The sequence below is a fragment of the Vulpes lagopus genome, chromosome 10 (genome assembly GCF_018345385.1).
Source record: "Vulpes lagopus strain Blue_001 chromosome 10, ASM1834538v1, whole genome shotgun sequence".
NCBI lineage: Eukaryota > Metazoa > Chordata > Mammalia > Carnivora > Canidae > Vulpes > Vulpes lagopus.
The window spans coordinates 94,402,084-94,467,796 of NC_054833.1; the positions used below are offsets into that span (position 1 = coordinate 94,402,084).

Below are 65,713 nucleotides of genomic sequence, written 5' to 3' on the forward strand. Positions count from 1 at the left end.
GGTGTTGGAGATGATGGGGAGAGGAAAAAAGGAAGAGTGAAGGGTAAGAGAGGAAGGGAGGGAGGTAAGGGAAGAGGAGGCAGAGGGGTTAGGGAAGTGGGAGGAGCAAGGAGGGGGAGGGAAGGGGAGGTGGAGGGAGGGATAAAGAGGGGGAGACGCAAGGAAGGGGAGGAGGGAGAGGGAGTAGAGAAGGGTGAGGGAAAGGAGAAAGAGGGCTTGGGGAGGAGGAAATGGGGGGAGGGGAGCCCGAGCAGGGGGCCGGGAGGGAGGAGGGGAGGGAGGAGCCGAAAGCCCCGCCTCCAGCCCCCGCCGCGAAGTTGCGCAACCTCCTCGGGCTGGGATTGGTCGTCGGCGCGCCGGGACGCCCCGCCCCCGCGGCCCGGCGGCCAATGGGCAGAGGGGGGCGTGGCGGAGCCGCCTGGGTCCGGGCGCGCGGTCGGTGCGCCCTCGGAGCAGCCGCCGCGCCCGCCGCCGCCGCCGCCCGCTCCCCGCTCCCCGCTCCCCGCTCCCGGCTCCCCGCTCCCGGCTCCCCGCTCCCCGCGCCGCCCTCCGCGTCCCCGCCGCGCTCCGATCCCTGCGGCCGGCCCGGGGCACGCTCGGTCGCTCGGGGCAGGGTGTCCCCGCTGCGGGCCTGCGGCGATGGCCACCAAGATCGACAAGGAGGCTTGCCGGGAGGCGTACAACCTGGTGCGCGACGACGGCTCGGCCGTCATCTGGTGAGAGCTGCCCCCGGTGCCGCCCGCCCCGCCGCCGTCCTCGGGACCGCCCGGCCCTACCCCGGGACCGCGCGGCGAGCCCGAGCATCCTCTGGGCTGTCCTGCGGGGGCTCGGCCCCGTGCCGCCACCTTCCCTGATCTGTGTGTGTTCTCCTCCCAATCCAAAGGGTGACTTTTAAGTATGACGGCTCCACCATCGTCCCCGGGGACCAGGGAGCGGACTATCAGGACTTCATCCAACAGTGCACAGGTAGGGAAACGCGCCTTGTGCGGGGGATTCCTGATCTTTTGGGAAATCGTCTACGCAAGGGGCGGGCGGGGGTGGTGAGGAGCTGCAGAGGCCAGACTGGGAGGAGCCTGGACACCCCCGGTGCCTCTGGCGCTGGAGGGGCCAGACTTGAGGTTTTGAAAGGCTCACAAAGTGTGGCCCTCTCTGGACATCCAGAGCCACCAGAGGTGACCACTTGACTCCGGTGCTCCACGCTGCGCTCTCCAGAGGAGACAGCTCCTCTGCCCCCCACCCCGCCCCGCGGGTCACTGGGGTTTTTTTCCCCAAGGGTCAACTCAGTGTAGTTCCAACTTAGTGTTCAGCATCCCCCCCCACCCCCTTTCATCTGCCAGTGAGCCGAAATAAAAACAATGCTGGTGCTTATTGCAGGAGAAAGAAACTGTCAGCTGTATCCTCCCTTCTCCCAAGATCATTGTCAGTGTGCTGGTTATATGTGTGTTGTTGGTTTTTTTTTTGTTTTTTTGTTTTTTTGATTTGTAGAACATAGAGCCAGGTGTGATAGACAACACTCCCTCTGATGCCACTTACGTGAAACTGTAGAAAAGGCAAAGCTGATCTGTGGTGTGAAAAGTCAGAATGGTGATCCCATTTCGGAGTAGATAGCCGCTGGCTGGGAGGGGCCCGCAGAAGGCCGAGGGGTGCGGGAAACGTCTCGTGTTTCCATCTGGGAGGTGGGTACATACATGTGTCCATATGTAAGAAATCATCAAGCAAGATATTTAGGATTTGTAAACTAACTGCACTTCCCCGGGGTGTGTGGAGCCATCAAAAGAAAAGAACACATGGCGTATGTAACCACAGACCCCTTAGTACAGGCAAAAGGCTCAGCCTCCGTGGTAATAGGACCCTTCAGAGCCAAGACTGGAGAATGAACTCTCTCCAGGTCCCTAGTTTTAAAACAGATGTGCAGACAAAGGCAGCAGAGCCTTGAGGATAGGGCAAGGGACCCTGCCTGAGTCAGCAAGGTGGGTTTGAATCACCCAGTGGCCACTTCCTAGCTGTGTAGTTTGGGGCAAGTTACCTAACCTCTCAGGGCCTTGGTTTCCTTACCTGTAATCTTGGACGGCTTTTGGAGGACGACGGGTGACTCAGTGCGTGGAGAACGCTCAGGACAGTACCAATGCGAAACTACATGGTCGGTCATTTGTGAAATAACTAAAAAGGTACGAAATTGTGCCACGGCTTATGTGACTGCTCCTTTCCCTGTTTCCTTAACCAAGTGATTTTTATGCATTTAGACTAATTGAAAGAATATTTATGAAGTGTCTACTATGGGCTGGGTGGTACGAAGGTTTGGTTTTGTTTTTTAATGTTCTCCCAATTAAAATGTGTCCCTGACAGCTGCCTCTCAATAGGCAGTCACTCATTGCTTTTGTAAAGGGTTGGCTTAAAATATCAGATGTGTAAAGTACGATAAGATCTCACACGTAAGTGTGGAGAGTCGATGGCTTGGATTTGAACTCAGGCCCCTGACTCAGGAGCCCTGCATCTCGGCCATCCCTACCCTTCCTCCGCTTGTGGCGAATGCTTCTGCAAGTAGAGTAAATGCAGACTCTTGGCTTTTCCCCTAGATGGTGCACATCTAGGAGTTTCAGCAGTATTTTTTGCCTTGTCGGATCTGAGGCTTTGTCTCACAGGCCAGCTTCCCTCCTCGCTGAACTCAAGGACAGAAAACTAGCAGTTTCTTTCCTCCTCCTGACCATCCATCACACACCCCCTCCCCCTACCAGACTGGGTTTTGCTTCTAAAGCTATTGTTCTCACCACCAAGTAGAAGAAGGTGACCCAGGGATGAAAGAGCATCCTGTCAATAGAATAGATTCTGAACAGATGCTCTTGGCCATTGGGCGAAGCTGGAAGGGCTTGGTGCGGTCAGAGAAGACTTCCTTCCTCCCTTGGGCTTTGCAGGGGGTGGGGAGGGGGGTGTTCCTCTGACCCTCCCCCCAACAGGCAGGGATGGGAGTGCCTGGCAGGGGAACTAAAAATGCTTTCCCTGCTGTGTGTTGATCTTATGAATGGGCTGTGGGATCTGAAGGCTCCGTCTGTTTTGGCTGGAAATCTGCCTGCCTTCCCCGGCCATCTGTTGGACAAATGTATAGACGAGTTATGGCTGCTGGGTCTGTTCTTGTTCCTCTTGGAAAAACTCCTTGTTCCTTCCCCCAGCTATGTCCTCATAACCCAGTGACAAAGGACTCAGCATGCGACTAGCAGCTTGATACACATAAGTCTCTGAGCTTGATGTGCCTTGTCTCCATCACTGAGATCGTTCCCCTTCCACAGATGAGTGCACCGAGGCCCAGAGAAGTTAAGTGAGGTGCCTGCAACCACACAGCTAGGACGCAGCAGAGCTGGGGCTTGGATCCAGGCAGGGCGGCTCAAAGGCCTGTATCCTCAGCCTCCTCTCTCTCGGAAAGTGGGCTTAGATTATTAATTTTTTAAGTTTTATTTACTTAAGTAATCTCGATACCCCATGTGGGGCTCAAACTCACGATCCCGAGATCAAGAGTTGCTCGCTCTTCCGACCCAGCCAGCCAGGCGCCCCGGAAGTGGTTTACGTTCTCATGCCCACGCCATGAGGCTTCTGCAGTGGTGCAGCAGGTTCTGGTCAGGCCACAGGAAGTTGCCTGCAGGTTACAGAAGACATGCTCGCCCACTTAGGGAGGGCTCATTCCCAGGCAGGTGTCCTGACCAGCCTGTGGGGCCCATGCCATGAGGACAGGCTCCCACTGTGGCCCAGACCTCCTGTTTCCAAACATCTAATAAGGTGTGCGGGGGACTGGAAGCCAGAACCAGCACCTGGTCTCTCCTCTCTCCCTCCCTTGGCACTGGGGGCGGGAAGTTGCTTCTGGGCTTTCTCTCTTCCCTGACAGCCCCTCTTCTGGCCTTCTCTCTGACACACCCTGGTTTCCCACGCCTGTGCGCTGCCTAAGCTTCTCCCGCTCGTCTCTCCTCGCCCCCGGGCCTGGCCTCTCCTTATCCACTGCAGCTGCTTTCTGGAAGGTCACTCATCTTCCTGTTTCTCCTGGCAGGATTTGGAGCTCTCTGTGCTCTGCTCTGGCTCTTCTGGCGCTGGATGCACCTGGCCCCCTCCTTCTGCACTCCCTGCTCCATCACCACCTCCACACTTGGCTTCTTGCCCCACACCTCAGTCTGTGGGAGATGGTCAGAGAGCTTGCAGGTGCAGAGGGAGAAACAACCTCATGCAGATTAGCTTGAGCAAAATGGCAGTCTGTAGCTTCCATGGTTAGAAAGCCCGGGGGAAGTACTAGCTGCAGGTGAGGCTGCCCAAAGCTCTACCTTCGTCCTTTATTGCTCTTCTTGGGGACATGGGCATGTTCTCCCCAAGTGATGATGCGGATGGCCACCAGCCAGCCCAGCTTCCCCCTCCCTGGTGGGGAGAGGGAGACCCTTTGCCAATGACTTCAGCAGAAGTTTCCAGACTGACACTTTTTGCTTGCCCTGGCTGGGTTCATGTGCCCGTCCTGGACCAGGCAGTGGGACTCTGGCTGGCTAGGCCTGAATCAGTGCCCACCCCTGGGAGTGCGGGAGGGACAGCCCCACCCAAACCAGGAGACAAAGTTGGGGACAGTGGCTTCTTAAGGGAAGAGCAGCAGTGCGCATGTCGGGAGGCAGGCATGCTACTTCCAGAAGAGGCGCAAACCTGTAACACAGGTCCGTTGCCCTTTACTTCCTGCCCCTTCCTGCAGCAATCTCTTAGCCCTTGGTCTTTCTTGTCTTATATCCACTCTAGTTCCATCCTGGAGTAACTCTGCCTAAGGCCATCTCTAACTGAGTCACTCCACTGTTCCTTAACCTTCTCTGGCTCCCCTCTGCCCATGGAATTTGTCACAGGCTGTCCGCTTGGCATTCCAGGCAGTTTGTCCCCACCTGCACACTTCCTGGCCACACCTTTCTCCATGCACCTGCAGGCAGATACCTTTGGGCCTTTGGTTTTGGAAGTTCCCTTCAGGTAGTGTTCCTCCTCCCTATCTCTGCCCCCAACCAGTCCGGTGAAATAACAGCCCGGCTGTTATTTCAACAGCCCAGAGTTAGAAAAGCTCTTGAGTCACATCCCAACTATGTCTCTTGGGTGCTTTGTGACCTTGGGCAAGAACATCCCTTTCTCTATGCCTCAGTTTTCTAATCTGTAAAATGGGGATCCTGGCAGTGCCTACCTCTGACAGTGACTGGGAGTGTTAGCTGAAATAGCACATTTAAAATGAGAGCATAGGTCCCTGATGCACAGGGCTGTGGTTACTGTTACTTTTCATTATTTTTGCTCCTTTTTTTTTTTTTTAAAGATTTTTATTTATTTATTCATGAGAGACACAGAGAGAGGCAGAGACACAGGCAGAGGGAGAAGCAGGCTCCATGCAGGGAGCCGGACATGGGACTGGATCTCGGGTCTCCAGGATCACGCCCTGAGCTGAAGGCGGTGCTAAACTGCTGAGCCAACCAGGCATCCCTATTTTTTCTCTTGTAGCTCTTAGGATGATATTGTGCTTTCTGTTCTAAGCTCTCCCTGCACACCCTGGCCCAGTGCTCAGTAGGCAGACAGCTCCTGATTAGCCCCAGGAGGTGCCCAACCCCAGGTTGGCAAGCAGTAGGTGTTCAGCTCCATGTGGGTGTGCGTTAGACCTTTGGCCTGGACCTGCATGCAGTAGGTGCTCAGTACATAAACACATACTCAACAAGAGGTGGTCAACACAGTGGTTAAAGGTTTAGGCTGTGTTGGATGGCCTGGGTTCCAAGTCTAGTCAGTTGTGTGACCTGGAGCAGGTGAATGAGCACCTGCTCATCCTTTGCTATAACATGGTCATTTGGAGGGTTAAGGAAGCAATTCCACGGTGCCGAGGACATAGTAAGTGCTCCTTAAGTGTTAGTTACAGTGGTTGTCATCTCACTGGTGGAATTTAATTGATGTGGAAGTAGAGTGTGTGGGCTGAGAGCACCAGAAAGGTGGTAGGGTAAAAAAAAATGATGGGGAGGAAACGGGTATGGAGCTGTGCCAGGGGGCCACTGGTGCCCCCAGCAGAGCCTTCAGGAGTCAGGAGGAGCCGTTTGCCAGGCCGACTGGACCCCTGATCGCTCGGATTGCAGCAGAAAGAGCTTACAAGTCATGTATATGTGACTGGCAGTGGCTCGCACTGTCTCTGAAATCGCGTTTGTTTTTGCACTTTACAAATAATACGTGTTCCTAGTAGAATATTAAGACGAAATGAAAAGAGAATAGAAACTGGATATAGTTCAGATAAAGTTTTTCCTCTAAGAAATTGGTTCACTAATTCATTTGCTCAGTTTTTCATTCATCCACCCTTCCTCCCTTGCTTCCTCCTTCTTTCCTTCCCTCCTCTCCTTCCTCTTGTCATATATATGTACGTGCTCCTCTGCAAGGTACCATTCTAGGCACTGAGGATAAATAGAGAAGCAGAGAAAGCCCCTGTCCTCAGGGAGCTGATGTTTTATTGTCATTGCCCTGCCTCTCAAATGGCTACATAGTGTTCTCTCATACAAATGTAACATTGTTTAGCCAATTTTTTGTTGATGGACCCCAAAGCTCTCTGTTGCAAGCAGTTCTGTTTTGGAAAGAATCCAAGCACCTGGGAATGAATCCAGTTTTCTGTTGGTGTATATTTTAGAGCCGATCGGAGCATCCGTGGTAGAGCCAGGGTGTCTTGCCTTGACTCAGAGCCTTGATGCACTGTGTGACCTTGGGCAAGTCTCCCAGATTTTGTTTCCTCCTCTGTAAGATGGGGGTAATGATTGCACGTAATGCACAGCATTGTTGTGAGGATAAGTTGACATGATACGTATAAAGCTTGTAGGGCAGCTCCTGGTATAAAGTCATTGATCAAAACTATGGTTATTGTTAACATATCACCTTCTTTTTTTTTTTTTAAGATTTTATTTATTCATGAGAATACACACACACACACAGAGAGAGAGAGAGAGGAAGAGAGAGAGAGAGAGAGAGAGAGAGGCAGAGACACAGGCAGAAGCAGGCTCCATGAAGGGAGCCCAACGTGGTACTCGATCCTGGGTCTCGAGGATCACGCCCTGGGCTGAAGGTGGCGCTAAACCGCTGAGCCACCCGGGCTGCCCAACATATCACCTTCTTGAGAGGGTGTTGATGTTGCACTTCAGTGGCTATGTTGAAATAGACTTGGTGTGTGAAGTGGTTACCAAAAATGTGCGTTCATGGAGGGCAGTGTCAGCACGAAGCTTGGTTGGCATGGATGCCCTGTGATGTTGACTAGATGGTGCTCTGGGTGCAGATGATATTCTCATGATGCTTTCTTGAGCCTGGGGTCTTCAGCTCAAAACATCGCTCACAGAGAAAAGTGGGCTTTGATATTTTTGTCTGTCTAGCATCCTATCTTTGGCGTGGGGGTGGGGGGCCTTTCTTATTTTGTTATAATTCTGCTCAGCCAGTGTAGTTCCAGTGAAGCTGACTTGACTCCACACTGCCCTAGAAGGCATACAACCGAGACCTGGCCAGTCAGAGTGAGCCATGCCCTCTGTTGACTGATTGGTTCTGGGTTGGGCCCTTGTGACGCAAGTCAAGCCAATCAGCTCTAGCCTGGATACTTTGGACAGAGTTGCTGGGAGAACCCTTCTCTAGGATTAAGACCTGTAAGTGTAAGGAAGGGCTGCAGCTTACAGGATGCATGTACCACGTGGAGAGAGAATCTGTGTGAGAACTCAGGAACAGAGCTAGAGATGGGGAGTGGGGCCCAGAGGGTGTGGCTTAAACTTGGGTCTACCCATTCCTGGAGCTCTGTCCTGAGGCCATTTGCTTTCAGAACCAGTTAAAATTTCCTTAAAAAAAAAAAAAAGAAATTAAAAAAAATTTATTTAAATTCAATTTGCCAGCATAGAGTAAAATTTCTTTTTCTCAAGCCAGTTTGAGTAGGTTCTTTGTCATTTTCATCTAAAGGAGCTGCAGCCTGTAGCTCCCCAGGGGAGATGAGATGCTGGAAGAATTTAAGGGAGGAGAATCCAGGTTGAGCAAGGAATTCAAAAGCTCTCATAGGAGAATTGGATGGGGAATCTGGAGATGTGTCTTAGGGGACCTGAGTGTTGTCTTTGGTGTTTGAGGGGCTGCTTTGTAAAAAGCGTGCATGCCTTCCATGTTCCTACACCCACCCCGACCCCATGTGGTAGAATAAGAGCAAATGGTAGAAATTTCAGGAATTGGTTTTGGGTTCACTTGAGAAAGAACTGTCCTCAAGTTAAAATTAGGAGGTATGTCAGGAGAAGTCAAGTTAGAATGGGAGGTATGTCAGGAGAAGCTGCCCGGCCACTTGACATAGATGTTAAAGAAAGGGGCCATCTTTGACCTTCCACTCTCCTCCTCTTTCACAGCTCCCTTCTCTGGTCTACTCTCAGGGGAGAGAAAAAGAATGCAGTGTTTACTATTAAAGAAAATATGATTTGGGGCGCCTGGGTGGCCCAGTCAGTTAAGCATCTGACTCTCTATTTCGGCTCAGGTCATGATCTCAGGACCCTGAGATTAAGTCTTGCATTGGGCTCCACTCTCAGCAGGGAGTCTGCTTGAGGATTCTCTCTCCCTCACCTGCTGTCCCTCCCTATCCCCCGTTCATGCACTCTCTCTCAAATAAATAAATCTTAAAAAAAAAAAAAAAAAGGAAAGGAAAGATGATTTACTCTGACCCTTGCTCAAGAATAGTAAGGCAGACTTTATTTAGGGAGACTGTGTGAGGGTCCACTACAGTGGAGGTGTGCCATAGGGGAGAGGGATCTGAATACCTAGGAGAAGAAGTATGAATTTATAGACCAGGAGCCAGGGAGCAAGATGGTGGTCAGTGGATGAGGAGTCACCGAGAGGAAATGTCCAGACTGAGGGGAGATTTCTAGCTGAACTGACCTAACAGAATTCTTGTTGCAGGTGGGCCTGGTGATCACACATCACCTGGGGGGCGATGGAAGATAAGGAACCTGATTCGATATAAAGGTTGATCAGATAGGGAGGATGGGGTATCTGGTTGAACCAATTTAGTGGGATTCTTGTTGAAACTGGATAATGCCCAGATAAATGCAGAAGTCCAAAAGTTTAGACCTTGTTGGAAAAACTCAGAAGACCACATGAAAATTTGGTCAAGGACAGACTCTTGGCTTGCCAAAAGAAGAGGGATGAGGATGCAAATAGAGAAATCCATGTGTCCATGGCCTCTGCTCGTGTAGCTGTACAACACACATACAATTGGCGGTTGATTTATCATGTTGTTCTGTCCTTGGATTTTTTTTCACCCTAGTGGTGAAAAACACATATAGATTTTGGGAATTTGAGAGAGAAGGTCAGGAGAGATACTGTCTAAGGAGTCTAAGGAAATATGAGGTCAAAGGAAGCTTGAAATCTGTGACAGTGTTTTGAACGTTGTCAAGTGCTAAGCAGTTTGTCAGTCCATGCTTTCAACATACCTTGATTGAGCACCTTCTCCATCCCAGGGACAATGCTGAGTTACAATTTTTAAGTAGCACCCTAAGGCTCTGGAGCCATTACCTTCATAGTTTTCTGCAACATTCAGTGTCCCATTGCCTTCTTTTCCCACACATCTGTTGCTGGGAGGTCTCAAGCTGCATTGCATTGCTTTGCTTCTTTGTGTCATAAGATGCATGCGCTTTGTGAGAGCTCATTTGGATTGCCTCCTGGGTGATATTGGTACTTGCTTCTGAGTTTGTGGTCTTTCCCTTCCATGGGGAAGGCTGCTACTTGTCCATCTTCCTGGTAAGAGTGTGTCCCTGGTTCAGAAAGAGTGTTCAGTTACGTGAATTAAATTGAGTTTTTGCTTCTTGAATATCCTTGGGAGTTAATGCAAACTCTTTGAAAGTATTGCATGTGGATTGAATCCAGTGTTCCCTCCCCTAGCCCCAACTCCTATCATTCCTTCACCTTGTTACATTCTGGTGCCCCACCCCACCCCCCCCCACACACACCTAAAGCATGGAACTCTACGTGTGGGTCTTTGGTAATTTTGTTTACCAAAATTAGTGGTCATTTCTTTGCCTTTTTTCCACTTTACATCCCTCCAGCATTTGTTGATAAGCACAAGTCATTGAAAACACACTTTTCCTTCCCTCTGCTTCCCCTGCAAACTCACATACTTCTCCTTTTACGCCCCTCGACTCTCTCATTCTCACTTCCTGCTGCCACTTCTCCTTTCTGTTCCTGCTGCATAAGTGTGGGTGTTTCCCATGGCTCTGCCCTTGATAGTGGATTTTCGTTCTCCAGGAAGTTTGTTGAGCACCTGCTATGTGCCGAGTATTGAATGAGCTTGTGGCCCAGGCCAGAGGCAGTTTTCTAAATCTCACATCAGTTGGTATCAGCTCTTCTCCCTTTAGAACATTTGGTGGGTTTTGCCCATAAGGTCCAAATGCCTAGAGATGACACAGAGTGCCCCATGAGCCCTCTGCCTTATGTCCCCGATACACAGGGTTCTGACCTCATGGATGCTCAGATGCCCATGTAGGTACTTTGCATGTATTAGCACATCTAGTGTTTTTTTTTTTTTTTTTTTATCCATGAGGATAAAATGTGTAAGGAGTTTAAGTAGTAGTTATTCTATTTTACTGATGAGGAATCTGACTATTTCCTTGGAGAGTCAAAGTGGCTTGCTTGAGATGGTATAGTAAGTGGATAAACTGGACTTTGAACCCAGATCTGTGTCCAAGGTGCCCAGCTTCCCCTCTGTACTCTGCTGCCCTGCCCTCCTCTTTCCTTATGGCTTGGGGACCATCTTCCCTGTCTCTGCACTGTCCTCCTCCACTTTGCCCTCCTGGAGGACTTCTATACATCCATCAAGGCCCAGTGTAAAGGTCCCCTCCATTCAGATGCCCTCCTTGCCTTTGTGATACTCACCACATCATACTGTGGTCCTGTGTATCTGTTTCTTCAGCTCCAGGGCAAGGCCCTGGAGAGAGGAACTCTGGCTCTGGTGGTAGCATCCTTGGTGGTGAACCCCCCACCCATCATGGTTAACCAGCCCCAATCTCTTTTCCCCCAGGGTGTGTCACTCCCTTATGTGGGCCCAAGTTATGGGCTCCAGTGCTTAACAACTCCTCAAGTCATGCCTGTTGTCTGACTCTCCTGCTGGAGTCTGAGCTCCTCTGATAGAACCCTTGTCTGTTCGATTCTGTGTGGTACCCTCAGCACCTGGCACAGCACCTGGCATCCTCCCCCAGATGCTTGTCCAGTAGATGAATGAATGACAGTCCCTGAGACATTTGAGAGCTGAGCTTTCCCCTGGAAGGCATGCTGTCCCCCTGCCGACAGAGCAGCCTGGTGGCCTGAATGGACGTCTGCGGGTACCAAGGCCCCCTGGCCCCTGCCTCTGCCCCCACTAGCCTCTGGTCAGGATTTCCTGCCCCAGGGCCGCTGTAGGACTGCATTCCTCACCCACCTAATTTTGTGTCTAATTTTTGTGTGAAGACGCAGCTCGGAGGTAATTTTTCTGCCTTCCTGGAAGTGGTAAATCTGGGGTGGCCTCTGATGAGCAAGCCCATAATTCAAATGTCTCTATCCTTCCCAGGGTGCAATTCTGACTTTACTACTTTTGTCTGAAAGGATGTGTCTGGGAGGTCATCTGATCTGACCTGGAAATAGTTTTCATTCCTTTTTTGGCTATAGTTCTACTCTGACTATAGACTGGAATGTATTGTTCACAGTTTGCAAGTAAAGGAAGGTGCCACCTCAGGCAGGCCAGCAGGGTCCCCTCTGGGTCATGCTGGGCTTCTGGGGAGGGATGAGAAGAGCCAGGCTCTGAGCAACCCCTGTGTGAGCCCCCTTGTCCAACAGAGGAGGGTTGGTGTTCACTCCCGTGAGTCACGCAGCCCTGAATGGGAAGCCACTTGCTCTGTTGTCGATTTTGCAGAACCTACTGCCATGTGTCTGAGTCTGAGAAAGTAGCTTACTCTTCTTTGGTGACTTGCCAGTATCTATCCAACAAATGTAAATCGAAGACCTACTAAGTGACAGCCTCTCCGGGTGCTGGTGATCTAAGCCACCGAGCTTGCATTGTTTTGGGGGTGCAGGGACAGACAATAGACAAGCTGGAAAATTAGATAACTCAGGGACAAGTGCCATAAAGAAAATAAAATGAAACAATGGCCTGGACATAGACTGCAGGGGGGCCACCATCACCCAGGGTGGCCATAGGAGGCCTAAAGAAGAAGTGACACTGAGATAAGACCTGTCCAAGAAGGAGGTGGACACTCGGGTACCTGGGTGAAGAGTGGGCTCAGCAAAAGGTAAGGCCCTCCAATCATACATCTGGTAACAGCCTCATGTCCAGAATATATAAAGAGCTCTTATAACACAATAATAACAAGACAACTCAATTAAAAAATGGGAAAGTGAATTTGAACAGACTTTCTCCCAAGAAGATGTACAGATGGCTAATGAACAAATGAAAAGATGTTCAGTGGGGTGCCTGGGTGGCTCAGTTGGTTAAGCATCTGCCTTTGGCTTGGGTCATGATCCTGGGGTTGTGGGATCGAGTTTTGCCTCAGGCTCCCTGCCCAGTGGGGATTCTGCTTCTCTCTCTCCCTCTTTTCCTCCCCCTGCTTGTACTCTCTTTCACACACACACACTGTCTCTCTCAAATACATAAATAAAACCTTAAAAAAAAAAAAAGATACTCAACATCATTATCAGGGAGATGCAAATCAAACAGTTAAGAGATATCACTTCACACACGGGAGGAGGCTGTGTTGAGGATGTAGAGAATTGGAATCCTCATGCATTGCTGGTGGGGAAGGAAAATGTTGGCACCACTGTGGAGGACAGTTTGGCAGTTCCTAAAAAGTTTAAGCCTAGCAAGTTCACTCTGTAATGTTTACCCAAGAGAAATGAAAACATGTGTCTGCACGAAAACCTGTATATGAACGTTCACAGCAGCATTATTCACAATAGACAAAAAAGTGGAAACCACCCAAATGACCATCATCCAAATGATGGAGGACAGGCTTCACGGGTCTGGACCATCACTGGATAGAGGACAGACTAAATGTGTCTCTCCATATGCTGGGATATTATTCAGCCACAAAAGGAATGCAGTACTGATCCATGCTATGGCCTGGATGATCCATGAAGACATAGGCCAGGTGAAAGAAGCTGGACACCAAAGGTACATATTGTATGACTCCATGTATTCATAGTTCCAGAACAAGTCTGTGGAGATAGAAAGCAGAGTGGTTGCCAGGGTGGGGACAGGGGAGGAAGAGTGACCACTAGTAGGTATCAGGTCTCCTTTTGGGGATGATGAAACGTTTTGGAATTAGACCTTGTGATGATATTAAAAACCAATTTATTGTACACCTAACAAGGTGCGTACCTTTTTATGGTCTGTAGACGATGTCTCAGTTTTTATAATGCATGGAGGAAAGCGGGTGGGTGGGGCAACAGAAATCCGTCAGAAATGGGTACTTGGGAAACGTGGGGGTTCTGTGTTGAATATTCATTCGGGTTAATAAGTAAGTGAATGAATAAAAGCAAAACGAGTCAGTTGCAACTGCACTGGAAGACTTGAAGACTGCAGCATACAGCCGGGGGCTGAAAACCATGTGTGGGGGATCCCTGGGTGGCTCAGCGGTTTGGCGCCTGCCTTCGGCCCAGGTCGTGATCCTGGAGTCCTGGGATCGAGTCCCACGTCGGGCTCCCTGCATGGAGCCTGCTTCTCCCTTTGCCTGTGTCTCTGCCCCTCTCTCTCTTTCTGTTGATTATCATAAAAAAAAAATTAAACACTTACTTTACACACAGTAATAGTAAGCTGGTTATATGCTCCTCTAGCCTGTGGCAAGTCAGAAATAGAGAGAAGGGCTGGTAAAGGAAGGCATTCGGACTTGCCCCCCAGGAACTATTGGAGTTCTGGCAGAATCTGTCCCCTAAGTTGTTAACATGAGCCCCTTTGTCCTTATCCTATTAGCTGGGTGAACTCTAAGTCATCCTTCAAGACCCAGATCAAACATCACCTCCTCTGTGAAGCCTCCTTGATCACCACTTCCAGGAGGAATGAATTTCCTTCTCTCTTTGATGTTCCCATTTGCCCTGCGATAACTTGTTGCTCTGGTGCTAACTACAGTGTAATAGCTCAAGCGTAATTGCACTTGGTTTTTAAAACATTTTTTTTAAAGATTTATTTATTTATTCATGAGACACACAGACTGAGAGAGAGGCAGAGACACAGGCAGAGAGAGAAGCAGGCTCCATGCAGGGAGCCCAATGTGGGACTCGATCCCAGATCCCAGGATCACGACCTGAGCCGAAGGCAGGTGCTCAACCGCTGAGCCACTGAGGTGTCCCTACTCTTCATTTTTGTTTGCCAGGCTAGATTGTGTACCTTTTGAGGGTAGAGACTGTGTCTTATCCAGCAGAGCCCCCACGGCACAGACTGTTACTAAATGTTTGTCAAATGACAGTCTGATGGCAGTGGAAGACGCCATAACACGAACGCAGGGCCGCACATGACAGGGGAGTTTTGTGCTTGGAAAGTCAGACGCTTCAGCATCCCCAGGGTGTCCTACTATGGGTGCCTGAGTCCTGGACTCTACCTGGGGGACTGGCTGTGGCCTCTGTTCTCTAAGCAGAAGGTAGAGGCGGGTGTAACACGCTGACTTCCATTTAAGGAAGTAAAAGTCACCATCAAAAAAAAAAAAAAGAGTTCTGGTGCTTTGTCACTGGGGGAGAGCCTTCAGCTACCCGGATAATTTGGGTATCCAGATCAGTCCAGTCCCTGAGGGTCCTCCTGAACTAATCATCTTGCTTTTCCTCTGGCTATCCTGTACTCCATTTTCTCGTGTTCTCTGTCAAAGTAGGAAGCTGGGTCATTCGCATTTAATGAAAGTGCAGCGAGTAAGGAATCGCTGGAGAAGTCCACCGCGTGGAGGGACCGGGCCACACACATCCACCTGCACGCGTACTGTGGCCTCAGAAGCGGGAGGAACTGGCTCCTGGCAGCTGCAGGTCTCTGTCCCTTCCCCGGGGCGCCCAACGAGCCCCCTCTGTCCTCGGAGTCCCAGGGAGAACCCTTTCCACTTCCCAGGCCCTGGTCTGCAGCTGCCTGGCTCCCCCCACCATGAGCAGCCCACTGGAAGGGAGGGCTGCTGTGGCTCTGGTCCACTGTCCAGTTGTCCCCTCGCTCTGGGGCAGCAGGATGTCAGAATTCTTTCTCATTTCCTGTCATATCCGCTCCAGGGAGCTCGCTTGGTAGAAGCTGACAGCTCAGCTTTTTGGTGTGTGTGGGTTGTTTTCTTCCTTACTGAACCTTGTTTGCATAACTTCTTAGGGAGTCTATATAAGGTAAGGTCAGCTTTAGAGCAAGCTGCAATCATGTCGTGCTCTGGGGCAATTTCCTCCCTGATTCTCCTTCTCCTTTCTTTTTTCTTGCTCTGAAGTTCACTACTGGGGGGAAGTTATGAAATGATATGCCCTCTCTGGCTCTGTGTTGGCCAGCAGATATGTAGTGGTGCCTACTATGGGCCTGGTGCTGTGGGATATAACAATGACCAGATGGATGTGAAAGTAGCTAAATAGACCAATAGGACATGCAGCAGAATGGGTACTTGGGTGGTTAACTAGGTGCTGGGACCCTCATTTTTGCTTCTTTATACTTCTGATTATTCTTCACATGTGTTTGGTGTGAAATGATAAAAAAAAATTGTTCGAAGCATTTATAAAGAATTGAGTCTTCTCTGGATTTTGTCCTTTTCCGGCCAGGGCTGGCTTCAAGGAGAGTTGGATGGGAAGACTAGGGTCCCTTTTGGGAGAAGATGGGGCCCTTGGTCAGTGTGGACCTTGTGTTGAGGTCACTCTGGTGAGAATGTTGGGTAGGGTGGTCAGAATCTGCCCCTCGGTGTTTACCTGAGCCGAGGGGGATTTCAAGTTGGCGGGGAGGGCCGGGAGAGTCCTTGGGAACTTGGTGGAGATTCTGTGCCATTCGCAGTTTTTGGGAAAATATGGAGTGACTCATTCTGGTGGCCGTGGGGATCCCAGTGAAGTCTGACTTCTTTCCTTCCTCTGTGTCCATGCTCTGTGTGGTCCTCTCCTCTCTTCATGTTTCCCCCACACCCGCCTTGTCCTAAGTGCTTAGCATCAACTCCTGATCCTCCTGTCATTCCCTGTCTTGCTTCTGAATCCCTCCTGCCAGGCCAGCCCTTCACAGAGCTCAGGAGGAGGTGGTGAGGGGTACAGGTGGTCAATGGGAGAGAAAGAAGGGAAATGCAGGGTGGAGTACAGGGTGAGAGGAGAGCCCAAGGCAGGGAGGGGTTATGAAGGGAACAGTGCAAAGTGACCACAGTGACTTTCTGGGTGCTTCCTTTGCACTGGGCCACGCCCACAGACTTGGCAATGGCAGCTCATGTTGTGTATTAACTTGCTTAGTAAATGAAGGCAAAGACCTTGAAGAGAGAAATAGGACATGGAACTGGGTAGACCTTGCCTGGTGCTCAGTCCTGAGCTGGCCGGGCTGTAGGGCTGTGGGGGCTATTGCACACCACAAGGCCTCACAGACTGCCTAGAGGGTCAAGGTCTTTTGAGAGTGGGGTGTATTCATGCCGTGTGAGGGCCATCTTTTAATGACTAAGACTCTTGCTGGGTGGGAAGGGGCAGGTGTTTACAGGCCCAACTTGGGGACGAGGCCTGATATGTGTGGTTGGCCTGGACTCTGAGCTCATGCAATGGGGAATGGCACTGACAGTCCTCACGGATGGGGCTCTGGCCTTGCTTTGTTTCAGGTTGACGTCTCCTCTGAGATGGATCCTATGTGATCTCATCCTGCATTTGGGAATCCTTTTCAGTAATGCATCATGTCTGATGGCTGATCTGGAGGTGACAGAAAGGACCCCTGCTACCCAGGGCCATGGCTCAGTGGCTCTGTCCTCTTCCTTGGGCCTTGGGATTTGAGTGGAGGGAGAGTCTTGGGGGGACAGTCCTGATGGTCTTTGGTGCTGAGATTCTCAGGGGTCATGTCTGGATGCCTCTGACTCTGTAAGTTCTGATGTTTGAGAAGCCAGGCCATACAGGAAACTCCTTTTCATGATCACTTCCTCAAAATAAAAGAAGCATGGGTGGGAAGGAAGGGGGTGGGCTGAACTTGTGGCACTTCAGCTTTTCTGCCTTGGAGACCTTCATCTTACCCCTCTCCTGCTGAGGCGAGTGCGAGTTCTCCTCCTTCACCCTCCGCCTCCCTGGTGGTTCTCAAGCTTTAGAGGCACCCGAATCCCCCAGGGGTGAGGCTTCCCAGAGCTTGTGAATCAGCAGGTCTGGGGTGGATCCCAAGCAGCCACATTCCCGTGGTTTCCTGGGGGACGCTGACGCTGCTGGTCCCAGGCTCTGCTCTGGGAACGGCTCTCAACTCACCCAGTGCTCCAGTGGGCAGGGAAAGTTTTGTCTGGCTGCCTTACCCCTTTAGCTCTCTGAGCGTCGGTTCCTTTGGCTGTGAAATGGGCCTAGGAGCAGCACCAACCTCATAGAGAGCTTGGGATGAAGAAATGTGCCAATATGTGTATGCACATAGAGCGGTGCCCAGCATATCATAGATGCTCAGTAAACGGCTTCAGTTATCCTTAGCACCCTTGCTTGTCTAATCTGCATGCCCCGGTGCTTAGCACTGCACTTGGCACACAGTAGGTCCTCGAGCAATGCTCTGGAAGCAGTGGCGGGAAGACTGTGTGTCTGGGAATGGCCCTGCTTTGAAATGCCGAGGAGTGAATGTTAAGTGTGGTCAGTGCAGAAAGCCAGCCAAGAGGGAGATGCAGGGAGGCCAGGGAGGCTGTGGTTGGGTATGCCAGGTGGGTGGCACTGGGGTCCCCAGGGCAGTTTTATCGGAGAGGTGGGGACAGAAAGAGCAGTCTCCCCGGGAGCCAAGCCCCACGACATGCCTGTTTTCTGTCATCCTCACAGCCGCCTCAGGGCTGTGTAGATGGGGACACTGGGGTGTAGAGCCATGAGTGCACCTGGTCCAGGCCACAGAGCTGGCATGAAGCTGGAAGGCTTCTAGCGGATTCCAGACCTTAGACTGTTAACTTGGATGCTGTGGAGCAGAAGGTTGAAGATGTACGGCTGAGGGAGCAGCCGGTGTGGCCACCTGTGCAGAGGCCTCTATAGGAGACAGAGCGCTCAGGGGTCTGTCTGCTGTGGGGAGTCTGGGCCCGGCTTCCCCCACCGGGTTTCCCCAGAGCCTCACCCTCAGTTCCCAAGCCTCAGGCTGCAAACATGTGCCATTGGCCCTTGGGACCAAGTGGCACCATGGGGATGATGGCAATGTCAAGTACCCACGTCCTCCTGGCCAGTTTCCATTGTAGTGCACGCATACACACACACACACACCCCACGTGTGCAAGTGCACACACAGGCACACGTGCACACACAAGCACGCACATATGTGCAAGCACACACATGCGTGCACACACACGTTATACACGTACAGTGAGGCTCCGCTCTGCCTTTCTGTGGGCACACCCACATTTTCCTGTGTGTGAAGCGAGTTCCCACAGAAGAGGGAGGGATGTGGTGCTGCGGCCACACGGGTGTGTTTTGTCAGCCCCCGTTTGTCCAGAAGAGGGAAGGTGGCCCAACTCATCACTTCGAGCTCCAGCTCCGCCCTGCACCAACCGGTGTGAGGCCACCATGGGCTAAGAGCCCCCTCCGCGGCGAGTGGCGGGGAGAAGCTCCAGGTCCGCGTGGGCAGCTACGAAATGTCGCTCCCGCAGCCCGGCTTTCCCCGGCAGACTCAGCTGACTTCTTGGTGGCCTGCCAAATCGGGAGCCACAAACATTTGTAAGCATAACGTGACTCTTAGATTTTCAAAAACGTCAGCAATCTAGTTGGCCAAACCGTTGCCCAGATAAGCGCCCAGCTGCCACCCAGGAAAACAGTCCCTCCTGCCATGATAATGTAAATGACATTGGCCTGCGGCTCTGGAAGGTCCCTAAGGGCCAGGTTCCCCATGTCCTGGGTGTGTGTGTGTGTGTGTGACTCACTTATTGTGTGTCAAGGTCCTTGGGCTGGGTCTTGGGCTGGTACTTGGGACACACGGTGTACACCCTTCCCGCGTGGAGGCTCAGGCCAGTGATGGGGTGCTCAGGAGCCAGCTGCCATCCCATCCCGGGGACCCAAGCATCCAGCCACCGCGGTGAGGAGGGGGGAATGGAGTGGTTCCCATGGAAACAGGCTGCTGTGCTTTTGCTTGTGTCGCCTTGGTACGAACAAGTCGGGAGGTACCCGATGTGCGGCCCTGCCTCCCCCTCACATCAAGGCAGCAATTTAATTAAACACCCTGCCGTGGCTCTCAGTTTCCGCCGTGCTGGCTTCCCGCGTGCAGCCGCGAGGCCGGGCTCCCCCCACGCTGTCTGCAGCGGCCAGGCGTGGCTGTGTACATTCGGTTCCTCCGACCTGCCGCCTCGTTTCCTGTGCTCACTGCCCACCTGGCAGCTCCATCCTGTGGTCATGACTTTGGGGAGAAGTTCCCACGGTGGCAGGCCAGGCGGGTCGCACAGCGATCACATTTCATCCTTGTGGTCGACCAATGAGGGAGGTGGAAAGTCACCCCCAGCTTGGAAGCATCCCAAATGTGTATCAGCAGGTGAATGGATGAGCAGAGCGTGGCCCATCCAGACCCTAGAATATTATTTGGCCAGAAGAGGAATGAGGGGCCAATCATGCCACGGTGTAGATGAACCTTGACAGCGTGTCGAGCAAAAGAAGCCAGTCACAAAAGGCCACAGATTGTGTTCTCCCATCTGTGTGAAATGTCTAGAATAGGGAGATCCAGAGACACAAAACAGATTAGTGTTGCTAGGGCCGGGCAGAGGGACCTGCAGCATCAGCCTCACAGGGGAGCCACTTAGAAATGCAGGCCCTCAGGGCCCCATCTGGGATCTGCGCACCCTGAATCTGCATTCTAGCCAGATCCCCCCGTGATTCAGATACACGCAAACATTTGAGCAGCACAGCTCTCAGGGGACCTGAGAAATCCTGAAGCCAGTGGCCAAAAGCCCTTTGAGAATGGAAGAGCTGCGCCAAGCAGCTAGCATAAGGTGAGCACCCCACAGCCTTACTGGGCGGCCGTCTTCACTTAGGGATGGTAAGGAGCTCTCCCCAATAATTGCAATTAAAATATGATCTATTTAGGAATTAAGCTGAGTAAGGACATATGATTTCCTCGAAGGAAAGCATAGCATTCTGGTGGAATACAGGAGAGGAGGGAGTTGGGCTCCTGCCCTGCTGCTCTGGGTATATTCCGGCTCATGGCTCCTCATTGGGAACAAAGTTTTGGGATGTTTTAACTGAGCACCATGCCCTCTTTTTGCTGTTGACGACAGATGACATCCGGTTGTTTGCCTTCGTACGCTTCACCACCGGGGATGCCATGAGCAAGAGGTCCAAGTTTGCCCTCATCACGTGGATTGGCGAGAATGTCAGCGGGCTGCAGCGAGCCAAAACTGGCACGGACAAGACCCTGGTGAAGGAGGTTGTGCAGGTAATCGGCCTCGTGTTCTTTCTGGGTTGGGGGGGGGGTCACGTCCCACAAAGGGTCGCCGTCCCCAGGGACAGAGTAGGCTGGGGTTGGCTACTATAATTTAAGCTGTGTCACATCTCTGGACCACATCTCAGAGCCACTGGTGCAATGTTAACCAGAGTTGTTTGCAGGATGCGGGCTGGGGGCAGGTAGCCAAGTTTGTCATCCCGACCACCACATAATGGAAACATGGCAGCTGGGGGTTTACCTTTGAGATGGGACAAGTGGTTCACAAAGAAGAGGGCTGGAAGGGTGACCAAAATGGTGGCCACTACCTACTTGGATCATGGATGATCATGGTTGACTTCCAATGTTGGCCATGAGGATGCAGTGGGAGACTTCATGCATGGCCTCTCTGTACAGTGCCTGGCACATGGTAGATGCTCAATAGCACTCATTCTCTCTTGCTAAATTAGTAGGAAGAGGGGTTTTGTCTCTGAGCTCCTAAAGTTTTACTTAGAGGGCTCTCAATTTCCAAGTGTTTTTCTGGCCTGGGTGTAATAAAAATTGGTACTGTTGGAAACTTCCAATGTGGTTCATTTGGGACTAATGCTTGGGGGTCACGCTGAGAAAAGAAAATCTGAATTCCAGAGAGATAAATCAGGGGAAAATGGAGATGAGGGAGAGTTCTCTCCTTACCACAGGGTTCTCTGTTTTGCAAAAGGGTTCCTCCGAGCCCACAATCAAGAGATGTTTGCCAACAGGTATGGGCTTTCTTTCTGAGAGGATGAACATATTCTTGAATTGACTATGGTGGTGGTTGCTCATATCTGTGACTATGTGAAAAGCCATTGAATTGTAAAAAGCAAAAAGAGAACAAACACAAAAATAGACTGTATGGAACGTGGTATCGTGGATTGGATCCTGGAACAGAAAAACTGGTGAAATCGGAATGAGGTCTGGAGTCTAGTTGACGGTAATGTTTCAATGTTGACTTCTCCATCATGACAAATGTTTTGCAGTAACGTAAGATGTTACCCCTCAGGAGCACAGTGTGTGGGGTATGTGGGAACTCTCATCCTGTCTCTCCTGCAGCTTTTCTGTAAATCTAAAATTATCCCTCAAATAAAAATCTGACTTACACAATAATGTTAGGAAAGAAAAAAAAGAATTCCCATCCTCACATTATTGTGGCCTGTCTTTTCCATCCTCCCTGCCAGCTCCGGGGGCGAGCTCCCCCAGTCCGGCGCATCACAGTCTGCAAATCACACTCTATATGGGCTTCTTGTCCTACCCCACCCACCTAATTTCATAAATGATGTGGCTGCAGTCTTTGTAGTGAGCGCTTCTCTGGTGGTGGAGTGTGCTGTTTTACAAGTGCACTGTAATGTACTAAGTGTTCCCGTTGGCCTCCTGAGTTGTTTCCAGTTTATATTTATATAAATAACATTCCATCCAACATTTTATTTATTTATTATTTTTATTTTTTAAGATTTTATTTATTTGAGAGAGAGCAGGAGCAGGGCAAGGGGCAAAGAGAGAGGGAGAAGCAGACTCCCCACTGAGCAGGGAGCCGGACAGGGATCCAATCCCCAGACCCTGGGATCATGACCTCAGACACCCAGGCAGATGCTTCACCAACTGAGACACCCAGGGGCCCCCAGTCAACATTTTAATACACGCAACTCCTTTGCTCCCTGACTGAATGAACTATTTCTTTAGGATATGTTTTCTGGAGGTGGGGTTCCAGAGTTAACAGACGTGAAAATCATTTTTAAAAGGTCTGAGTTGTCAGATTACCTTGCATAAGCAGGTTAGCACCCTATCTAGGACATAGTAAGTGTTTACTTAGTAAATGTCATTGGTTTCACATCTGACATTACTGGCTAATGCTGCTGTTTGCACCCTGCCCAGCATGGATGCCCTTGCTCTGGAAAGCCACCTACTTAACCCCACGAGCTATTTTTCGCCAGGTCCATTTGGGTTTTAATGGTTAACCAACTTTCAGGGGTCCCCTTTGTGGCAGCAGAGTGAAAAAATGCCAGAGTGCCCGTTCCGTGGTCAAAGGTCTCCTGCTGAATTCCACCTTCCAGGCTCTTCCTTTGGCCAGCCTGGACGTGCGTGGCCAGCAGGAGAGGGCGTGTGGGGAGAGGATGCTTGCCAGTGGGGGGGAATCTTGTAGGGTTCCTTCTTTTTCTTTCCATTTTAAAAATTGTGATAAAATGCAGTAACATAAAATTGCTCATTTTATCCATTTTAAAGCTTGTGACTCAGTGGTGTTAAAACACATTCACAGTGTTGGGGGAACCATCATTCCTGTCTAGTTGTAGAACTTTGCCATCACCCTCAAAGGAAACCCCGTCCCCATGAGCGGCTGCAGAGTTCCTTTTTGATCTAGAACTCACTCGGAGCGAGCCAGTGGCCCAGGGTGATTTGAGGAAATAGAATTCTTGGGTGGGAAGTTTCACTTAGGACTGTCGGTTATAATCCATTTGTTTGCAAGCTCAAAGACGTTGAAGCAGAAAGGGGAATTGCCTGGCTTTCTAAACTGGGAAGTGTGGGGTTGCCGCCTTTAGGTGTGGCTGGATCCAGGGCTCAAGCAGTAGCTTCCTCTCCTTTCTCCTTTCTCGGTCTGGCCTTAGGTGGCCTCTGTACAGCAGAAACAGTCCAGGCTATGGTGGTTCTTCTGGGGAGGCAGAGCTTCATGATTGGCAGCTTGGGCATGTTCCCAGGTGTTGTTAAAGGGAGGCTGGTAGATGGAAAAGCCCAGATGTCCACTCCGGCGTGGAAGCTGGGATACCGTCTTGCACTGCAGGCATGGTGTGACATTTTGACCATTACCTTTTGCATTTTTCACTTCTGCATTTAAAAGGGTTTATTATCTGAAGCTGTTATAATACCTCACATTTATACTACAGTTGTAAATACAGCCATTGAAGTTACAAAGGGTCCATTATGATGGCATAATGGTGTCTTTCCACAGTCACTAAAATTGTGCTAATCCTGGCACACATGCCAGTTTCCTCTCTGTTTAATAGGGAGTCAGAACAGATGTTCTCTAAGGGACCTTCCAGATGGGCTATTCTGGATTCTGTGTCTTGTGGACTGTGGCACTTCCTCAACTGCCTCTTGCCATGATTTCCATGTGAATAAGTGGATTGACTATTAGTTTAAGATTATTGATAAGCCCTTGGTTTTTATTGTCATAAAAATGATGATATACCCACATCCTTGTACTTTGCATGAAATGTAGACAATGTAAACTGACATAGAGACACTAGAATCAAGAAAAATGGGTCTTCATTGCCCCCTGCCTGGCCGTGGGCAAGTCTCACTCCCTTCCTGGGCTATAGTTTCCTTATTTATAAAAGGAAGAGTTAGGTGTGTTGACTTGCTATGTCGTATTCCGTTTTGACGTAGTCTGAAAAATTTTCATTAAAAAAGTGTGGTACTTTGTTCATGGATCAGACCTTTAAAGGAATCTCATTTTATTTTGTTGGACAAAGGGGCATTGTGGTGCTGTGGTCTGGAGTGGAGCTTTTTGGGGTTCAGATTTCAGCTCCAGTGCTTGCTGTGCAGCCTTGGGCACATTGCTTACCTTCTCTGGACCTCAGTAAAGACATGGAAGTAGTTGCTGCTATTATTCCCAACTTTCTCTTTTAGACAACACCGTGACACTCAGCTTTCGACATTGTGCATTATTTCCTTAGGAGATGCTAGGTCCGTGGTTGAGCCACATTGCCCCAATGTCCTACAAATGGCTTGGGCCAGAGTCCCCACCATCAACAACACCAGGGGTCCTGGCCTTGTCCAGCCTTGCCAGTGCTGACTTCAGACAATTCATCCCTCACCTGCCTGCTGCAGAGGTGCTTTAACAGATGGGGAAACTGAGTCCCAGAGCAGGGCTTGGACTTGCCCCAGAGCCATGGCTAACAAGCAGCAGATCTAGGCCGGAGCCCAGAGGAGTTAAAAGTCAGGAGGTTTGATTGTGGGTCTCTAGTCTGTGCTGCCAGGCTGAGAACCTGAGATATGTCTGTGACTGGGGATGGGAGAAAACAAGACAAAACCAGACAGGCTGCTGGGCAGGTTGGGCTGGACAGTGGTGATACCCAGACTTGAGTCCGGGGACTGTGCTGGGTGGACAGCATGCGTGGCTGCCTCGCCACAGCTGTCGTCTGCTGCACAGAAGTGCCTGGCTCATGCGGGGGACAAAACACCCGGCCCATTGTCCTGGCGTCTGTGCGGGATTAGAGGGACAATGCAGTCCCCACTGTCAGGTCCTGCTGTCCATGCTGGGACAGGCTGTCTTGATTTAGAGCAGACTCTGTCACTGATGCTTGCCTTGCAGAATGGCTTTATTCATGTGATCCTTTTATTTATTTTTTCAACATCCTATGAATGTCCACAGAGTGGAGTGACCAGAGGGTACAGCATGGGGAAAAGAGAGCAAGCGTTTCCCCCAGGGAGTCGGAGGGATGGTGTTTCAGTGACCGTGTGGAACTATCAGCTTAATGTACATGTTGATGGCTTTTACACCCCGGGAGCACGGTTGGCTTAGATTCTGGACCTCCTCTCACCACACAGGGCCAAGACCTACTAACACGCCAGCAGGAGGGCCACATGTGGGTACCACTGTGCTCTGAACGCTCGTAACAATGGTTTTACTGTGCCCACCCACCATGTGCTTGGCACTTTGAAGGACTTGCCCCATATTGAAATCATTTATTCTTCACCACAAGGCCAGTTCTATCCCTAGCCCCATTTCATAGATCGAGGGGTCTAGGGTGCTGGGAAGCCAAGTAACTTCTCGGGGTTCCGGTGCTTAGATGTGGCGGGGCATTGCATGGCACCCAGACCGCCTGGCCACAGAGCCCAGACGCAGTCACCTTGGTCCTGCTGCACATTTGCAAAGTCCTCAGCGCCAAGAAGATGTTCTGAGGCCACATGCAGTTTGGAAACTCTACCTCTGTAGATTCACTTGGCACATTAAAGAGTCTGAGAAGTTGTGCGGGAAATAAACCTCTTAGATTTATTTTTAAACTTACCCAATCTTCTTGGTCGGTAGAGCCTTTAAAATAAAAACTGGGAACGGAATATCATTGCTCAGCACTTGTTTAAAAAAAAAAAAAAAAAAAGAATGCTGCTGTGTCAAATGGAAAAGATCATGAGCTTTAGTGGGTAGGAGACCCAAGTTGACATTCTAGCTCTGTCAACTTTTTGCTTTGGGACCTCAGGCAAGTAACTTTATCTTCCGAATCTGTGAAAAGGATGTTATGGAAAAGAGAATGTAGATTTCCATGGAGCTGTTGGAAGGATTAAAGAAATGCAAAGGATGGACAAAGGGATTCTCTATTTTGGTGAATGGTGAACTTTTATTCATCCTTCAAAACTTTCATTTTTTACACCATTCTCCTACCCGCCTCAATCAGAATTAATGGCTCCTTTATCTGTGTTTCTACTACGAACCTATGAATTAGAGATTCCATGAATTGTAAATAGATGACCCTAGGAGGCAATCTTGAGGGCAGAGACCATGGCTGCTGTACTACAGAGCACTCCCTGAGTCTAGAAGCGTGCAAAAGACAGGTGCTAAAAAGTGAAGAAACGAATCTGTTCCCATAGGCATCAGATTGTGTCTTTTTGCGTAGTCCTAGGACAGAAGAAGAACATCCCTAAATGTCCACTAATTAGTCTCAGGATGGCATGAAACTGTGGAAGCCAGTTACACTCAGGGACGGATTTGAGGGTGGACTGGAACTTCCACGTGCTTTGCTTTTATTTCAGTTGCACGCAGAGGGCAGAGCTGGCCTGGTCGGCCGGGAGAACCCGCACTCCTGAGATTGTGGTGTCATGAGATTTATGGGGCTGCTGTTCTGCCTTCAGAGCATTCGCTGCCGCTCAGCACTCTGGGGACCCAGCACTCTGGAAACTGGCTGTGGCTGCTTCGTGGGTCTCCAGAGGGTGTCAGCTGTTTATTTTCACCAGGAATGTTTACGAGGCGGTTTATGGAAAGGCTCTTTATTCTCAGAGCCAGAAAGGGCCTTTTGTGCTCATGCATTTCACCTGGGCCTGGGCAGGGGGGCTTTTTGTTGCTTGTTTAAGACACAAACAACCTGATAGGAAATACGATGCTCCCAGCAGCCTGTGAAGGGCCGTGCGGGTATCAGGATGGGAGCCAGGATCTGTCATTGTGGGCCAGCTGCTGTTATTACACCCAATATTCAGATGTGGAGGCTGAGTCCTTGAGCCAAGGCAGAAGCAGAGGGTGGGGGATCAGAGGCCACCTGTATGGTGGAGAGCCGTGTGGCTCACTCTGGGCTCCTGCTAACCAGAAGTTACAAGCTCTTAGGAGAGAGAGGTAGACACCCCACACTCTGAGCCTGACACATAAATGGAAGCCACTTTCACAAGCAAAGAGTTCTGCCCACAGGCTGGGGCCTGCGTACCTCTCACGAAGGCCCAGATGGGTCCCAGGGCCCTGGCAGCCGGTGGTGGCCTGGCCCATGCCTGCTCCCGGCCAGCAGCTGGCCCCCCATGCCCCATGCAGCGATTCCTGACACGGTCACCAGCATACAGTTTCCCCACTGTGGGGACCCAGCTAGGAAACTGGCAGGTCCTCACCAAAGGAGCCAGGGCAGCGCATCCAGATAGCTCCTCTTCGATGGGGGACATGTGTACCCCATGTTCCTGTTGGGCTGGCGCTGCCTGTACTCCGTGCAGCTGTGTCCTTTGGTTTTTTCCCCCGTATCTCGGCTCTTCCATGCACCATGCCTCATTTTTGTACTTCTCTTGTCATTATTTTTTCCTGGATATGCTGCCTTTGAGAGTCCCTCCTGGAACAAGCCCCAGGCACCCTGTTTTCTCCCCCAGGGCATTGTGGTTTTTAAAACTGGTTCAGACAAAGAGAAGGAGGGAAATAATGATCAACCACCCCCGCCTCACACAGCGATTTCTGATTCCTGCTGACTCCCATAGAGCCCTTGCCACATGGATCGTGTTTTCCAAATGTGATTAATCACAGCAGAGGCACAGCCTGTGTCTTCTCACTTAACACTCCATAAGTGTGTTTTTGGATTGATAATTTTAATGTCTGAATACTTTTCTGGTCAGTGACTATAGCACATGTGTGCGTACTCTTCTGGTAAAGACCTTGGCACAGGCTTAATTGTAGGTTCCAAGCCTAGCCCATCACTCGGCAGGTGTGACCTTTTGCTGGCTACTTCACTTCCCTGCATTTGGGAGGATAACATTAACTCGTGGGATCATAAAAATTAAATAAAATCTCGTATAAAAGTCTCTAATGTCTATGAAGTATTCGATGTAGATACTATTTACTTATTCGGGTTTTGTTGAAAAGTGAAAACAGTCTGGTGTTTACTTACAACGAACATCTGTGAGTATATGTTATAATTACCAAAAAAAAAAAAAAAAAAACTGTTGAATTATTTCCTGGGGAAAACTCCCCCAAAGTGGGTGTGGCTGAGGAACAAGAAATGCTGGGCACAATTTTGACCAGGCGGAAATTGAAAACGTAAACCTTGATTTAACTGTGCTTGTCAATCGATCAATCGGTAGCAGGGCTCTGGGTTAAGAAGGCTTCTGATGCTAAGTCTGGACTCGTGAGAAAGTGTCCTGATTATGATGTCTGCCGTGGATGCAGGAGTGAAGTATGTCTCCCACATTCCTGCCATTCCCGATCTAGACGTAGCCACAGTCAGACATCAGGCAGAGGGGAGTCGGGACTTATGTAAACGTCCGTGGTCAGGAGAGCAGGGCTCAGAATCCAGGTGGTCCCCCAAATGCTAAAGAGGTGGGTGACCCCCCTGGGGTCAGGATTTGAGGAGTATGGGCAACTGCCCCTGTTTGGTTTTGGCCCAGCCCTCCGCCCAGCATGCACTAGAATGTCACGCCCCCTTGCCATCCGTCTTGGAGATGGGACCGTTCCCCGGCGACCACCTGAAATGTGACCGAATGAATGCCTCTCTCTTATCCTCTGTTTTCTCCCTACCAAGTAGGGTAATGTCATTTGCGACTTGGCCACGTGACGCAGGTGCCTCTGTTCCCAAATCTGCCAAACGCTAGACTGTACCATTTTGCTGTTTGTTTTTTCCCTTTTCTATGATGACTCATGCCTGTTACAAGAACCTGTTCTTTTTGAGTAAATTACACCTTGCTGGAAGGATTTTGAAAACCTTGGCTTTTGAAGCTCATTAGAATGGTTGTAGGAGGGCAAGTGTGGGGGACCCAGAGGGGTTGGCAGCTGAACACTCAGCGGGTTTGATGCTGTGCATTTTCATGCAGCACATGTTCCTAGGAGGTGTCCTTTCTCCTAGCAAGATGCAGGCTGCGGGGCACCGACTTCTTTCCCTCAGCACACTGAGGTCTTTGGTTTATAATTAATCTTTATCCACTTGGGGAAACGATACATTATTGCAGCCAGCATGTGTCTTGTCCACCCCCATACCATCTCACACCCTGGGAGGAGAGCTTATATCCTCCCCGCCCCCCCAACTTCTCTGCAGGGGTTTGGGATGGGCCTGAAACTAGCACACATCTTCCTGTTGAAAGCCAGCCTCTGATCTATCTCATAGTTGACTTTTCTGTGCCAGTTTTCCCCACTGCTCCTCAGATTCTGGCCTCTGAGGTGGGATTTTGTCCCATGTGCCAAGGGCCTTAGGTGGAAAGCCTTGGATGGCTGGTGGGAAAGTGTCAGGAGAACCTGTTGTCTAGCCCTCTTCTTTCACAGATATAGAGATCAGGGCCCAGAGCCATTGACTGCTTCCCTCAGGGTGTTTTAGGACCCCCTGGGTCTCTTCACATGCTCTCAGGCTCTCAGAGAGAGCCCTAAGCACCAGACTTGTGCCTTCCCAGGACCTAGGAGAATGTCTGGTATAGAACAGGTGCTTAGCACATATTTGTTAGAAGAATGAATGTCATTAGCTCTCGTTATCTTTAGGTGCAATGAAGGTCCCCTCTCTTCCCTTGCCCCACTTTGTAGAAATGCGGATTGCTGACATCACAAGCTTAGCTGTCAAAGACTCCACACTCATTTTCTCTTCCCACACCTTTCTCTGCACCCACATTCTCTGCAGAGGTTAGCAACTCACCCCAGTCCTGGTGTTCTGGGTAGGAGGCGACATTTCTACCCCAACAGGCTTCCTGCCAGCCCTCCCAGGGCTAACCCTATGCCCAGCTTTTAGGTGTGCAGCTGGATTTGCTGTCTTCTCTCTGCAAGGGCGAGGAGATGCCTGTGTCACTGCCTTGGTTATTCTGAGGAATTGCCTGGACTTTCCTTCGTTAAAATAAATGGTGGGGTTGAAGAAACCATTGTGAGTGAAGGAAGAGGAACCTGCCACTCCCTGTGCTTTCACTTGCAAGTGTTTCAGGAAATTTTCCATCTCAGATTCCCCTGACAATCTTGAGAACAAAGATGAACCCAGGATCACTTAAACTGTCATCTAATCATTTTTGGGGAGCTCTCCTCGAGTGTCCAAGCCTTCTGCACACTCATCAGACCCTTTGCAGGGCACCAGAATGCAGGTCTTATTGTCTGCCTTTGCACATGAGGAGACTGAGTGAGGGGCATGAAGTGGAGGGGTTGTGGTAAGTTCCAGGGTACAGGGGTAAGTCCCTGGGGAGTGCTGGCTGCTAGAGATGCAAATGGACAACTGTTCCTGTTTGTGCGTGGTCCAAATCCGCACCCAGCACACTTTAGCACTGAAGTTGGTGTTTAAACCCAGGCAATTGTTTAAAAGTGAGATGGTTGAGGGGGACCTGGGCTCAGTTGGTTAAGTGTGTAAGTCTTGATCTCAGCTCGAGGCTTGATCTCAGGGTTGGGAATTCAAGCCCCACATTGGGCTCCACACTGGGTGTGGAGACTACTTAAAAAAAAAAAAAAGTTAGGAAAAAAGTGAGATGGTTTAAAACCAAAGATAGGAAAATATTTAAACACTTCTTAAAACCAGCTTTACAAACAGATTCTTGACTATGTACAGAGCCTCACTCTGATCTGTCCTAGAGTTGCCTTCTGTGGAAGAGACCACTGGAAGCTTTCACTGGAAGCAATGTCTGTCTTACATCTTTGAAATATGAACATATGTGCACTTGAGAAAAGTCACAGGGACAAATGTGTCCTAAGTTTGGTTACTGCATGTTTGCAGGCCATCCTGGAGTCAGATTTAGCTGGATGAGCCTCTTCCTTAGAAAAGTCTTCCATGGCCCCCCCAAAAAAAAAAAAAAAAAAATGGAAAGGGGATAGTGACCCTTTCTGGAAGCTATCAGCCAGGGACAGAGTGTTCCCACATATGACAAACATCTTTCTAGAACCACAGGTGACCATGCCTCCTCCAGACCGGCACCTTTTGCTTTGAAATCTTTGACATGTGGCCTTCAGGGTATAACAGAGGCTGTGGTGGGAAGGATGGACAGTCTAGAGTAGTGGAAAGGAGGGCAGGACAGACCAGGGCCAGAACCTGCCCCCAAGGCCCCTGCCATGAGGCTGCTGTGTGTTCTGGGATGAATTGCTTCCCCTTTCTGCATTTCTTGGTACTTTTCAACCAAATGATGGGGTGAATGTCAGAGTTTTAAGAGCTCTCGCTCTTTTTTTTTTTTCCTTCAATTCCAGATCAGGACATAGAACATTTCCAGGCTTCTAAAAGCTCCCCCTCCTCCACTCATATCAGCTCAGCTCTTTTATGATTAATGATTCTCCTTGACTGAGCACATTATTCTTTTGGACTCTTTCCTGTTCTATCTGGACCCGCCCTATCAGCAGTTGTATGTGTAAAATGCACACTGGGTTTCTAAAACTTCCTACAGAGAAAAGAATGTAGAAGCTCCCATTAATGATTGTGTGTGTTGGTTACATGTTAGAATGGCAGTATTTTGGATATATAAGGTTAGATTTAAAAAATCCTATGAAAATTATTAGTCACCTGGTTCTTTTTACTTTTTTCACCATGGCTACTAGAAAATGAAAAGCTCCCTATGTGTGAGCATTGCTCTGGGCTCTGTCTCCTTCGAAGTCAGGAATTGCCTCTGACTCCTGCAGCCTTCGCTCTCACGTACCTCTGCCCTGTAGGTGTTTGGTGTCATGCAGAGGGTGCTAGGGACAGTGGCTGACAGTGGAGGTGTGAGCAAAGCGGGGAGGTGGTGGCCGTGCTTTGCTCAGACTTGCCTTTTGTGGTTCTCAGCTGGGGACGGGTCCTTACAGAGACTCCTTCCCATCTGGTGTGTTGCTCCCAGGTCAGGGTCTGGCCACCTACAGAACTAGTTTTGCTGTTTCTGCCTCTTTTTGAAATGTCACAATGAAGCCCACTCCCTGGGAGTGCTGCTGTCCACCCGACCAAGTGGAAGGCCCGTTCCAAGGACTGCTTGCTGGAAGAAACAGAGGGGGTCAATGTGGGTTGGGTTTTAGGCTGACTCAGGCCTTTTGGGGACTTTTTGTAGCATCCACACCCTGAGGGGAAGTGTCAGTTCACCTTTGAAGCTTCTGGGGGTGCCAAGCATCCTGTGTGGGGGAGGCCTGCCACGTGGCTCCACCCCTCCCACTCTTTTGGCCCCCTGGAAGGCAGGTGCTATGCCCAGGTGGGAGTGGGTGAGGTTGCTTCTCTATGTACTTCTTTTGATATAATCATTTTTTGCCTATCCTTTTTATTTTTATATTTTATTTTATTTTTTTAAAAGATTTTATTTATTCATTCATGAGAGACGCACACACAGAGAGAGAGGCAGAGACACAGGCAGAGGGAGAAGCAGGCTCCATGCAAGGAGCCTGATGTGGGACTCGATTCCAGGTCCCCAGGATCACACCCTGGGCTGCAGGCGGCGCTAAACTGCTGCGCCACCAGGGCTACCCTCCTTTTGATTTTTAAATCATGTCTCAGTATGTAGCATAAAATTTAGGGGGGTATTTTTGGGTAGCCTGAGACATAGCTGTTTTGGGGGGGATAATTTTGTTCATTTACGTTTATTGTTATGTTTATTTTTACTAGATTCTGTTCTTCTGGGTTGCTCCTTATTTTGGTTGTGATTTGATTTCTCATATACTCATGGTTTTAAGTTGGATTCTGCATAGTTCCATGTACAGTTTTACTGTAGATTTCTTAGTGCCTTATCAAACTTCTTCTTAATCTAAATCTTCTAATGGCTAACAGACATGAACTGGAGTGTTCTTATTTCTTTAGATTGCCATATATAGCTATCAGAAAGCAGGGGAACTTTGGACTTCCTGCTAGAGGCATCTCGAGCTGTTGGCTTCCTCCTCCTCTACTCTCTGCCTCTCCCCGCCCCATACCCCTGGGGCTCAGGTTGAGAAACACGTTAATTCTCAGTTCCTCTTCCCAGCCCATACATCCAACTTGTGTTTGGTCACTGTCTGAAGGCAGACACCAATGCTGAGCAGCACAGTATGATGGAATGGGAATAGAAAGAGTCAGAAGGATGTTTAGTCATTCTAGGCTAGTTACACAATCTCTTCAAGCCCAACCCATGGATCTTATCTTAAAAAAAAAAAAAAAAGCTAATATGCTGAAGGGGAGGATTAAGTGAGAAGATGTGTGAGGCTGCACCTGGCACATATTAGTTGCTTGATAAATATTAATTAACCTTCCCCTCTCTGTTGGTATCTTAGTGGTTTGGCATGGTAAATGGTTTGTCTTTATATGCAAAACATGACCTTGAGTGTTCTCTTGGTTTACTCATTCTTCTAGAAGGCATGGTGACTTATTTTTTTTTTAAGATTTTATTCATGTATTCAGAGAGAGGCAGAGACACAGGCAGAGGGAGAAGCAGCCTCCCTGCGGGGAGCCCAATTTGGGACCTGATCCCAGGACCCTGGGATCACCCCTTGAGCCAAAGGCAGATGCCCAACCACTACAGGTGTCCCTGTAGTCTTTTTTTTTTTTTAATTAAGGTAAAATTCACATAACATAAAACTAGCTGTTTTAAACTATACAATTCATTGGCATTTAGTACACTCACAGTGTTGTGCAACCACTATCCCTATCTAGTTCCCAAACATTTTCCTCTCCTCAGAAGAAACCATGTCCCTGTTAGTACTCGCTCCCCATACCCTCTCCAGTCCCTGAAAGCCACAAATCTACTTCTGTCTCTGTGGATTGCCTTTTTTTTTTTTTTTTAAGATTTTATTTATTTATCATAGAGACAGAGAGAGAGAGGCAGAGACACAGGCAGAGGGAGAAGCAGGCATCATACAGAGAGCCTGACGTGAGACTCGATCCAGGGTCTCCAGGATCACGCCCTGGGCTGCAGGCGGTGCTAAACCACTGCGCCACCGGGGCTGCCCTGTGGATTGCCTTTTCTGGATATTTTATATAAATGGAATCCTACAAGACGTGGTCCTTTGTGTCTGGCTTCTTTCACTCAGCATGATAGTTTTGCAACTCATCCATGATGTTGTATAGCAGCACCTCATTCCTTTTTGTGACTGAATAATGTTCCATCATATGGACAGACTATAATTTGTCTACCCACTCTTCTGTTGACAGACATCTGGGTGGTTTCTACTTTTGGGGCTGTTATCAATAACGCTGCTGTGAATATTTGTGTCCAAGTGTTTGTGGGGATATGTGCTTTCATTTCCCTTGTCTCGAGACAAGGGTAGAACAAGTGGTAGAATTGCTGGGTCATATTAAAGGGTGTTAAGAATTATGTTTGCCAGCGTGTGACCATGTCTGGTATCCATAGGTTCTTAATAAACGGTGTTGATTGCTTACACTATTTCCTTAGTGGCTTGGCATGGCAAATGGCAAGACATTTTTGGGGGAAGGGGGGATGATTTTCTGACCTTTAGACTTGTTGTTTGTATTTTGGTAAATTTCTTTGTATTCTTACCTTTCACCATCCTGAAATTTTCCTAGTTTTTTGAAGTCTCATGATCTGCATACCAAAATAACTGTTGATTCTTCATGGCTTGGAGTTCTTGAATAAAGCCAGATCACCTGCTTCACATATTCAGGTTTTATGGTTGAAGCCCGTGCACTCCCAGGGGAGACAGTGGCTCTTTCCATTCAGCTTATCACGGTGGCTGAAACCAATTATGGTAGGAGATAGGCCTGAGCTATAGTTCAGGGCTTTTCTCTCTCTCTTCCTTTCGTTTTGGATAGCCAGCCTGACGTTAAACACTTACCAGCACACCAGCCTGCCTTCCGACCTCCTCTCCTATTCTTCTCTGACAGATTGGTCTTTCACAGACAAGGAAACTGAAGCAAGAGAGTTGAAGAGACTTGCCCAAGGTCACACACACAGCCAGAAAAATAGACAGTGCCAGCATTCGAGCCTGGTCTGACCTTGGCCCATCTCCTTGGTCTTGGGACTAGACTACATCCCAACCTCACCCATTTCCTGATCTCCAGTCACGGTTTCTCCTCTTCTTGCCAAACCACGCTGCCACCACATTTTCATTTTGATCATTTCTTAGTATTTTAGGTGCCAGGACTTCCTGGCTTGTTGGCTCAGCCACACTTTGATCCTGTCCCTTCTTAACGGGAACTCTGTGTTTCATTTTGTTCTTGCAGAATTTTGCTAAAGAGTTTGTGATCAGTGATCGGAAGGAGTTGGAAGAAGATTTCATCAAGAGCGAGCTCAAGAAGGCGGGGGGAGCCAATTACGACGCCCAGACGGAGTAACCCCAGCCCTTCCCCTGCCCCTTGCAAAGTCATCTGTCTGCTCCCCGGGGGAGGGGACCGCGACCCCAGCCACCAGCCCACCAGCCCACCAGGGACCGGAGACACCGTGAGAGGCAGTGCGCGCCCCCCGTCTGCAGCCCACCTCCTCTTCCCCGTTCCCCGACCCTGAGCCCTGCTGCGCCCTATCTCCTGAAGCTCATGGAACATCTTTCTTTTATCTCCTTTTTTTTGCACCCTCTTGCTTGTTCTAAGGAAAATCATTTTGATGCCACACCACGCACATCATCAGATCCGAGGCGCCTCCTGTGGTGACCCCTTTTCCTGGCACTCTCTTACCCTGTAGCCTGCCTGGCCTCCCTCGCCACCAGCTCGCATCGCTTGGGGCCCGGGCCGCCGTCTAGTGTCCCGTGGCGCCCACCTGCTTGGCCGACGTGCCTGTCGGGGGCTGTCTTCGCCAGCACACACGTCGATCCCACGCGTCCGGCTCAGACCCCCACCCTGAGCGTGCTCCAGGGTCCCTCACCCCCCATTCAGAGTTGCCTAAGCCACGCATCTGTCCCAATAGGGACGGTGCTCGGCAGTGAGACATTCAGGCCGACAGCCATCGCACAGAAGAGAGAAATTTTGCCTTAACAGTTGCCCGGCAGCGGCTTTGGCACGCAGTCTGGAGCAGCTCATTCCTCCCCTTTGGCTTGAAGTCTTGTCGTGGCACAGGGTGGGGGTCGCAGGTCCACGGCCAGCTGTGACCAAGAGTCTTTCAGGGTTCCCTCGGGGGCTCCCAAAGTGACAAGGATGCTTGGGAGGGAGGCCAGGCCACACAGTTGGAATTCAGGTACAGCGGGGGGCTGGTCCCCCATTTTCGGGGAGGCCCTCTGTGCCGACAGGGACAGCAGGGGCAGGGGCAAGGGCTGGCTCTGCCACTGAGCCATTGGGGGAGCGGGTCCTTGCCCTTGTGGCACCAAAGCTGTGGTGTTCACCTTGGCTCTGCACCACGCCTTCAAAAGGATTTTTTTTTTTTTTTTCAAAGAAAGATGAGATTGGCTTGGTTCTTCATGAGCACAGTTTGTGTTGTTCTTTCTTCTTTTCCTTGCTCATTTCATTTGGGGGTAGGAAATCTGCTGTATTGGGGTTGTGAAGAACATCTGCCCTCAAGCAGTTTACAGAAATAAACATGTTTTTTTTTTGTTTTTCAAAAAACAAGTTTGTCTGATTTGTCTTATAAAGCTGCTTTCTCTACTGTACCAACAAAGACAGTCATTGTGTTCAGATCTAACAGGAATTCCTGGAGCTCTTGGGGACAAGGCACATTCATATTCAGTAGCTCATTTAATTTTTTTTTAAGATTTTATTTATTTATTCATTCATGAGAGACAGAGAGAGAGAGAGGCAGAGACACAGGCAGAGGGAGAAGCAGGCTCCATATGGGGAGCCCAGTGTGGGACTCCATCCCAGGTCTCCAGGATCATGCCCTGGGCCAAAGGCAGATGCTCAACCACTGAGCCACCCAGGAGTCCCTAGCTTATTTAATTTTTAATGACAACCTGAAGAAACAGGTACTGTTTATATTCCTGTTTTATGGAAACTGAGGCTCAGGGAGTCAGAGTGAGTCACCTGAGGCCACCCAGCTAGCAGGTGGCAGAGCTGGGATTGGAACCCAGGTCTCCCAGTGCCCCTGGCGCCGTGCCCGGGAGGGCAGTGGAGAGGCCCTGCCGGAGGGACAGGGACAGGCACATGGCAGCAGAACAGAGGCACCCCCTGAGTGGCCAGAACCCTCCACTCTGTCTTTTCAGGAAAAGCTGAGAGAAAGCGCCCTCCTTGGCTGGGCTACCACGGCCTTTCTGCGGCTGTCCTAGAGCTCAAAAACTCGATTTCCAGCACGCCAGCCCCGGTGGGGACCCAGAATGAGGCCGGAGGAGCCTCAGACACACAGACAACCCGATGTGGAGGAGCTAATTGCGGGGCGGGGACAGGGCTGAACCCAAATCAGAGTGGGAAGGGCCCTGGCAGGTGTGGGCAAGGCTGCCCCCAGCCCACCCTGGCCATGATGGGTGCTAATACCTGCCCTCTGCCTGCAGCTCTGTGGCTTAAGGCAAGTTAGTTAACCTCTCTGGGCCTCTGGTTCCCCGTCTGCAACATCAGCAGCAGTGTTACCTGCTGGGATGGGTTGGAAGGCAAAGGGGCTGAAAGGATTATGAAGGCGTCCCGTAGGGGCTCAGCTCTCATTACATCATGCCCACCACTAGGTCTGGTTAGCTCTGCATGCCCCAGATTTTTCCTACACCCGGAACAGAGGGAGCCAAACTAGGTCTCTGGCTTTGCGGCGTGTGGGTTTTAGCTCTGGTCGGAGAACTTGGGACAATTACAGGGAAGGATGAGCCCCTTCTGGAAGAAAAGCCAGGCTTTCTGAGGGAAAATTATAAAGGCACTGGGCTTGGTCCAAGGCATCAAGGAGGGCTTCCTTGGGGAGGTGACACCGAGAACTGAAGGGGAGGAGCAGTGGGGTAAGCAAAGAGGCAGGAGGTGGACAAGGGGATTGTGGACAAAGGTCCTTGGGGATGTTTGCTCTGGGGAAAAGCAAACAGGGTGCAGCTGGGTTTATATGTCAAGGAGCTTGGTTTTAATCTAAAGTGGCAGCTTGGGCTGTTGCTGGGATTTCAGAGGGTGCCTGATGGGATTGTAAGGTCCTTGAGGGCAGAGAGAGGCCTTGTCTCTACTCGTCTTTATCCCCTGGAACCAGCACCTAGCAGGTGTCAGCTAATGTTGCCTGGAACTACCTCCAGCAGCTCCTGTCTCTGCCGAGGCCTGGGCCGGCCCTGATCCCCCGATGGAGGGGTCAGGGATGGAGCTCTGGGGGTTCCAGTGTCTGCTCTCAATCACTTAACTTGGTCCTACAACAATTGCTCCAGATTACCCAAAATCAAATGGTGTAAAATAACCACCACATTATCTTGCCCTTGATTTTGTGGGGCAGGGGGTTTAGGAAGGGCTCAGCAAGGTGGTTCTCGCTGGCAGGGATGTCATCTGGCTGAGATCACATCACTGGCCGACTGTCTCATGTGGCCGGCAGCTGATGCAGGCGGTTGTCCTGAAGCTCAGCTGGGTGTGGATCTGGGCACCCAGCATGGCCTTCCACTCTGGCCTGGCCCCAGGGAATGTCCCTGAGGACCAGGGGCAGGTTGCATGGCCTTTAAGCCTTGGAAGTCATGTGGCAGCATGTCCACTGGACCCTATTAGGGAAGTCATGAGCCCCTCAAATTCAAGGGGAGGGGACACCGACCTCACCTTTCAGTAAGAGGATTGCCAGGGCATGTGTGTCCTTGGTTATGTCCGGGCACACTGCCAGGGTGGGGGCACCCTCCTGCTCAGGGGCTGGCATGGGTGTGGGTGGAGCCAAGGTGATCCACAGTAAAACCAGCCAACTATGACCTTGGTGTCTCCGTGCCCTCCGGGGCACTCACTGCTCCTGGCCAATTGATCCTTGGGGGAGGCTTCTGTTTCTCTGCTTTACACTGGAGCTCCTGATGGATGTCAACTCTCCGGGAGTCTGTGAGGTTGGAAGGAGCTCCACCCCGGGATGCCACCCTGTTGGGGGCAGGCCCCCTGCTGTCCCATCCCAGGACATGTTGTCCTTACATAGTCCCTCCACTGCTTTCTGGTCCCCTTTGTCAGGGAACTGCAAAAGAGAGGCAAAAACAACCCAAAGGTCCACTGTGAAGGTGACCACCTGGGGCAGGAGGCAGCTCTATGCTCAGGCCGAGTCAGGCTGGAGGTGGACGTTTCCTTCACCCTTCTGAGCGTCAGTGCCCTCCTCTCTAAGTCAGGACCGTGACAAAAGTACGTGTCTGTCTTCTCTGGACTGCTACACAAAATACCATGGACGGGGGCAGGGGGCTTATAAATAGCAAGAAATTTATTTCTTATAGTCTGGAGGCTGCAAGTTCAAGGCCAGGGCACCAGCATGGTCAGATGAGGGCCCTGTCCTGGTTCTCACTGTGTCCTCACATGAAAGGAATGAGGGAGCCCTATGGGATCTCCTTTATAAAACCAATCCCATTCCTGAGGGCTCCACCCTTATGACCCTATCACTCCCCAAAGACCTTGCCTCCTAACACCATCGCACTGGGCATTAGGATTCCAACATGTGGATTTGGGGGACACACCCATTCAGACCACGGTGTTCCCTCTCACATTTTTTAAAAAATATTTTATTTATTTATTTATAAGAGACATTGAGAGAGAGTCAGAGACACAGGCAGAAAGAGAAGCAGGCTTCCTGCTAGGAGCCCAATGTGGGACTCAACCCCAGGACCCCCGGATCATGCCCTGGGCCCAAGGCAGATGCCCAACCGCTGAGCCACCTAGGCGTCCCCCAACACACGTTTATTTATTATTTTTAAAAAAAAATTTTTTTTTTTTTTTTTTAATTTATGATAGTCACAGAGAGAGAGAGAGGCAGAGACACAGGCTGAGGAAGAAGCAGGCTCCATGCACCGGGAGCCTGATGTGGGATTCGATCCGGGGTCTCCAGGATCGCGCCCTGGGCCAAAGGCAGGCGCCAAACCGTTGCGCCACCCAGGGATCCCCCATCACACGTTTATATGACAACCAGATGAGATGGACCATGCTACCTCAGCACGACAACATCATCTTGGTATTATGTGGCTACTCTCTAAGGGGTCCCAGGAGACCATCCTTGCTCTGGGGAAGGGTTGGCCTGTGAGCAGCTTCCAGCCTGACACCAAGGCAGTGACAGAGCATCTAGATCCTTCTATCCCTGCTGGTCAGTGCCACTGCCCACGGGCTTGCCTTTATAGCTCTGGGTTTGGCAGATGAGAACACAAATGCCTCCTGCGGTGTGTTCTGCCAGAGCAGGCCCACAGCTGGACGGGGCTTGGGAGGGGCTCTCAGACACCCTGATGTTAGGAGGGGCTGGTGCTGGGAGGCAGCGCATGGTGACTGGAAGGGTGCCAATCCCAGCTCCGCCACTTACAGGCTGTGTGATCTTAGGCAGGACCCTTCACTTCCTTCTGGAGTAGCCAGGGCAAGGCATACGGCCAGGCTAAAGTTCAGGGGGGCAGGGATGTATCACCAAATAGTTGTGAACAGAAATACAGTCTTCCACACACGCCTGGTAAGTGAGGCAGGACTTGAACCCAGGTAGTCCTTTTTTTTTTTTTTTAAAGCTGTATTTATTTATTTGAGAAAGAGAGAGAGCTCGAGAGTGAGCAGGAGAAGGGGGAGAGAGAGACTCCCAAGCAGGCTCCATGTCCAGCTCAGAGCCTGACGCAGGGCTCGATCTCACAACCCTGAGATCATGCATGACCTGAACCGAAATCAGGAGTTGGACACTTAACCGACTGAGCCACCCAGGTGCCCCTGCACCCAGGTAGTCCTAAGCAGCTTGTCACTAGTCCCTGCTGGAGGTCTGCCACGGGAATGAAGGAGTGAGTGCCAACATTCTGCCCAATAGAAAGTGACTGGTTGGCTTCACCTGGGTCCCCAGCTGCCCCATTGGCCAGGACAGGGCCCCTTGGCAGGGGGTCCTTCTGGGCTGTAGTAGGGTGCCACAGGAGTTCTGGCAGCTAGGCTCCTATTTAAAGAAAGAGGGACAAGTGTTAGGCAGCTGAACCCTGCCACCGCCATGGTGCCATGACAGTGTGAAGACCATTGCCACTTTTTCCTCTAGTTCAAGACAAGAGCAGAGGAGAACTGCAGGTGTCTCAAGGGGGAGCACATGATGCTCTCTATCTGGGGGCCTCTTTGATGTGCCAACCACCCTTAAAGGCAGACCCATAAGCATCTTCCTATGGGGACAAGAGCCCAAGCTTTGATTCATTCTGCGGGTCTTGGTCAGAAAGTGTTGAGTCACAATCTTAAAACCATAACCTTGGAGACAGAGAAGTCAAGGATTTGACTGGCCACACAAAGAGCAGGTATAAGGCTGCCCCGCACAGGAACGGCTGGGGTATGGTTGGCGGAGTCTGCACACAGGACAGGCCGTGTCCACACTCAGAGGGCTCCTCCAAGAACTCTGCTCTGAACCAGGGGCAAAGCTGAGCCGGACCGCGGTGCATCCCCTCCCTGCTCCTCTGTGCATGGATGCCGTCCTAATAGTCCCCCAGAAACTCACAGGACAGAGGCTGCAGGACACGAAGTGCCAGGGAAGGAATCCTGTCACACCCGTGCTCGCTCAAGACTTGGAGGAATAATCTCGACGACCACAGCATGTGTGAGCCTGCCGGGCCCCTGACATGCTCCTGGTACTCTCATGTCTCCCAGCCTGAAGCTGCCTGGAAGCCTGGGGCAGCCCGGGCGCCTACAAGACTCCCTTGATGCTTGAATGTAAGGTCTTAAGCCTTAAAACTAAGAGAAAAACATTTTTAGAACTCCTTTCTTTCCACCATTAGGCTTTAATTTCAGGTCTTTTCTTGCCCATCAAAAGAGCTCATGCTAAACTTAGAAGAGAATCTCGCTCCCCCAACTGCAGTCCTATGAGCCCTTTGCTAATACCTGCTCCCCCCCCACCCCACCCAGGAGTGCCTCCTTGCCCTGGGATCAGGTCTAAACTTCCCACAGTGGGGCCAGGAGGCCTTGTTGCTCTCTCCAGGCAGGTTCTGTGCACTTCCCTCCCTGGACCTCTGATCCTGTTGTCCTTCCTTCACTCCCTCCCTCTAGACAGAGACTGGTCTCTGCTCTGATCTGCTCCTAGGAGGTCCCCACCGCTCTCTGTGTGGCGGGCTGAATGGTGGTCCCCGAGGGATACATCCATGCCCTGGAACCTATGCTCCTGACCCTATTTGGCTCTCAGGCCTTTGGAGATGTGATTAAGCTAAAGGACCTTCAGATGAGATCATTCTGGATGTAGGATGGGCCCTGGATCCAATGGCAGGTGGTCCTTATAGGAGAAAGTGGAGGCAGGTTTGAGATAGAGACACGGAGGAGGAGGCCAGGTGAAGACAGAGGCAGGGACTGGAGTTACGTGGTCATGGCCGAGGGATGCCTGAAGCCACAGCAGCTGGGGGAGGCAGGCAGTGTCCTCCCCAGAGCCACCAGCATCCGGAGGTTGTGCCACCCTGCCGCACCTTGATTTCAGACCTCTGGCCTCCAGCACTGTAAGAGTAGACATTTCTGTTGTTCTAAACCATGCCCCGCGCGGAGGTCCCCCAAACTCCCCGTCAGCGGTCAGAGTTACAGGAGCCCTAGGACACTTCCTGAACTCATTTGCTTTTCCCCCTTCCCTGCCCTAACCGTGAACCTCTCCAGGGCACGGTCAGTGTCCCCAGTGCCTCTCACATAGTAGATGCTCAGCTAACAATCTGGAGCCCCGCCCAGCTTTCCCAGCCTCACTGGGTCATATCTGTCCTGAACTAAGCAAAGAGGCAGGGAGTGGGGGAGGGGCCTCTTCACCTGGGACCAGGCTCCCGCCTCTGGCTGTCCCTAGTCGGCCCCTGAAGGATGAGCACACGGCTTACGTATCTGTCTACCTATCTGGTGCACCTGTATAGCTCTTCCACCTCCGTGGGCTTCCAACCATTACCCTACTGCTCTCCTCTCTTCACTGTCTCTGCAGGGGCCTTAAGATACCACTAGGGAGGCTGCTGCAGGGGCTGGAGTGTGCCCCAGAGCTGGGGCAGTGTGGGACCTTGGCTCCGTCCGGGTGGGGCAGGAGGGGCAGGTGGAGCAGGTGTGGCCTTGAGGAGACTTGCAAACTATGAGCGGGGTGTGGCGGGGTGGGGGGTGGCTGGTTGCCCACCTATCCCTGGGAGCTGGAGCGGCGAGCTCCATCCAGGTCTCGGGAGCTGCCCTGCACCTGAGGAATAAGGGCGCAAAGAGGCCCCTTCCAACTGAGAGCTAACTCTGCCGTGGGTTATTTCGGTAAATCCAAGAGAGCTAGGGCAGACCTCAACATGTTCTTGGGTTGGCTTATCCACAGCAGCTCCCGAGTCTGATGTCACTGCTGAGGACATGCCAAGCTGTGGTGGCGTGCACAGGCAAGACATAAGTAATTCTACCGATAAATCCCAAAGCATAAAGGTGAGTGTAGAAGGCAGCTTGCAAAATGATAAGGCTGTAGAATGATGACACCATAGCTAAATTTTTAAACAAAATAATATGGTATATTGGTTGTGAATATATAGATACGAGCAGAAGTACATCAAGTGCTAGGAAATGAGTGGTGAGTCCCGGGGAGGGAGGGAGGTGGTGTCAAAGTAAGACTCTAGCTGCCTTTCTTTGGTTTCATTTATTTTTATTTATTTTTAAAAAAGATTTTATTTATTCATTCATTAGAGACAGAGAGAGAGAGAGAGAGAGGCAGAGACAGGCAGAGGGAGAAGCAGGCTACACACAGGGAGCCCGATGTGGGACTCGATCCCTGGTCTCCAAGATCACACCCTGGGCCAAAGGTGGCAATAAACCGCTGAGCCACCTAGGGATCCCCTCATTTATTTTTAAAAGAACTGAAGAAAAGATGATAAAAGGTAGGCATCTGTCTTATGGGCGGGTGGGGATTTGTTAGATTATTTTTTCTGTTTTCCTGTCTGTGTGGAATACAGAAATTTAGACAAATTTTCAAACAAAGAATTCACAGAGGGCACCCAGCCAGGTGAGGAGTAAATCTTTTTTCAGACTGCTCACCTGGAACAGGTGGCTTTGTCTGAAGTAGAACTGCCGGCACAATCGGGGGAAGCTACGGGCCCCGGTGGTAAACCTGCTTATGGAGCTCTAACCAGGAGCTGAGCAGGTGCATCGCTGCCCCGTGGCATGAGTTTTGAATTTGGAGATTCAAACGCCAGCTGAAAGGAGGCTGATTGCAGTTGGGACACACATGGGTGGTCTGAAAGATCAAGAGGAAAAATATCTCCAGAGGTTCCAATCCCTCTGCCCGGCTGCCTCCCTCAACTCTGGGGGTGCTTGCTGCTTCTGTCTCGGCCCCGTGTCACCCCCAGAAGGCAGAGGCAAATCTCCCGATCTGCCAACTCCTGGCACGGTGCCTGGCATACAGTCGAAGCCCAGTGAATACTCAGCAAACGGGAACTGCCTCAAAAGGCTTGCACTTCAAAGGGTGTCCCCGGAAAGTCACAGCAAAACTACCCGGCATATTTGCTAAAATGCAGATCTGCGTACCACACTCACCCACCCAGTGGGCCACGATTTGGGGGATTGTCTAGGATCTGCATTTTTAGCAAGTTTGCCAAGTGATTCTTAGCTACTCTAATGAAAAAGTCTTTGCTGAGTTGGAGCCTAATGAAGGATTTTCCCAGTGGTTCATGTGTATGGTCCGGGACTGCATTAGCATCACCCGGGAACACGGTGAAGGTAAATTCCACAAGCCTGGCCCGTGGAGTCAGAAACTGGGGGTGGGCAGGAAGTCTGCATCCAAACATGCCTCAGGGCAATGCTATGCACATTTGGGTGTGGAGACCACAATTTTTGACCACAGCCCTGCTTTCTCCCCTTTTGCTCAAAAAGAAGCAAATTGGGATTCCATTTCAGAAGAATTTTTGAAATCAACTTAAAATTTTCCTTTATGTCAGTATTACTTGCCATCATAAAAGTATTTAGAGAATGGAGATTATAAGAAGACAAAGATCAGGGCAGCCCGAGTGGCTCAGGGATTTAGCACCGTGTTCAGCCCAGGGTGTGATCCTGGAGACCTGGGATAGAGTCCTGCGTCGGGCTCCCTGCATGGAGCCTGCTTCTCCCTCTGCCTGTGTCTCTGCTTCTCTCTCTCTCTGTCTCATGAATAAATAAATAAAATCTTAAAAAAAAAAGAAGACAAAGATCAAAATGATCTGCTCTCCCACCTCACAGAGGTAACTATTGTCACATTTACAGGTATAGATTTACAGACTTTTTAACTCAGAAGATAGATTTTTATTTTCAAAAACCGAGACCAAACTCTGTTTATGGTTTTGTGACCTGCTCTTTGCACTTACTAATATAAGGTGAGTGCTTTTTCCCATCAGTGAACACTACTAGAGTCATGGTGTTTGTCTTCCACTGGATGGTCGTACGACCATTAGTTTAGTTGAACGTCTACGGCCGGATGGGTCGACTTGGAACTGGCAAGCTGGCGACTCATAAGCTGGATTTGGCCTCCTGTCGTGATTGGACTGCACATCCATAGCTGCACAGATTGCCAATGCACAACTGCGGAGAGCACCATTCACTTGAATTTACACGAGACATGTGACCCGAGAGTAGTGCAGTGCACAACCTGCACAATAGTCCTCAGAAGCCCCACTCCAAATTTTGAATTGGTCGCCAATGTTTAAAAATGGAAAGATTTTGCATAAAAACCCAGCTCTCAATGGTTCTTGACACATCCAAAAAAGATTTGTAACACTGGGATCACAAGGCTGGGAGGGTGGGACTGACCTGAGTGCATAAAGATTGGGGGAGTGCACTTTCCAGGGTCCTATAGCCCCCAAAGCTTGGTTAATCCCCTGTACCCTTTTACAAACACTCCTTGATGTTAACAGTCTGATTTGTATAAGCATCTGAGTTTGCCATCCCTGGGTGACACTTTTAAATATCTGTTGAATGAATGAAGGGATCCCTCTTCAAAGCCACAGCAGGCTGGAAGCAGAAGATGCTTCCTATATTTCATCGAAATAGCCCAGTTGGGGAGTTGCTATGGCAACTCTGGGACCATATTGCGGGCTGCTTCAAGAGTGATCACAGAGTATCCTCCCAGAAGCAACCCTTCCCACCTCCCCAGCCCCGTGGGTAGTCACTTCTAGCACCACGAAGGTTCCAGATGCTGTGTATAATAGGGGGAGCAGGCTTGCTTTTAGAACAGAATGTGAGCTCTGAAAGGGAGCCCCAGGGATCATTTAGTTCTATAGACTCTAGCTCTTCCCCGAACAAAGGATTCCTTTTATTATTTACGGCCCCATGCATCCCATATTTTGGAACAATTGTCTGCCCAACACACTGCATTTAGAAAGCACAGATTTGTTTTCTCATTTAAAAAGAAAATCAGGGACGCCTGGGTGGCTCAGTGGTTGAGCACCTGCCTTTGGCTCAGGGTGTGATCCCAGGGTCATGGGATCAAGTTCCGCATCGGGCTCTCCGCAGGGAGCCTGCTTCTCCCTCTGCCTGTGTCTCTGCCCCTCTCTCTGTGTCTCTCATGAGTAAATAAAATCTTTAAATAAATAAAAAGAAAAAAATCAAAGATGAACTGTGGTAGCCAATGTCACATCGTTAATGAAATGTCATATAGTTAGATAAATGGGTTCTAATCTTGGCTCTGCCATTCACTTGCTGTGTGACCTTGGGCAAATTACAAAACTCCTCTGGGCCTCAGTGTCATCACCTAAATAATAACACAGTCCCCATTCTATAAGTTTGCTGTAAAATGTCTGATACATGGTAGCGCATGAAGCACTCAGCACAGTGCTTAGCTAACGATGGTGGCCACTGGGTATAGAATGGCCACTACAACTTTGATGATCAACAATAATTAGAGTGTGAGCTTAGCAGGAGCTATACTTAGTGTGAACTTAGCTGGTTAATCTGTGTAGCCACACCAAGGCTAAAGCAGAGAAAGCTGACCCCCATCACTATAGTTAAGGACCACTGGGGTCGTTTAGAAACCTCAAGTAGGGGTCATGGTGACATGCCTGCTGCTAGGGATGTGAATGAGGTGTTGGGCCTTGGAGCTGGATTCTTCCCTGACTCCCAGGGCCTTGTCTGGCTCCTTGACCTTCTGTGGCATGCTGCCCCTCCTGGGTAATAATTCAGCACAGGTTCTTCTTCTTTTTTTTTTAATAAATTTTTTCTTAAAGATTTTATTTATTTATTCATGAGAGACACACATAGAGAGGCAGAGACACAGGCAGAGGGAGAAGCAGGCTCCCTCTCGATCCCGGGACTCCAGGACCATGCCTTGAGCCAAAGGCAGATGCTCAATCACTCAGCCACCCAGGCGTCCCTCTCAGCACAGGTTCTAACTTCTTTGAAAAGTTAAAAATGAATTCCCCAAGCTCTTTTGCCATAGGGTTCGGGGTGTGAATCTGCTATGCCGTTTGAACACGCTCATAGGAGATTTAGAAGGTGGGGGGAGATGGAAGCTCTGTCTCTATGGCCGGTTCCCTCTCGGCCCACAAGGATGTCAGGATGCTGGCGTCCAGGCTCTAGCTCTGTGGGTGTCTCAGGTGCAGGGCAGCCATGTGGGCTCTTGCCCTGGGACTGCAGCTCTGAGCGTGTGTCCTTGACTTCATGGTCTCTTTCTGATTCTCTGCCCTCCTGAGTGTGGCAGCCCCCCAGTGGGTCAGTTCTGTGGCACCTCGGGGTCATGACTGCCGTTGAGTTTGGAACGGCTCCTCCAGCCAGCCATCCCCTCTGTAAGCACCTAATACCTGTTACTAACTTTCTTCCAGAAGTACTTAGAATCTTTCCTGCTTTCTGCACTAAGCCTGACTCATGTCCCTGGGCCTCCCATCCCTGTGGGTTCTCCATCCCTGCTGGCTACCTGGTGTGTGTGCTTGCCTGGACCTTCCGTTAGTAGCTGGGTCTTGACTCTCAGCCTGACTCAGATCTTGGGCTGCTGCTCCCCTTCATTGTAGACAACCCACTTCAGACCACCACCTGCCTGCAAAGAGGCATTTGGTCCCCACTCCTCGAGAACGACGCTGTCTAGGGAGAGTAGTAGTTCCAGGTTCTCACTACGCTCCGACTTCTGGAATCTCCCATGTAGCAATGAATAATTTCAAGAGTCACTAAGGAATATTTCAAAGCTAAAAAGAACGAGCCTGGCTTGAAAATGATGCCCAGCATCATTGTATCAAAGGGCCTGTGGGAGTGGACCAGTTTTCCTTTATGTGCCTTAAAAATGTGGAGGTGAAGCTATTGACTACATTGTGAGCTTTTTCATAATAATCTTTTTAAACTACACAAGTAACAGATAGCCAATGTAACCAATTCTAATAGTTCAGAAGTATATAAAATAAAGTCTAGAACAATACAGAAGCAACCTAAAAATAGTGAGCACCTCAACACTTGTATTCTTCCAAAATTTATACACACACACAGACACACACACACGTGTGTGGGCATGCCTAGATATATTTTTGATAAAATGAAATTATGTGTAAGTGAAATTGTACACATCAGTGACATTTTATTTTTATGTACATATGTGTAGTGCTGCAATATGCTCTTTTTTAAAAAAAGATTTTATGTATATATTCACGAGAGAGGCAGAGACACAGGCTGAGGGAGAAGCAGGCTCCACGCAGGGAGCCCGATGCAGGACTTGTTCCTGGACCGTGGGATCATGACCTGAGCCAGGGGCGATGCCCAATGGCTGAGCCAGCCAGGGGCACCCCTGCAATGTGCTCTTTTCACTTAACAATGCATCAAGGAAACTGCCATCAGCTTGCATAGATAGATCTCGTTTTATTTAAATTCTCCTTCGTGTTGGAGATCGTGGAGGAATCCTAGTTGATGGCCTGGTCCCCCATCGATGGACACTGTGGTAGGGAGAATTTTCTGCCGAGCCCCAGTGACCCACACCCTTGGGTATCCCCTGCCCAAGTTGAACGTGGGTGAACGGTAACTTTGAAGGGGTGTCGCCCTTGGGGCCTGGGCATGTTCCACAGCACTGTTGATTTTAAGAAGGGGGTGTTATTCCCCATCCCTTACCTGAAAGGGATGGGGCCTCCCTGGTGGGGACATTTGAAGTGGGAGAGGGTTTGGTGTGAGGGAGATGCTCCATGGTGGGAGGCCGGCGGCTGAGAGAGGCTCCAGGCCGATGGTCAACAAGAAGTCGGGGTTCTCGGTTATAAAGCCATAGGAAGCACACCCTGCTGCAGGACTGACGGGGTTTGGTAGAGGGCCGGGAGCCCCAGGGGAGTACTGGGTGCTCACCTCCCGATTTTTGCTCTGGAAGCTGAGAACCCCACCTGTTGCCCAGGGCTCCTGGCCTCCAGAGCTGTGGGGTCATCTGTGGGCTTAGGGGGCTCTTGTTTGGAGCCCATGGAAATTTGTTACACAACAATAGAAAATAGGTTGTTTCCAGCTTTTCTTTGTTTTAACTAGCATCTGTGTCTTGACTTCTTTGCACACACATTTTTACTCCAGGGAGTTTCTGAAAGATTTTTAGGTGAACCCTTTAAATTATGACACGAACTGGAGCACCTGGGTGGCTCAGTCAGTGAAGCATCTGCCTTCAGGTCAGGTCATGATCCCCCGCAGGGTGTGGTCCTGGGATCGAGTCCCGCTTTGGGCTCCCTGCTCAGCAAGGAGCCGGCTTCTACCTCTCCCTCTGCAGCTTGCTCTCTCTCAGATAAATAAATAAATCTTAAAAAGAAATGATGACATGAACGACCAACCTGCCCTTGGGAAGTCCTGCGCTTGCTGCACGCCGCCTGTTTCAGCACACCCCCACCAGCCCTGGATAGGATGCCTTTTTTTTTTTTTTTTTTATGGTAAACACGTAACATAAAAGCTGCCATTTTAACCATTTTACAGTGAACAATTCAATGGCATTTTGCATATTCACAACATGGGGCAAGCACCACCACCGTCTAGTTCTAGAACTTTCCATCACTCCAATAGAACATCTCCTATCCATTAAGCAGCCTCTCTCTACCCCCACTCCCCCATCCCCAGCCCAGGGCAGGGAACTCTGCTTTGTCTCTTATGCGTCTTTTTGCTTTTTTGCAGGTCAGATATGCAGACAGGGGTATTTATTTCAATGGCTTTGAGGCAGGATAGTGCATGTGGAAGAAAGCACATGCTCTCTCCTCCTCAAGCTCAGACCCGTGTGAGGGGCTCAACAAACAGCGAATGACCACATCCCTGCCTGCCCCCACCCGGTCCTCCCTGCCTTCCTGGTCTGCAGCCTGTTGATCTAACTGGGAGAGCAGCCTGCATCCTGTCTGGCCCTGGCCTGGCCTCCCCAGGCCCTCCTGTGTCCTCTCGGGGCAGAGTTGCAGGGAGTGCCAAGGGGACAGCACGGAGAGGTGGGGCCTGTGGCCAGGGAAGAGGTCGTGCCCTGCTTCAGAGGGCAGTTCTTACCCCCACATTGTGGTGGCTGTGTGCTCTCAGATCTTTTGATTTTCAAGAGGCCCCAGATTTGGGTATTTAAGGAAAAGGCACTGGCATCTTTTTCAGAATACACGTTCTAGTTGTTCTGGACAGCATGGAGAAGTGGGGGCGGTGGGGAGCAGGAGCCGTTTTGCCCTCCAGGCTGGCTCCTCTGCCAAGGGAACGAGGGGTGCGGGAACAGCAGGTTCCACACACGTCGAGGGAGGCTTGAAAACCCCAGACAGACACCCCCAGCTCCGTCTCTAGGCCCGGCTCGTTCTTCTTGCCAGGCTCTCTTTAAAGATTCTAGAACATTCTCTTCAGCTGCCTCTGTGACTGGCTGTTTCCATAGCACTGCAGAGCATCTAAGGAAAAGCCAGCCTGTGTGTGCTGCTTTCCTGGAGCATCTCGAGGCCTCCTTTGGGCTGAGCACCCCCACCCTGAGTGACATGGAGATGCCCCCTGGAGGGGATTGTTCACTGGATTTATGCTCACCAAGAGCAGATGCTGTGGGAGGGCTCTGACCTCCCCAGCCTGGTGCATTGTGCTGAGTTGGCCTTGGGGGTTGGGGCTGTTCCTGGGCTGAAAGGGGGAGAGAGTGAAACCCCACCCACCCGGCCAGGCCTTTGGGAGCAGGCTGGGGGCACGCCAGCTGCCAGGGAGCAAGGAGGGGGCCACCCGCCAGGGGAGTGCTGGGAGGGAGTGCTGCCTGGCTGTGGGGGAAATGCTGGCTTTAACAAGCCCACAGGGGCCTTGAAACCTGGCTCGGGCTTGGAAGTTTTTCTAAAAGGCTCTTCTTTGACAATGGCCATTAGGCTTGAAGGTCTGCAGTCACATTAACTTAGGATCTCAGGGTTCATCTCTGTGTGGGAAAGCGCCAGCTCCGGGCCTCCCATGCAGCAGCCAAAGCCTCTGCGCTGGGAGAAGCTGGGGGGCGGTTTGGGGAAGGGGACAGAGAACCCTTCCCATGCAGGAGTGGCTCCCATTTTAATGGAAGGCCTATGATGGATGTGACAAGCATGCACCGCACTCATCGTGAGGCTGCAGGATTGGGAAATACGGAGGCACAGGGGCTCCTTGGGATCACAAAGCCCGGGGCTGAAGTCTGGACTTGAACCCAGGTTCTTTCAGCAAAAGGCCTTCATCAGAGAGGCCGGCCTGACTGTGTTCTGAGACGGCGCCCTGGGCCCTTCTCTAGCCACCGAGCACAGCTTATCTCCTAGCCCGTGTCACCTCCTGAGAACGGGTGTTTGCCTGCCCCTCTGGGCACTGCTGGCTTCCCTGCTCTGTTCCCAGCACCAGGGAGGCCACCTGGGCCATCGTGGGAGCCCGGTAAGCCGGGGCTACTGTCTTTGTCCTAAAATGCTGGCAGTGTGACAAGGACTAAGAGGGAATGTGGGAAAATATTCAAACCTTGTGTTGATTACACCTGTGACATGAAAACTGGGGAAAATTGAGATGGGTTGTACACAGACTCTCCAGAGGTCCCTGGGGCAACATCAGTTGTGTGCACCGCAGTGAGAAGAATCTTCGAGAGGCTGGGGGATGGCAGGGGAGCTGGTGCTGGGGCAGGAGGCAGATGATGCTGATAAAAGTCCCCCTCACCCTGGGATCCCTGGTGATGAAAACCCACTCTTGAGAACCCCTGGCAGTGAGGACCTGCTCTTGGGGACCCCTGGCAGTGATGATCCACATCTGCACACACCCAATGCTTTGGGAACCCATTATGAAGACAGGGCAAGATAGCTAGTTAATTATTTATGATACGTACTTCCACTTAGAAAAAAAACAACCCACTCTGGAGACCATTTTCGCGGTGAACTGGGGTTCCACTCTGAACGCTGCCTCTGGGCTCCTGTTTTGGGGTTTCTGATTTCCACCCTGGGATGACCTGAAGGCCCCTTATGCTCAGGGGAAAGGAGGAGGGCCACGTGCAGGGGACGGCCAGCCCGCCTGACTGCTCAGGTCATGCTGTCAGAATGGCAGAACCGGCATGTGAAAAGCCATCTGACCCCATAAACGTATGCTTTCTCCTGCAAAATTGTGTTCCCTTCATCCAGGGGGCTTTGAGAACCACCAAGCCCTGCCAAGCAAGAAAAATCAGAATGTGATCACTGGACAGGAGGTCCCTAAGCAGAAACAGCAGGCTGGGAGTGGAGGACCCGGCTCCTGGTTCTGCCCGGGGATAAGCCGTGTGGCCCTGGGGTTGTCCCTTTGCTTCTCTGGGATTAAGTCAATCTTTCTAAATGTGATGGCTGTGAGATTGGCAATTTGGGGCAGTAAGGTTAGAGCACAGGGAGGAATGGTTATGTTCATTGCTATGTAATTGCTAGAATGTATTACCAGGAGCTCACACGTCCCTCAGCAGTCCTCACCCCTGATTGTGCACGGGACCATCGGCAGGGCACGTTAAAATGCAGATTGCTGGGCCCACTCCTAAGATTTCTGATCCACTAGGTCTGGGTGGGGAATCTGCATTGCTAATGAAACCTCAGGCCAGGCGGTAGTGATGCTGCTGGTCTGGGACCCCACTTTACACCCCAGCAGGGGGGCGCTCCATACTCAGTGGTATGCTGGAGCCAGCTAGAATCAGTTTACAGGGTTCCATGGTGCTCATCCCCTCCCAATGCCACGTTTGTTGACCTCACATTGGTAGCTTGCCATCAGCCACAGGGGAGGTATTTGCACCAGGGAAACTGGACATTGGCAAACAGGGCTCCCCTCACAGTCAGCTCTTAAGCACGCTGGCCAGCCCAGCTCTGTGTGCCTGGAACTATTCCAAGCTCTTCCCAGGGACTGACTCATTTAATCCTTCCAACCACCCTCTGCAGTACCTGCTATGATGGCTTGTTCCCATTCTACAGGTGTGGAAACAGAGATCAAGAAAGTGTAAGGAACTTGCCCCAAATCACGCAGCTGTATCAGACCCAGGCTTTCAACCTAGACATTCTGAATCCACTGTTGGCCTTGGTAATCAGGCTTGTCCAAACCCTAACGTTGTGGATATTTCCTAAAGCTAAAAAGAGAAAAGCCACAAGAGGTTGATTTTTAAAAATACGAATGAAATAATAGTACTGCTGTGTTGCAGACACCAGAGGTAGCTCAGAGGGGCTCTCCTGGGTTACTCACACTGGAAGGGTATGCCCTCCTTTGGAGAAAAGATTCCAAAGCACTTCACAGTGTGGAGGTTCATCCTGGTGGGGAAGCTGGGGCTGGTGTCCACAAGCGGGGGATTCTGGGAGATCAGCATGTCCACATGGTGTTTCTAGATGTCTTGAGTTGCACATTATGGCTGGCTTTGACTTTTAAACAATGATACTAGTTCAAATTTATCCTTAAATTTGGATCTGTGCACATGCCTTCAAGATCTTATTGATAGGTAAATAGAAAACAAGGAAATTTAATAATCTACCCTTGGCAGTGCCTGGAAATGAGAAAATCTGTCAGGGTGGCCTTGAATGAGGATGTCTTTGAGATGCATGGGCTCACTGGGCCTTCTAGCTCTGCTAGTGTGCAAAGCTCTGGCTGCAGCTTCCTTATGGTTGCCTGGGGTGGGGGGCGGGTGGTGAAGTAAAGGCAGGCCCAGAATCAGGGTTGATTGCACCCCTCAGACATGCTGGGCTTCACTGCTGACAGCCCACTGCAAGAATGCCTGTTGACTGGGGCTCAGGGAAGTTGACAATAGAGGAATAACAGGGAAATCCTCAAACTCAAGACCCTGATGTCAAATTCCTGAAAAGCCCCCTATGGAGGATAAAATTTAGGCTGAAATCACCAGGCTGAAGGGGTGGAGTATGTGGCCACAAGCCAAGGAATGCCAAGGAATGCCGAGGAATGCTGAGGAATGCTGGCACTCGTGGAAGTCAGAAAGGCCAGAGTGGATTTTCCCCTGGAGCCTTGGAAGGAACCAACCCCACCAACACCTTAATTCTAGCCCCATAAGATTCATTCCAAATTTCTGATTCCAGGGTGTTAGAGTAAAGTTTAAGCCACTGTGTTTGTGGTTAAATGTTAGAGCAGTGTAAAGGATTATCTTTGACCATTTTGGCTTCTGTCCTGTGAGGTGACCTTAAAAGCTCTCAGAATGTCTTGCTTGATAAGAGTCTTGACTGGGAGCCTTGGGCCACATTGTATAATTTATGCTAAAAATGTAATTTATGGTAGAGGTGGAGGGACAGTATCAACTCGACCCCTGGAGGGGCCAGAGAGTTAGCTGTGTGGGGGGTCAGCCAGGCCTGAAATCACCAAGCCCCAGTAAAGCTGGGCATCAGGGCTCAGGTGAACTGCTCTGTCTGGCAATACTGCAAGTGTGTTTTTGCACATCAGTGCTGGGAGAAATAAGTGCTGTTCACACAACTCCTTTGAGAGGGGACAATGGGATGCTCATGTCCCATCTTTCTGGGACTCTGCCCAATGCACCTCTTCCCTTTGCAGATTTTAGTTTATATCTTTTCACAGTAGTAAACTGTGATGGTATGAGTATAATGGCTTTTCTGAGTCCTTCCAGCAAATTATCAAATCTGAGGGTGGATCTTGGGTGCCCCCAAACTTGCAGTTGGTATCAGAAGAGAGGAGGTCTTGGGATTCCCAAATTTTGCAGGCAGCAATGGGAAGCCACTATGATATGCAAAGGCCCTGTGGTACAAAGGCACACCATGCCCTGGGGGCTTTCACTAAGCTGGTGTAGCCAGGATAGAGAGTGATGGAGGATGGGGTGGAGTGCCAGCCATGGAGACACACACAGTGCCTCCACCAGTGACTATATGAGGCTTGTCACCCCTCTCTGATGTCTAGTTTCCCCAGCAGCTATTCCCCGCTAGAGATGGAGAACTCAGGCCTCCAGAGCCGAGCTATTCAACACAGATCCCATGCCTCTTCCTGGCTCTTTTCCTGAGATCCAGGAACTATTCCAGGATGTTCCCTGGACTCCCGTCAGAACTCTGCTTCTGCAGTGGTTGTCGGAAAATATCCCCCCAGAGTCAACTTCAGACAGCTTGTCCACCGGGTCTTTCTCACTCTGCAGCAACTGGCTCTGTCTGGCGGGTGTGTCCCCCTCATGGTGCTGGCAGTCTCACGGTGAGACTGGGAGGGGGTCCTCGGGTCTGGGTAGAGATGTCAGTAACCAGCAGGGGCCACAAACAGTGACATGTCCGGGGAGCGCTCACCTACGCGAGACCTGCCTTGCCCACCTCCTCGGCCTCCCAACCACTCTGTAGGGCGAGTGAAGATTGTTCCAATTTCACAGATGAGGGGCCTGCCCCTCAGAGGGGCAGGAACAGACTCTGGTGAGTGACACAGGTGTGCTAGAATCCAGGTCTGGCTCAGAGCCCGGCTCCACGTCCACCAGGGGCTGCCTCCCAGCCATCAGGGAGACTGCACATACCCCAGGAAACCCACCACTTCACTGATTTGCTCAAAAATGCTTCCCTGAGTGCCCCTGCATGCCAGACTCGGCGTGCTGGGGACTGCATGGCTGGCTTAATTTGGGTTCCCAAATCCATTCTGAATTACCTGGGATGTGGGTCTTTCAGCTGTAAAACCGGACACTTCTAAGGGTGATCCTGGGCAGTTGGTGACTCTGTCCCCACCCAGACCATTTGCTGGTTTGTGGTCCCTGTCTGGCTCTGGAATTGGAGTTTGGGGCCCCTTGTTAATGATGTGTTAATCATACCACACCTCCCCCATTCTTTTGCCACACTAGCCCTTTGCAGCCAGGAGGCAGGGAGGACCCCCTCGTTTCTCTGTATCCTAAACCAGGTGGGGGGGGGGCAGGGAGGGAATCTGAGGGACCAGGGAGGCAATAGGAAGAATGGCCTCCCCTGAGGCCACAAGGCAGAGGCCCAGTGTATGGCTCTGCCAGCGGAGGAGGAGAAAACCCTGCTCCTGCCCTCCAAGCACTCAGGAGGGACACAGTTCCAGGACCCAGGGAGGAGGTGCCATGTGAGCTGGCCTTGCAAGATGCAGGTGTTCAGTCACCAAATACGTTCACGTCACTGCTGCAGCTGCAGACCTTCTCAGTACTGGGGACCCACCGGGGTGGGGGGGTCAACAGCAGGGTCCTGCCTTCCTGGAGCCCAGGGCTAGGGACTCAGTTCCCCAGGGAGGGATGAAGGGGAGCACCTGCCAGCATCTGGGCCAATGACACTCAGCTGTTAAGACTGGCTGGGAACTGCCAGGCCAGGGCCAGCCCCATGGGTGATGGTGAGACTTCCTCCCCCCTGGCATTTATTGACCACCTGTTGCATGGCCAGCACCGTGCTTGGTGCTTTACCTGATTTTCTTATCTGGTCTCTGTAACAGTCTTCCTGACTGGCATGCCTATCACCCACACTGTGCAGATAAGGAAACTGAGGCTGGCCAGATGAAGGGACTTGAACACTCATCCAGTCTGTGTAGCTTGCTCTGTCTCCTGGGTGCCCAGGACATGTGGGCGCCACTCGATTATGGTTCTTGGTCCGTCTCCGGAGGGCAAGAATTGCATCCGGACACAGAAAGTGCACAACACATGTTCGTGGAGGGAAGGGGCACCTTCCCTGCTCCCCACTCTCCTGCCCATCCCCAACCCTCATATCTCAGGCATCCAGCCGTCCTCCTCCCCCTTGGAGATCCTACTGCTGCCTCCTCTTCCACAGTGAGGTGCCAAGGACCGGGAATAGCAAAGCAGTGCCCTCCCAGGGCAAGAGTGATGGCAGGAGGGATGGGAACTTCCATGGTGGGATTTCAGGCATCAGGTAGGGGAGCATGCTTGAAGCCCCCTCTTGCTTGCACCCAGGAGTCACCCCCGTAGAGCTGGCTACAGTAAGAGGACACAGGTTGCAGAGGGAGCTAAAGCCCAGATTTTCCATTTCTGTGCTGCTGTGATTTCCCAGCCCAGCGGACACCGGCCTGCATGAATGACCCCCGGTCTCCTGGATCTTGGGAAGGGTACCCAGCACTTCTGCTCTCAGCCACCATCACCTTTCAGCTTAGGACTCGCCAGGGGTTCAGTAGGCCTTTCCTGGTGGGTCCCAGTTACTTTAAAAATGAGAGAAAAATCGAGAGTATCATGATGTGACATGATGCCCCATCCATGGCCACCAACAGAATTAGTGCCCAGAGGCCAAGGGCCAGCTGGCAGCTGGCCCCCTTCCCTGTGGTCCTAGAAAGACTTCAGTGTTGATGTCGGGGTGAAGGGGACATTTCCTCCCTCCAGCCCAAAATAAATTAACCTGCATGGGAAGATGGCCTGAGGCCCTAAAATTGGGTTTCCAGCCCCTGCTCTGCCCACCACGTGGCCATGTGGCCTCAGGCACCCGCTTCTTCTCTTGAGGGTCTGATTTTTCTAAAGAAACCACGCCTTCGGATTTTTTTTTTAATGTTAAGATTTTTATCATACTTTTGTCATTCTGAGGTTTTGAAAAAAAAAGTTTCACATTCATGCCCAAAAAAGGTGTTTAAGTGCACCTTAACCCCGCCCCCCCTACCATCACTGCCTCTCAGTCACCCCCCACTCACCGGGTCCTGACCTCTAGCACCCTCGGTGGCTTTGACAGTTGTCCTGACACCTGGTACACACAGGGTGTATTCTTGTGTCTGGTTTCTTGCCCCCACCCCCACATCATATCTGAAATTCTACACGTTTGGGGCGTAGTTGTAAAACGTTTGCGTTCGGCTTCTGTACTGTAGTCCGTGGTGTGAATATACCACACGTCTTCATTCTTTCTACCGCAATGGGTGTTGGGTGGTTCCTTGGGGTGAGTGCTGGGACGGGTAGGAACTCACACCTTTTGCAGGTACATGTGCACATTTCTACTGGATCTATCCCAGCAGTGGGACTATGGGGTCAGAGAGCGAGGCAAATAATCCGAGAAAGATGGATTTTATCTGAAATCTCCCTGTTACTAGGACTTATGTGGGGTGCCTGGCTGGCTCCATCCGTAGAATATGTGACTCTTGATCTTGGGGCTGTGAGTTCGAGCCCCATGTCAGGAAGAGAAATGACTTAAAAATTAAACCTTATGGGGTGCCTGGGTGGCTCCATCAGTTAAGCATCTGACTCTTGATTTTGGCTCAGGTCATGGTCTTGGGGTCCTGGGATCAAGCCCTGCATCAGGCTCTGCACTCAGTGGGGAGTCGGCTTGAAATTCTCTCCCTCTCCCCCTCCCCTGACTCCTGTATGTGTGCACTCTCTCTCTCCCTCTAAAATAAAGATATTTTTTAAAAATAATAAAATCTTAATAAATTAATAAATATACAAGGACTCAGCCAAGTGGAACAGTCCCCAGGCAGATCAGGCCCGCTGGTGGCCAGCACACTGCCTCAGGGCTGGGCTGCCCTTGACCTTCTTCATCCCTCATAGCTTCCAATCAGCCTGATTTATGCTTTATCTTCTTAAATGTTTATGACTTATTTTCATTATAAAAGAATTATGACTGTATTATAGAAAATTCAGGAAACAGAATAGTATCTTTGTTTTGTAAAGATTTTATTTATTTATTTGAGAGAAAGAACACGAGCAGGGAGGAGGGGCAGAGGGAGGAGAAGCAGATCCCCCCCAGGCCCCTCGGAGCAGGGAACCCCACGGGGGGCTCAATCCCAGGACCCTGGGACCATGACACAAGCTGAAGGCAGACACCTAACCGACTGAGCCACTGGGCACCCCAGAACAGTATCTTTGTATACCATGTGCTAGTGCTCCCCTGTCCTGTGTGTACATGTTTTTCCTTGTATAATTGTGATACTGCTGTACATAAATTACATATACTGCCCCCCTTTTTGAAAAGATTTTATTTATTCATGAGAGACAGAGAGAGAGAGAGAGCAGAGACACAGGCAGAGGGAGAAGCAGACTCCATGCAGGGAGCCCGGCGTGGGACTCGATCCTGGGACTCCAGGGTCACGCCCTGAGCCGAAGGCAGATGCTGAACTGCTAAGCCGTCCAGGCATCCCCATATCCTGCTTTTTTGAGTTACTCATGAGCATTTGGATGTTTTTACACGGTCTTCCTACCCAGCTATGGTTGGTTTTAGCTTCATTTGATTTGCTGGGAGAGGGGCTTTGTGTCTCGTAATAATAAGGCAGAGAGGAAAGTGGGTTTAAGAGCAGGAAGTCTGCAGTCTCGCGTGGGTCGAGAATCCAGCTGTGTTGATTGCCCACCACCGGACCTCTCTAGGCCTCAGTTAGTTTCACCTGGAAAATGGGGATGAGAAACCGCACCTGCCTCAGAGGGTGTGCGAGGCTTAGTGCTTATATAAGAGGCCCGGAACTCAAGGTCACATGACGTGTGGACTATTTTATAAACTGTTTCTCAGTGACGCCCCAGTTTCTCTGTGTCATTTTTGGGGCACAATTCTCCATGGTGCTCTCGGTGGTCTGGAGGTCTTGAAAGCAGAAGCATGGACTCTCTTTTTAAGGGTGTTTATGTAGCAAAAGGCCTTGCTGGTTAGACAGTGTCTTCCTCTGAGTGAAAGGCAACGTGGTTTTCTGCCCACTGTGACAGTCTGACTCCAGGACGAAGGTCAGGCAGGCTTTCTGCCCAGCAGAAGAGGTTGGGGGTTCCTGAGCTCAGGGTTTCTCAGTGGGAAAGAGCAGGCTGGGCCACTTCTCATCGCCCCCACCCCCAGGGTCCTGGGGCAAAGGGAACAGATGCAGACCTGAAGCTCAGATTGCTGCAGGACTGAGAGAGAATGAAGTCCTCCTCGGGGTCAGAGGGATCACACCTTCTGCAGCAGACTTGGATTTACTGGCTGGCACACAGGGTCGTCTCTGCTTGTCACGAACACTGGGTCATCAGTGGTGCTCCCCCGTGTAGGTCCTGCTCACCCACATTCCCTGGGCCACTCGGTGGTCCTCCCCAGTGTACGTCCTCTTACCCACAGTCCCTGGGCCACTCAGTGGTCCTCCCCAGTGTATGTCCTCCTCACCCACAGCCCCTGGGTCATCGATGATCCTCCCCCCTGTGCGTCCTGTTCACCCACAGCCTCTGACACATTGGTGGTCCTCCCTAGTGTACATCCTCTTCACCCACAGCCCCTGGGCCACTTGGTGGTCATCCCCAGTGTACGTCCTGCTCTCCAGCAGCCCCTGGGCCTCTTATTGGTCCTCCCCAGTGTATGTCCTGCTCACCCACCATCCCTGGGTCGCATGATGGTCTTCCCCTGTGTATGTACTGCTCATCCCTGGCCCTGGACCCTTTGGTTGTCCTCCCGAGCATTATTCCAGTAGCTGTACAACATTCTCTCATTTTGCTTTTCTGTCCCAGTTTGCACCAATCGTCCATTTTCAGAGACATAGGTCATTTATGATGTTCTCACTATCTGTGCAATACTGTAGGGAGCAGTCTCGTAGCTAGGCTTTGCTCTCCTGTGACTCCTCCCATGCCATAAGTCAGAAAGAATTAGTGTGTCAAGACGCCTGTTACTGGCACGTCATGGCTCTTGATCCCATCGTAGATTGAGGCCTTGCTGATCTGAGCTGCTAGGGTCCTGCCCACCCCATTCCCACTGGCCCCGCCCCTTGGGCCTGTAGAACCATGCCAGACTTCCCATCTTCCTGAATCCCTCCTGGGAGCACTTAACACACTGAACTCTAAAGGAAGAGCCATCCCTCCTACTCTGTCACCAGACCCTGAGTTCTTCAAGGCCAGAGACATCCTTATCTTGTGTCCCTAGTACCTGGAACATAGTAGATGCTCATCCAATGTTGGCTGAACCATAAATAAAACCAAGACTAAGCTCAGACACTGCACTTCACAGTATTGAATCTGCTGGCTCTCTCTCACCGTTATTGCATGCTAAGAGATGTTCTGGGTGTCACAGAATCCCATCTAGTGTGAGGAGCCAAACAGAAGCCAAACAGAAGACAAAGGAAAGCTAGGACTTGGGAGGGCTGCCCCGAACCAGCTCCTTAACCCCCTAAATCATCCCCACAGTGAGTCTCTGGGAATAGCTATTAGAACATTTGGCTTTACTTTCTGTTGAAATAGAACAGACACTTAGAGCACACATATCTGAGGTGTACAGCTCGCACTGAACACAACTATGTTGTTGGCATCAAGATCAACATTACCAGCCCCTGACCCCACCTCATGCCCTACCACCAAGCACCCGATCCCTGCAATGGTAAGCATTCTCCTGACTTCTAACAGCATAGATTCATTGTCCTGCTTTTGTACACAAACCACACACACACACACACACACACACACACAGCCCACGTGCTCTTTCCTGTCTGGTTCCTCTGACGCGGCATTAACGTTCGTGGGATCCAGCCCTGCTGCTGTGTGCACTTGTCAGCCATTCTTTGTTCTGTGTGGTTTTCTTTCCTATGGGTAGACCACGTGTTGTTTTTTTTTTTTTCCTGAGGGGCATTGGGGTCATTTGTAGGTTGAGAAGTGCTGCTAAGAACGTTCTAGTGCAAGTTCTTACACTTGTGCAAGTCCTGCTGGATGCGAACTGAGGAGTAGTATTGCTGGTGTGCATCTAAGTTCAGCTTTAGTAGATATTCCCAAATGGTTAAGAACTGTTTGTCCAATGAATGACTTTCTGGAATCAAAGAATCAGGGTGATGGATAAATCGAAAGCATGGCTACGGTCAGGGCTGGTGGACTGGGTAGTTGGCCAGTGAAGTCCCACAAGGCCTCCTGCTCAGGCAGGCCTGTACTTGGGATTTAATTCTCTGTGGTGGCTGTCTTGAAATTCTTGATAAAATTTTTAAGGATTTTATTTGTTTATTTGAGAAAGAGAGTATGAGCAAGCTCAAGTGAGGGGCAGAGGGAGAGGGAGAAGCAGACTCCCCACAGAGCAGGGAGCCTGACGTGTGGATCTATCCCAGGATCCTAAGATCATGACCTGAGCTGAAGGCAGATGTTTAACTGACTTTGCCATCCAGGCGCCCTGAAATTCTTGATAATTTTATCTTTGCATTTGCATTTTATAAGTGAAGTGTGATGGGACAGAGGAGCACACATGGGGCGCTTGGTGGCCATGCCTGCCGCCACCTCCCTGCCTCCGGGAACATGCTGCAGCCCCAGCTCCCAGCCCCCCCACCGCATAACCACTGCTGTTCTCCAACCACTCTTCTGAGAGCATCTTGTTCCAGAGGGAGCACGACATTAAGTAATACATTAAAAACACCACCCCAGGTGGGGGCAGGGGGATTGCAGAAGAAGGAAGGTTTTTCCTGACTTTTGAACGAGGAGGCACACAGTTTCACTTTGCTCTGGCGACTGCTGGCCAGAGTTCATCCCGCACTTGCTGTGGCCCGGGCCCTCCGCCAAGCACTCCACACATGTGACCACGTTTAGCCTTGCAGCAACCCTGTGAACTCAGCTTTACTGTCATCATCCCCCTTCTGCAGACAAGGAGGCAGAGGCAGGGAGCTTGGAAGTCACCCTCCCGGGTAGTAGCTGGGAAGTGGGCACTGAGCGGATTTGAAAGCCTGTGCTCATTATCCGCTTAGGGTAGCTGGCCTTCCTGCAGGCCAGGGTCCCATCACACAGCGTGATCATCGAGGGGAAGCCGAAGAGCCTCATGAAGAAGGCCTGCCCCACCCCCCAGCCTGGATGACAGCCAGGGTGGCATCAGCAGCAGGCCTGACTGGATTTATGGCAGGGGGGTTGGCAGTTCCCTGGGGGCGGAGAGGCTACAGCGGGGAGGACGGCAGTGTGGAGGCGCCCTGGGGGTCTCCTGTGGCATACACCCTGGGGATGGGCAGTGGCCATTGCAGAGTCTGGAAAGCTTTGTGCAATGATGGTGAGGTCACGACTCATAATGCAGAAGAGGTCGGGTGGAGGCGCCTCTCTGGACACTGGGCCTTTGTTCCGGCAAGGACTGCTGGAGCACTTTGCTGGTAATCATCTCCGAGAGGAAGGAAGCGAAGACCATTTATCTCCCAGAGGCCAATCAACTTCCTTTGGAGAGGAACACAGAACTCTGAATGCCCCCCAGGGAATGCTTTGCAATGAGTTAGGATCAGACATTGAAGGACCAAAGATCTATAGCTTGCTCAGCGAGTCTGCGGAAATGTGTGTGTGTGTGTGCGCGTGTGTGTGCACATACATGAATGTGTGTGAGATTTCTTTCCAAAAAGCCATTTTCACAGATACCTCACCCTCCCAGCCTGCTTGTGAAGTTTTGTTTGTTCATTTTGGTTGGTTTGGTTTTATTTTTTATTAAAGATTTTATTTATTCACTTGATAGAGAGAGAGAAAGAGTATGAGCAGGCGGGGGGGGCGGGGAGAGGCAGAGGGAAAGGGAGAAGCAGGCTCCTCGCTTAGCAGGGCACCCGATGCTGGGCTCCATCTAAAAACCTTGAACTGTGTGATCATGACCTGAGCCCAAGGCAGATGCTTTAAGACTGAGCCACCCAAGTGCCCAATGGTTGTTTTTTTAAACAAGAGAAAGAAAATGACAGGATTTTCATTAAATGAGAAAGAAAATTAAGGATTTTCCTTAAATGGGTAGCTCAGGCTGGAAACAGACTGAAGGCCTTTTGAGGACCCCCCTCCCGGAAAGGAGGCTCAGGGGGGTGTGGGTAGGAAATGGTTAAGCAGGGCACCACCACCATCACCACCACCACCACCACCACCCCCACCACCACCCCCAGAGGGGGAGGCTGCTGCAGCCAGGGGGCTATGGAATGTGTCTCCCTGCAAGTTTCAAGGCAGGCTTGTTCTTTGACAATTGCTGACTCTGGCTTCTGCTTCCACTCGGAAGCTGTGTTGGTGCTGCGGGACCCTGACCCCTCGGCCAGAACCGGTCGCACCAGGACTGGATGCCAGACCCACGCTGGGCCAGTCAGCGTCCCTGTCCCCTGGAATTGCTTTTGGGATGCATCCTGGAACAGAGGCGATGAAATCCTGGGTGTGACCGGCACCCATGTGTCTCCCTCCAGGAGGGGGTAGGGGCATCCTGGGCTCCTCTTGACCTTCCAGACCCTGCTTCCAGCCTGGTGAGGCCCCACCATGGTCTTACCTTTGGGTTTCCTGAGACACCCCCTTGTCCTTCCAATAGGTCTTTGGTAATTCGAATTTCCTGAATGGCTTCATGCAGGACCAGCTACATCATGTGTGGGGTTCAGTGTAAAAGGAAACCATGGATCCTCCTATTCAAACATTTTTAAGAACTCCAAGGTGGCGACAGCTGAGCTGCAGCCCCATGTGACCGACCATTCAGGCTAGGCGCTCCTGGTGGAGCCGGGGCTAGGTTTGTGTTACCTGCAAATCAAAGGGCCTTGAGCAAGACAAACCTGGAAAGTCGGAAAGGTGGTCTCCCATGTCTTCAAAGGAAAGAGGCTTCAGAATCCTCCTAGAACTTCATTCAAGGGAGGCAGCCATTGACAGGGGGACCATAGAGGACAGCAAAAGTCTAGGGCGATTACATGAGAGGAAAGGCATCCCCGGGGCAGCTGTCTGGCAGAGAGCCCCCTGGGGTGGGAACTGGGAGTGAAGTCCCTTAAATTCCATGGTGCTTACAAGACCACATGCAGACAGAGCCCAAGGTCCAGGGAGAGTGCTCCAGGGCAGGGCACTACAGCCCAAGAACCCCAAAGGGGTCCGCTATACGTGCCCGACAGGGAAGAGCGGGGTCTAGACCAGAGCAGAGAAGCTTCTCTTTGCCCAATGCAGCCCAGAGGCCCCATCAATGACATAGACAGGAGGGCCCGCAGGCCCCCTTGGTGTCCCTCAGTAACCTACCTGCACGGCTGCCCTTGGGTGCCAGTTGCTGTGTTTGATAAACCGAGGAACCAACTGAACCCTTGTTCTCTTTCTCCATCATGAGATCTATACTCCTGTCCCACCTGAACCCTCTCGAAGGCCCTCATCTCCAAATGCCATCACATTTTTTTTTGGGGGGGGGGGGCTTTAATATATGAACTTTTTAAAAAAAAGATTTATTTGAGTTAGAAGGACAAAGATAGCGACCGAGATAGCAGGGAGGAGAGGGAGAAGCAGGCTCCCCGCTGAGCAAGGAGCCTGACACGGAATTCGATCCCAGGACCCTGGAATCATGACACAAGCTGAAGGCAGACGCCCGACTGACTGAGCCACCCAGGCACCCCCAACATATGAGCTTTGAGAGGACACACACGTTCGGTTGGAAACACTCTTATCTGTGGGTTTTTCCTTAGGATCTGGCTGCATGTCCTGGCCCTGTTGATGTAAATAAATCTTCGTGGTGATTACAACCACATGCTGAAAATGGGAGTCCTTTTAGTGAATCTTTGATGGTGGCATGTTCCCGGGGATCCTCAACACAATGCATGTGGTTGATTTCTTACTTTTTGTTTCTGGAAGGTAGTCATATCACTTTTATAAGGAAGAGATAAATGCGCTTTAAAAGATGGTTGAATGAACATGCAGCCACGATGTCGTGTTAGCAATGACCTTGGGTTCTTGTTGCGGCATCCACAGCGAAATTTCCGGCAGCCGCTCTGCTGTGTGGCCTCCTGCCCACTCCTGGTCCTCGGCTCCAAGATCCTTCCCGGAGATGAGAATGGCCAAACCCTGCCCGCCTCTCTCCAGCAGCCAGGACAGGGCTGGGTGTCCCTGGGAGGGGACTGAATGTGTGCG

General features: G+C 50.8%; 1 protein-coding gene across 1 annotated transcript; it reads left to right on the forward strand.

Moving 5' to 3' along the window:
- The first annotated feature begins 438 nt into the window (after positions 1-438).
- On the forward strand, positions 439-36,324 carry COTL1 (coactosin like F-actin binding protein 1). Its single transcript, XM_041772078.1, has 4 exons — positions 439-716; positions 884-966; positions 20,343-20,500; positions 35,017-36,324. Exons 1-4 carry the CDS (start codon positions 640-642, stop codon positions 35,125-35,127), a joined length of 429 nt encoding a protein of 142 aa, XP_041628012.1. The 5' UTR covers positions 439-639; the 3' UTR covers positions 35,128-36,324.
- Positions 36,325-65,713: the final 29,389 nt, after the last annotated feature.

What these genes read in the sequence shown, in the direction of transcription:
- COTL1 (XM_041772078.1), top strand. Translation starts at nt 640, where the DNA reads ATGGCCACCAAGATCGACAAGGAGGCTTGCCGGGAGGCGTACAACCTG. An exon ending in GACGGCTCGGCCGTCATCTG is followed by an intron (nt 717 to 883) that starts GTGAGAGCTGCC and finishes CCCAATCCAAAG; the next exon opens with GGTGACTTTTAAGTATGACG. An exon ending in TGGTGAAGGAGGTTGTGCAG is followed by an intron (nt 20,501 to 35,016) that starts GTAATCGGCCTC and finishes TTGTTCTTGCAG; the next exon opens with AATTTTGCTAAAGAGTTTGT.